Below are 67,373 nucleotides of genomic sequence, written 5' to 3' on the forward strand. Positions count from 1 at the left end.
TAATATGATTACTGTTAAAAGAAACAACAGATTCATCACATACGGGGAACTGGAGAACGGTCTCTATGTTCTACATCCTTCTATAGAAACTATCAAAACCGAAACTACATCGGCTGAAATCCCTAAGAAGAGAGCTCGTGATATAGTTAATCCCACATGTCTGTGGCATTATCCACTTGGCCACATCGGTGTTGACCGAATCACAAGGTTGGTAAAGGATGGTCCTTTGGATTTTCTAACTGTAGAAGATCTTCCCACTTGTGAGCCTTGCCTACAAGGCAAGATGACGAAACGACCATTTAACGGTAATCCTGAAAGATGTACGGGCACACTTGACCTAATACATACTGATGTATGTGGTCCCCTGAGTGTTAGGACACGAAATCAACACGTGTATTTCATCACCTTCACAGATGATTTTTCACGATACGGTTACGTGTACCTAATGAGACACAAGTCTGAATCCTTTGAAAAGCTCAAAGAGTTTAGACAAGAGGTCGAGAAACAGTTAGGGAGAGAAATTAAGGCACTTCGATCAGATCGAGGTGGTGAGTATCTCTCTGACGAATTCAGGGACTACTTAAAGGACAATGGGATATTATCACAATTAGCTCCTCCTGCTACACCACAACTTAACGGTGTTTTGGAGAGGAGGAATAGGACCTTATTGGATATGGTCCGGTCGCTTCTCATACACTCAGAGTTACCCACATCCTTTTGGGGTTACGCATTAGAGACTGCGATTTATGTGCTGAATCGGGTTCCAACCAAATCGGTTCCGAATACTCCATATGAACTTTGGACCGGAAAGAAACCAAGTGTCAGACACTTGAAGATTTGGGGTTGTCCAGCACACGTTAAGAGAACGAGTGCAGACAAGTTGGAATCCAAGACCAGTCGTTGCCTATTTGTAGGCTACCCAAAAGGCTCTGTAGGTTACCTATTCTATGACCCAAGTGAGCAGAAAGTGTTATGCAGTCGAAATGCATAATTCTTGGAGACCGACTATATCCTGGACACCCATCGTCAGGAAGTTGTTCTTGATGAGGAGAGCTCAAGAGCAGTGGGAGATGTCCCACAAGTTCCAGGTAGTGACCAACCTAGAAGATCCACTCGGGTATCCAGGCCACCAGTCCGTTATGGTTATGACCAAGATAGTTACCTGGTGGAAACCTTGACAAGTGAGGAGGATCCCGTGACTTACACGGAAGCTATGTTGGACATAGATTCCCAGAAGTGGGTGGAGGCCATGAGAGCAGAGATGGACTCAATGGAGACCAATGGAGTCTGGACTCTAGTAGATCCGCCCTCCGGGGTAAAAGCAATCGGTTGCAAATGGATTTACAAGAGGAAGAAGGGCCCCGATGGTAAGGTTGAGACCTTCAAGGCTTGTCTGGTGGCGAAAGGGTACACTCAGAAAGAGGGCATCGATTATGAGGAAACCTTTTCGCCTGTGGCCATGCTTAAATCCATTAGGATCCTGCTAGCTATAGCAGCATACCATGATTATGAGATTTGGCAAATGGATGTCAAAACTGCATTCCTGAATGGAGATCTTACTGAAAATATCTATATGCAGCAGCCGCAAGGCTTCATTGCTACAGGTCAGGAAAACATGGTATGTAAACTTAATAGATCCATTTATGGACTTAAGCAAGCTTCTAGAAGTTGGAACATCCGTTTTGACTCTGCCGTCAAATCGTTTGACTTCGAGCAGAATCCGGATGAACCCTATGTCTGCAGGAAGTACAGTGGAGATAAGGTTACCTTCTTGATTCTGTATGTAGATGACATTCTACTCATTGGGAATGATGTAGGTATGTTAACTACGGTGAAAGTATGGTTATCACAGCAATTCTCCATGAAAGATCTTGGAGAAGCCTCCTATATACTGGGTCTTCGACTCTATAGAGATAGATTGAAGCGGATAATAGGATTATCCCAATCTGCCTACATTGACAAAATAGTCAAGAGATACTGCATGTAAAACTCCAAGAAAGGAAATGTTCCTTTTAGGCACGGAGTCACTCTCTCCAAGAAGATGTCTCCCAAGACTTCTGAGGAGATTGATGGCATGAAAGATGTTCCCTATGCCTCTGCCGTCGAGAGCATCATGTATGACATGCTGTGCACTCGTCCTGACATAGCTCAGGCAGTGAGTGTAGTAAGCAGATTTCAGGCCAACCCAGGGCAGGAGCATTGGACTGCTGTGAAAAACATACTTAAGTACCTTCGAAGGACAAAAGAGTTTTGTCTAGTATTCGACGGTAGCTCACTACAGATCCAAGGGTATACAGATGCCGATTTCCAGTCGGACCCAGATGATAGAAAGTCTACATCTGGATATGTTTTCACGATAGGATCGTATGCTGTTTGCTGGAAAAGCAGCAAACAGGGGTCCACTGCAGACTCCACGACCGAGGCCGAGTACATTGCCGCAAGTGAGGCTGCCAAAGAAGCCGTATGGATGAAGAAGTTCATTCATGAGTTGGGAGTAGTTCCGTCCGACACATCACCCATCCCATTGTTGTGTGACAACAATTGAGCCATCGCTCTGGCTAAGGAGCCACGAGCCCACTCAAAGTCGAAGCACATCAAGAGGAAGTACCATGTACTGCGGGAGATTGTTGGTAGAGGGGACATCCTGATTCAGAAGGTAGCATCAGCGGATAATGTAGCAGACCCATTGACAAAGCCACTATCACAGAAAGTGTTTGAGAAACACGTGGAAAGCATGGGACTCCGGCTAGTACCTGATTGGACCTAAGTGCAAGTGAAAGCTGTTAGATAGTTTTGTATGCCCTTAGCTTCAATCAAAATTGATGTACTTTATGAGTTTATTGTAAATGAATAAAAGTACATATTTGATTCATGTTCCCTTGGTATGTTTCTGTGTAATACCCTTAAACTGGACACTGATTGAGACTCGTGTTAGTTTAGAATGTTCACAGCCAGTGGGTCGGTCTGGGGAAACCTATCCTGACAAAACTGCCGGCAGTCGATTTCAACCGTTGAAATTTGTTTTGCAAAATATATTTTATATGAGATATAAAAGTATATATATTATGGTTTCTAAAATGTTTGCAAAAGGGTTTTAATTCCCAGGATCCATATAAGTGGAGAGTGCAACACTGTTCCTTGCAGCCGAGGGAGAGGTCCTCTCTTGTCGGGCAGTGTATGATCATTATGGGCTGAGAAGTTAAGTGTAAGACCATTGAGGATAATACCTGATGGGCTAATCTTGCATCTGCCCACAGTCCCTGGGTGTTACAAGGTGGCTTGGCCCAGGGACCACTTAGGATAAGTGTTGGGCCCATAGAGCCCATTTGATGGGTTTCAGGGGGTGCGTTGTCTTTAACAGTGTATTCGACCAGGCCTTGTAACAAAGGCTGGGCCGGACCCATGTGGCTGATGGTAGATCAATGCTAGGGTCCCACGCCATACAAGAAAGCCCAACTTGGCTGCAGTTAGGAAGGTTAAGTGAGCACATAAGCTTAATGGGCCTAAAGCCCATTTTGAACTAGGCTATTAATTTAGTTAATTAAAGGGGCGAATTCTGAGATGGATTAGCAGTTAGGATAGGGTCTTAATCCTATCCACTCAGAGAGTCCATATCTGAATGTGATTCAGATCTAGAAACCTCCTAATAAGATTAGGATAAAACTAATCTAATCTGCAGATAAGATAAGGGTTTATCCTTATCATTAGAAGAGAAGGCTGATCCAAATATGATTTGGATAAGCACCTCCTAATGGGATTAGGAGCTGATTTTTTCAAGTTAACAAAAGGAAGGAGGGGGCAGCAGCTTTGAGAGTGAGACTAAGAAACACATCAGATCCTCTTTAGTGCTGAAATCTAGAAGAGAGAATTCTGCACCCTGCGAATACTCTCTTGCCGCCTCCCTGCTCTTGCCGCCCTGTTTGCCAGTTCGATCTCCAGCTGTGGGAGAAGTCAAGATTAGATCTTGACATCAATTCTTTGAGAAAGGATTGAAAAGGAAGCCGTGCTCACCTTCCATCCTGTTGTTTCTTGCGAAGGACAGAGTTCTTGGGGAAGAACACTGCTGATTCTGCTCCATCTTGCATTGCGCCATCTTCAGTGGGAGCAGTCTTTGGATCCTTCCTTGGGCGTGAACACCTTCGTTGGGAGATATTGCTTCTCCGTATCAGGTATCATTCTCTCCCATTCCTTTTGGTTCAGATCTGGTTCAGTTTAAGGTTCAAGATTTATCCTTGAAAATATGATTTTCTAAATAGGGAATGTGATTCCCAGTTGAAGGGAGAGAAAAATTTTTGAAATTCGCCCCTTATTCCGCAATCTTTGGGTGTCCATCTGATGGATCTCTCAACCCTTCAAGCCCCCCTGCTTATTGGTAAGTGTGAGCTTATCAATAAGCATTTTTGTCATTGGGTTCGCTTTGGAGGTTTGTGACAGAATGATTGGAATGGAGAATTGTTGGTGTCGTGGAACCTCCATTCTTTGCATTCGAAATGTTGGGTCTAGTGATCATTCATGTTCTTGATGGGATGCAGAGTGGACTTTGTGCATAGTGAATTTTTAATTTGGGTTGGTTATTATCCCCCCTGCTTATTGGTAATTGTGAACTTATCAATAAGCATTCTTGCATTCAATTTAGTGATGTTATTTGGATGAGAATTGGGAGCATTTGTTTTGGGTTAACTTTTTGCTCTCTCCATGATTCAGTCACCTTGTCTTTTTATAGGTTGCTTTTTGTCGAAGGGCAGCTCTGTGCTGAATTGATGGGCAAAGTTCTCAACGCCCATGCCTCTCGACAGAAAGTGACTTGTTAAAAGATAACTGCTAGATCATGATATGAGTTTCTAGCCCCCCTTAATTAAGGGAAGTCTGTCAATTTTGATTTTATCCCCCCTGTTTTGCGATAGGGGAATGCTTTGCCAAAGACAGTTGAAAATATGGCATTGATTCTCGGCCCCCTATCTTTGGCAGAGCATTGTCTGTCATAAAATACATTGGTTGAATCGGTTATCTGTGTGTGGTTTCTTCTTGGCCTCCATTTGTGTGGGAGGGTATGCATAGTGTGCTACAATCTGGTTTATATGGCGATTCGTTGTGGGATGAGGTGTCTTCTCATATTTGTTTGTTAAGTGAATCAATGAGACAGACGATTATGCATGGGTGATGTGGTATTCATCATGTATCTTGCAAAAGTGTCACCTCCCATTAATGCGATGTAGACGTTTGTGTGGCTCGGCGGTCCTTTGAAATTAATGTGTCGATTGTCCCTTCTTATCTAAGGGTATGTTTGTAATTTACCTTGACATTCTTTTTGGCTGAGTGACAGTGGGAAAGTTGTAATCATTTCCTTTCATCTTCTAAGGCACCGTTTGAAATTCCGAATTCGTGCGAAGATTCTATAAAAGGGTGATGTTCGAGAACTGTTTGTGCTTTCTGTTTCCCTTCTTCCTTTGAGTCGACAGTGTTCTCTTTTCATCTACATTTCTCTTTCTGAGTTTGATTCTCCTTACATTTCCTTTCTGTCGTCTATTCTCAGTAATAGCTCCCCGCTCATAGAAGAAGTCGAAATGTTCCTTCATCGATTTTGTTAGGGTTATGGATACGGAGGAGTGCTTTCACAGTGTGAAGCAGCCAAGATGGCCGATGGTGGGAAGGGTTTTTGACCTCTTGTGCCAATTTCCCTAGGAAAGGATGGGGTATTTGATGATGTGGAGGGTAGGGAATTGATGTGCTTGTACAATCGCCTAGACCGCATTGTTTTATTCCAGTGCCATGAGCCTAGGACTGATGGTTGAAAGTCACCAGTGAACTATGGTCTTCTACGCTTTGTAGATCGCTTCATTGACCTCCCTGGCAAGGAGGGGGTCAGCTATATGAAACCCCTTTTGGAGCACTGATGTTGTCATACTCACACCTTCATGGGTGCTTTTGGTGAGCTTGGCATCACCATTTAGGATGTTGCCACACTCTTGGCTCTCCTAGTTGGTGGGGCAGTGTCTGCCCATCATTTGCAATTCATCGAGTCTGTCCCATAAGATTTGTCTGATCTTTGTGCAGACTTGATGGAGGAAATCCATGCATTCAAAAGTGGATGAATCAACCACCCATGGGAGGATGCCGTTGGAGGCGTGGGTTAAGGGGCAATAGGCCGAGCTTTTCATGAGCTGCTCGAGCTCGGCTTGTGAAAAGCACAGCTCGACTCAGTTTCAATCGAGCTCGAGCCTAATTCACTGGCTCGATTATTAAACGAGTTGAGCTCGAGCCTACTAGATATATATATTTGATATTTAATATATATTTATAATAAAATTATAGAAAATAATATATATAAAATAAAAATATTATAATTCTTAATTTCTTAAATATCAAATAAAATATTTTTATATATAATTTTTTATTTTTATAAAATATTTTTTCTCAAAATAGGGGTCGAACCAAGCCGAGCTTGAGCTTATGAATTTTTTACTTGAGTCAAGCTCGAGCCTAGTAGTATTCGTCTCCACTCGGCTCGAATCCACCCCTAGCGTGGGTAGCTTACTAGTTTGAGACCAACAGTGAGGGTGACATTATGGCCCATAAAGGAGATAGTTAGTGTCATCTTACAGCTTTCATTCTCTATGTCACATCCCTATTTCCCTTCCCAGGTGCCCTGGATTACGGCTTACGCATAGTGTTAGTTCCCCTTGTTGTTGTTGCTGCTAACGGTCATCATTTGCTATTGGCTGATAACCCTACATTTTGATGCCTTAAGGGCATCAATTCAGGGGTATTTTCGGCCTTAGAATAGTCAAAGTGCACCCTTTTCTAGTTAAAATCAATTATGTGACCTCTAAGGGACTCTATGCAAATTATGTAGAAAACTGGAAAGTTTTCATGGCTGAAATAAAGTTTTGGGGAAGTTGGTGTGAAGTCCAGCTGAGAGAGGGGGTGTTTTTGTAAAGAACTAAGAACAGGAGAATGCCTCCTATTTGTTAAACCCAGTTAGTGCCCATCCTACTGTATTACCATGCTCCCCTCTCATTAGCAAACCCTAGGGAGCCTTTTTAAACTAATATTTTCCTCCTTAGCTATCTCTACCCACTCCATATGTGAAATCTCCATCATCCACTCCTAATCTCCACCATCCATTTTAGGGCTCTCCTGTGTAGCTTCTAAACCCTAGGGTACCACCTATTCTACTAATCCTCACCATCCAACTATTCACCATTAAATCTCAGCCACTCCCACCATCCTATATCCCAACCATTCAATCTAGGACACCACATATTCTTTTAATTTTAACCCTTTAACCCTAGATGTTTTAATCTACACCCTTCATTTCTGGGCACCCAAATCTCAGCCCTATATAATATTGGGTGCCCTCTCCTTCCATTTTCAGCCATAGGATCACCCCAAATCCATCTTATCCATCCATTAGAAACTCTAGGGCATCCCTAACTTTGGTAAATCCCAGTTGCCACCCCCATCTTTCTCCCTATTTCCAGTTGTGTCCACCCTTCTCTATAAAAAGGGTCTCAAGGGCCTTGTAGAAGGGGTTGGTCAATTCACCCAGGTAAAAAGGAAGGTTGGTCTTAAGAAGTTCAAAGGTAGAGGAAAAGGACGACACCTAGGCAAGAGGAGGGGTTCCTACTTGTAGTTCGCCAACACCACTACTACCACCTCTGGATTTGAATCCAACCATTTTTTCTTCAGTTTTAGAATTACTTTCTATTCTTTAATTTTTCCTTCCAACAAATTTATTTTTATTAGAGTTAATTTGTGTTTTATTTCTTTTCTACAGATCTGAAATTCGGCCAGGTAAGACGGAAGGACTAGCTCGAGAAGTTCAAGGGTCGAAGGAGAGATCCGGAGACTACTACCTTTGATCGGATTTTTAGTCATTTTTATTTCTTAACTTTTATTTATTTGTTTCTGTTATTTATTTTTATGCACTTGTTATTCCCAGTATTGTTCGAATTTGGTTTTAATGAATTCCATTTCTTTTAATTAATTAATTCTATATTTCTGCAACTCCCCTTTGTGTTATGTCTCCCGGATCGAAGTATGTAATTAATTTTCCTTTACTTCCCTGTGGATACGACCCGTTCTCATCACTTTACTGCAATAGAAGTTGTTTGGCAATCGAAATAAAATTATAAATGTTTAAACTGGTGTTCCGAAGTGTTTAACGATGCACTTCCGAACACACCAAGTTTTCGGCGCCATTGTCGGGGAAGCACGGAGAAAAATTTTTATTTACTTTTTTTATCTATTTCATTATTTTTTTTTTCTTTTTCATTTTATTACTTGATCTGTTACCTCAGTTTAAATCTTGTTTCTCTTTGATTATGTAGGATGGAATAGCGAAAGGTGGGGTACTGGAGCGTTGCGGGACTGTAGGACGGAAGATAAGAGAAGAGAAATTGGATTCCGTTTCAGGTGTAATCATTCCATTTTACTTTTGATTTTGTTTTTCTTTTCAAACTCTTTTATTTAGTTGAATATTGATTTTCAAATTTTTAATTAATTTTTTTAGATCCGATTTTTTTCCTAGTATTATTTTGCTTCCCTTTTGTTTCCAGATCTGTTCTTCTTTATTTATTTTAATTTCTTGTTCAATTTTTTTTCTTTATTAGGTTTGGGTTTTTTTATTTCAGATTAAAAAAACAAAATAATTTGTTTATTTTATTTTAATTCCTGCAGCATAATTTTCTTTTGTTTATTTTATTTTATTTTATTTTTGGTTTAAATCTTAGATTCATTTTTTCTTTTATTTCAGATAAAAAACAATAAAAAAATAAAGAAATAAAAAAGTTTTCATTTATTTTATTTTATTTATTTTTTTGCAGCATATTTTTCTTTTCGTATTAATATTTAGATTTGTGTTTTTCTTTTATTAAAAAAACGAAAAAAAACATATAAATAAAAAAAATCAGCATTTCTTTTTCTTTTGTTTATTTTATTTTCGGTTTTGTTTTTTTTTAGATTTGTATTCTTTTTCTTTTATTTTATCTATTTCTTGCATAATGTTCTTTTTGATCATTTTATTTTTAGTTTAATTTTTAGATTAGCAATTAGTTTGTTAGAATTTATTTTTGGTAGTTGTTAATTCTGTTTAGCACAATTAATTTCTGTTTAATTTTCTGTTTGCAATTATTATTTGTTGCTTTATTTAATTTCTTTTCTGTTAGTTGTTTAATTGAATAATTAATTGCTAAATAGGAAATTGTTGAAATTTTCGAATTTGAGTTTAAATTACAAATCTGAATTTAAATTTAAATTTAAATTTTAATTCAAATCTGAATTTGAATTTGAATTTGAATTTCAAATTTCGAAATTGAAATCTTTAATTTTTCAATTTAAAAAAATTGAAAATAAATAAGTTAAATTTAAAAAAAAAATTTAAATTTTAGAAATTTAAATCTCAAAATCTGAATTTGAATTTAAACTCCCAAAATTTTAAGTTTTGAATTAAAAAAATTAAAAAAAAAATAATATTTCTCTTGCATTTTCATTCCATTATTTAGGGTTTGATATTTTAGAGCATGCACCATATAGGTTTATTTAATTGCTAAATTTATTTTGTTAGTTGTGAATGTGCAAAGTTTCTTATTATTTTAATTGCTTCTCTTGCTTAGTTTATTTCATTTTTTTATGTTATATTGCTGAATTGCATTTTAGAAATAATTGTTCATGCATTGTAATTAGTTGCATTCATTTTGTTTGATTGTTTTTATTTCATTAATACATTTTAGGGCACCCAATTTAAATTAGATAAGGTGGGGATTTCATCTCCCTTCCTTGGCTCAAAAATCACCACCATTCACGTGTGGTGCACCCTAACCCTAATTTAAAATTTGGATAAAAAAATCCTTTAGGGAAGTTTCACATTGGGTTCAAAGGAGTGTTTAATTTTAGGAGAGCTTGAAATTATTTTCCATAACTAACGGTTGGTGTCTAAAGAAAGAGGTTAAACGGCTAAGCCTAAGTGGGTTTTTTGGTTACTTAATTAGATCCTTACGAGAGCAAGGGGAGCCTCCCACATCCCCACCTCTTACCTTGCTAACCAAAGGAAGTGGAGTAATTCCAAGTGAACCTAAAAGGATTCACATTGGTTGAACCACTAGTTTAGGAAACCCTAAGTCAACCCCTAGGTCATGTGGTTGATTTGTTTACCTTTAAAAAAACAGAAATAAAAAGGAAATAAAAATAAAAATTCCAACTTGAATTTAGATTTTAGGAATTTAAATTTCTAAATCTGAATTTGAATTTAAATTTCAAAAATTTTAATTTCAAAAAAAATTAAAAAATCAAATTTGAGTTAAAATTTCAAGATCTAAATTTGAAATTAAAATTCAAAATTTAAATTCCAAACTCCAAAAGAAAAAAGAAAGAAGAAAAAGGGGGTTAAAATAAAATGAATTCAATAGCCGGAGTTTGTGAAATGAGAAACTACTTCCAACCTGAGCCACAAATTAATTGGAACCACATGTCTCGACAACTGGACAAGATTAATGGTATGGCCCAAAGACTTGACGAAGTCCTTGCACGTCGTTAACAAAGTGGCCCATACCCAACCTTGTCATCTTATCCATCATGTCCCATCTATGCAAACCCGGCCCATCATGTCAGCCAGTGCCCTGTGGTGGGCCCATGTCAACCAATTATTCCAAACCAAGCGGCCAATAGATTTTTCCAACCCAATGCTAACCGATTCTCTAGTTCATATAACCCTGGGTGGGAAAATCAACCCAACTTCAATTATAGGGCCCAAGTCCAAAAAAAAACCCTACTAGATATGCACTCTCAATGGTCTGAAGCCCAGACTCGTTGGGAGTACAATGGTTACCCTGAGACTCAAACGGCTCAACCATGTCAAACCTATACGCAGTCCCAACAGCAATACCACCCATCTAACTCAATGGCCCAAAATTTTCAGAGGACACAAGTACAAAGTTTATTCTAGCAAGTGTATCCTAGGAACCTACCAGATCAACCGTACCAGGCTTACCCACAACCTCCTCAAACTCGTACCGTCGATGACCAATTCATGAAGTTTCAGTAGCTGATCCTAAATCACCAGCAGTCCATTGATAGATTGGGAGTACAATGATTACCCTGGGACGAAAATGGCTCAACCATTTCAAACCTATACACAGTCCCAACAACAATACCACCCACCTAACTCAACGGCCCAAAATTTTCAGAGGACACAAGTATAGAGTTCATTCTAGCAGTTGTATCCTAGGAACCAACTGGATCAACCATATCAGGCTTACCCACAACCTCCTCAGACTCATACCGTCGATGACCAATTCATGAAGCTTCAACAGCTAATCCTAAATCAGCAGCAGTCCATTGATAGATTAGAGAGCCAAATAGGATGGCTAGCTGAAGCCAAGACGAGGAGAGAAGTAGGGAAAATACTAAGTCAACCGGTTGCAACTCTTAGAAATCAGCCACCGGGTTTTCCTTCACAACAAATTCAGCTACCTCCTAAGAACCCTCAATGTGAAAATACTAAGGCAATTACAACCTTAAGGAGTGGGAGGATTTTAGAAGACCCATGTGAGAAAAAGAGATTTAATGAAAAGGAGCAGGAAGACCCTAAGTTTGGGGGAGAAGAAGGAAAAGAAACTTTAGAAGAAGGGCCTATAGTAAACCAACCCGTAGTTCCCTTTCTAACTGCACTTGCAATTGGGCCGATGCTAAAGAACAAAGAAAGTTACAGCGAGGTGAGCCAGGAAGTCCATATTAACATCCATTTACTCAAGGCGATCAAACACGTCCCGGCCTATGCCAAGTTCTTGAAAGAGTTGTGTATTCAAATGATAGATCCACAACCGGCCCCACAAAAAATGATGCTCTTGGCAAATGTTAGTGCAACTCTCCTAAATCAACATCCCCAGAAGTTGAATGACATGGATGCTCCTCTCATAAACTGTGTCATCTCTAGAATCACCTTCGAGTGGGCCCTATTGAATCTTGGGGCCAATATAAATCTGCTTCCTTCTATTTATGGCAGGTTCATGATCAACAAGTTAAAACCTACTCCAATAATTTTGCAATTCGCTTATTGGTCGGTCAAGACTCCTCGAAGTGTTATCAAGGACATCATTGTTAGGGTAGAAGGTTGTCACTTTCCATGGGATTTTATCATCCTAGGCATGCCCCCAACTGAGGAACTAAACCATATCCCAATAATCTTAAGATGTTTGTTTTTAGCAGCGGTCAATACAAACACCAACTATAAATCGGGAAAAATAGACATTTCATTTGGGGAGCAAAAAGCCTCGTTAGATGCTTTTAGTGCCTCTAAGCATCCAAACCTAGGGGAAGATGAGCACAAGATAGATGTAGTTGATGATCTTTTATATGCTTTTATATGCCCTGTCTGCCCCTTGGTTAGTCCAGTCTGAGCCTTGTTTGTATGAAGATGAAAGTGAGTTGGAGAGTGTAAATGGAATAAGTGTGTGAGTGTGTTCAGCTGAAGACGTTAAACTTAGCACTGGTTGGGAAGCAACCCAACGTAGTTTTCAGTTGAATTTTGTCTGTAGTGTTAGAATTGTGTTTCTTTTCTTGATTCGAGACCAGGTGGCAAACCTTGAACCCCTCAGGAAAACCCAACTCATTGATCCCTTTAACCCGAATCCTCTTTGTATCATTCTAGTCATGCCATTAGGGACAATGGCATTTAAGTTATGGGGTAAGGAGAGAGAGAGAGAGAAAATGAAAAAAAAATTGATAAGCTAAGCCTTCAAATATGTAGAATTAAAATTTCACTGAAAGTTTTACAAATTTTTTCCATTAAAAGAGATTCCCAAACAGAAAAAGTTGAGGAAACTGATAAAAGAATATTGGATTTTGTAGAAATTGGTAGCAAGTGATAGGAGTCGAAATTGGTATTGTTTGAATATTGTCGAAACCATTTAGAAATTGGAAAATACTCCCAAGTTTGCCCCTACCAAGATAAGGAGAGAAAGATTGAGAAATTAGACAAAAATTCTTCAAAATTGTTAGAAATAGTGGACTAACCTGAACAATGTTTGCAAAATAAAATAAAATAAAAAGAATAAAAAGCCAATGGATACCCTAGACTTAGTAATCGGGTCTCTTCACCTAAGTCAAGTGTCGAGATTCGCGTCAAACGGAAAATGGAATGCCAAAGACACTTACCTAACACTTACTAACTAGGTCTCTTCACCTAAGGCAAGTGTCGGGATTCATGTAAAATGGTGAAAGGTAACAATAAAAATAAGTTCAGGGATAGAAATCCACTGTTAGAAATAATAAGAAGAATACATGTCTAATTTTAAAATCAATCTCATTTTATCTAGACAGTCAGCAAATTGAAGGGTAAATAAGATTTTTAAACCATGTTTTTGTAATATTCAAAATAAGATAGTTTTACCCCTAAAGCCCAATACCAATCTATACAGAGTTTGAGAATGCTGGAATCAGGATTCTTGATTAGTTCTGTTAGGGATGATCTTGAGATGGGAAAGATCTATATACTCAGTGTAATTTTAAGTCTACATTGCTAAGAGACTAGAAATGGTTAAGTTGGGGGTGTGATAACCCTACATTTTGATGCCTTAAGGGCATCAATTCAGAGATATTCTCGATCTTAGAATAGTCAAAGTGCACCATTTTCCCAATTAAAACCAGTTATGTGACCTCTAACGGTCTCTATGCAAATTATATAGAAAATTTGGGAGTTTTCATGGCTGAATGCAATTTTTGGGAAGCTGGTGTGAAGTCCAGCTAAGAGATGGGTGTTTTTGTAAAGAACTAAGAACAGGAGGGTGCCTCCTATTTGCTAAACCCAGTTGGCACCCATCCTAGTATGTTACCATGCTCCCCTCTCATTAGCAAAACCCTCGGGAGCCTTTTTAACCTAATCTTTCCTCCTTAGCTAACCCTAACCACCCAGATGTAAAATCTCCATCATTAACTCCTAATCTCCACCATCCATTTTAGGGCTCTCCTTTGTAGCTTCTAAACCCTAGGGTACCACCTATTCTATTAATCCTCACCATTCACCTCCTCACAATTAAATCTCATCCACTCCCACCATCCTATATCTCAACCATTCAATCTAGGGCACCACAAATTCTTTTAATCTTAACCCTTTAATCCTAGATGTTCTAATCTACACCCTTCATTTTTGGACACCCAAATCTCAGCCCTACATAATATTGGTGCCCTCTCCTTCCATTTTCAGCCATAGGATCACCCAAAGCCATCTTAGACATCCAGTAGAAACCCTAGGGCATCCCTAACTTTGATAAATCCCAGTTGCTGCCCCCATCTTTCTCCCTTTTTCCAGTTGTGTCCACCCTTCTCTATAAAAAGGGTCCCAGGGGCCCTGTAGAAGGGGTTGGTCAATTCACCAAGGTAAGAAGGAAGGCTGATCTTGAGAAATTCAAGGGTATTGGAAGAGGAGGACGCCTAGGCAAGAGGAGGGGTTCCTACTTGCAGTTCACCTACACTACTACTGCCACCTCTAGATTTGAATCCCAACCATTTTTCTTCAGTTTTAGAATTACTTTCTATTATTTAATTTCCAGTTTAATTTTTCTTTCCTGCAAATTTATTTTTATTAGAGTTAATTTGTGTTTTATTTCTTTTCAGCATATATGAAATTTGGTCAGGTAAGACAGAAGGCCTAGCTCAAGAAGTTCGAGGGTCGAAGGAGAGATCCGGAGACTACTACATCTGATTGGATTCTCAAACATTTTTATTTCATTCCTTTATTTATTTGTTTATGTAATTTATTTTTATACACTTGTTATTCCAGTACTGTTCGAATTTGGTTTTAATGAATTCCATTTTTTAATTAATTAATTTTATATTTCTGAAACTCCCCTTTGTGTTCTCTCTCCCGAATCTATGTACGTAATTATTTTCCCTTTGCTTCCCGGTGGATACGACCCGTTCTCATCAATTTACTATGCTAGAAGTTGTTTGAGAATCTAAATAAAATTATAAATGTTTAAATCGGTGTTCCAAAGTGTTTAACGACGCCCTTCCGAACACACCATTGGCTTCTATGTTTTTGGGTTATTTGTTTGACTAGAAAGACGACACTATCCATCGGATGATGGACCCAAGCTGCAAGTGGTGTAGCAGCTATGTTTTTGCCCCTTTTTTGTTCATGTTTGCCTGCGAACGGCTATAGTTGAGTGTTGCCCCTCATCGTCTCTCCCCAATGACCGTCACCATTGCCACTTTGGAGGGGAACTCGCATGAGGAGCAGACTCTGGGTGTGTTCAGAGGGAAATGGTGGCTCGACCTAAAAGGTTAAGGTAGTTTGGGGTGGTCGAGATTTAATTAAAATTGTCCTCTCTAGACGATTTTGTATTGAAGTCTTATGTTCTGGTCATCCATAATTCCATGCCATTCTACATCAGTGTTGACGTTCCAGAGGACGGCAACCAATAATACGCAATAGAAGTTAATCACCCTCTTGCTCATGTGGCGTGTCTTATACTGTGGCCCGAAGCCATCGCATATCTCGATCTGCTGGCAAGGCATAAGTGACGACTTACTGTCCTTATCGACTTCTTCGACAATTCAGTTATGATGGTATGGGCTCACAGTTGTTATGATCTTCAGTCATCAAAACGATCTCATGTTCCTAGGTGTCTCGTGGTTCCCTCTCATAGGTATTAAGAGGACCGAGCAGTAAATGTCCTTGCAGTTATCATATATTTTCTTGTTGTTCGACAGGATGCAAATGTTTATGGCTACAAATCTATGTCCCCATCACGTTATTCTCCCCCTCCAGGCCATGCAGTGGAACAGAGGCAGGAAGAGGCCCCTTCCTAACTAGGTTCTTCACCAGTACTGGCAGAGAAGTGTAAATTTATGGGTGTTGCTTGTAAGGGTAAGTACCCTACTGTGAGAAGGGTGAAGGCAGTCGGCCTCCTGCACCTAAGAGGTCTAGGATGACGAGGGTGCCTCATTCTTTCTAGAGATCGGTGCCGAGGGAGGTTTGTGAAACCAGGTCTGATGTTGCATCATCGCTGGCTGAGGAACACCCGATTAGGGGTTCTCCATAGGAATGTCCTGAGGAGGTTGTATAGGACCCTCTAGCCCCAGCTCTTGAGGCAAGGGAGGTAGCTAACATGGAATCAGGGCAATCTGTAGTGCCAGTTTCTCCTGCTAAAGTAGTTGTTGTTCCCATCGCCGGTGGGTGGGTAAAGAAGATGGTTCCCCGTCCTCGTAGGAGGGAGTCTAAGAGTTATGGAATGATAAGTTTGTACGATTTTATGATGGGTTTGGATTACTTTTTCTATTGTTATTCCATGCTGACTTATGTTATTTTTATAGTCTTTTGTATTAAAACAGGTGAAGGTCAGTGAAACTCGGCCCAAGGTTGCTATTCCATAAGTCCCATCGAAAGGCATTGTGGGTGAAGAGATATTTGTGGTTTAGATGTTTTTTTATTCTTTAGTGTGCTTTATTTGCTTATACCAATTGCATCTTGTTTGTTTCATCACAGGGGATTTGCAATGTCAATTTCTCTAATGTGGAAGTTTCGCCTATTATTAGGCATTTGGTACAGGATTTGAAGTCTTTGCAGCCCCCTATCAAAGGACGGGAGGCACCTGAGGAGTGACCCATTGACTTGGGAGATGCGAGGTTTGATAGAAAGGGTGATGTTGATGATCATGCATCTGTTGACCCTGTGCAAGAGCAAGAAACTTGTGTGGGCCTACAAAAGCATCCCTCAAGTAGTACGGTGGTTCAGACTGAGAGCGGCCAAGAGGGCCAATAGCAGTTACAATGCTAAAGCATCCCTCTGGGAGTGTAGTGGACACAATTGGTTGACCCCAGGAACCAGACATTGTTGTATCTGGGCAACCTATTAGAAAGAGCATCAGTAGAGGGTTGTTGACGCTTTGCTCGAGCAGGTGCACGGGGATACGGTGCTAAAATCTTAGCATGAAGAAGAGCTTGTACTTGTTCGCCACATCGGTGTCTGTGGCATTATCGACTTGGCCACATCGGTGTTGACCGAATCACAAGGTTGGTAAAAGATGGTCCTTTGGATTTTCTAACTGTAGAACATCTTCCCACTTGTGAGCCTTGCCTACAAGGCAAGATGATGAAACGGCCATTTAACGGTAAGCCTGAGAGGTGTACGGGCACACTTGACCTAATACATACTGATGTATGTGGTCCCCTGAGTGTTAGGACACGAAATCAACACATGTATTTCATCACCTTCACAGATGATTTTTCACGATACGGTTACGTGTACCTAATGAGACACAAGTCTGAATCCTTTGAAAAGTTCAAAAAGTTTAGACAAGAGGTCGAGAAACAGTTAGGGAGAGAAATTAAGGCCCTTCGATCAGATCGAGGTGGCGAGTATCTCTCTAACGAATTCAGGGACTACTTAAAGGACAATGGGATAGTATCACAATTATCTCCTCCTGCTACACCACAACTTAACGGTGTTTCGGAGAGGAGGAATAGGACCTTATTGGATATGGTCCGGTCGCTTCTCATACACTCAGAGTTACCCACATCCTTCTGGGGTTACGCATTAGAGACTGCGATTTATGTGCTGAATCGGGTTCCAACCAAATCAGTTCCGAATACTCCATATGAACTTTGGACCGGAAAGAAACCAAGTGTCAGACACTTGAAGATTTGGGGTTGTCCAACACACGTTAAGAGAACGAGTGCAGACAAGTTGGAATCCAAGACCAGTCATTGCCTATTTGTAGGCTACCCAAAAGGCTCTGTAGGTTACCTATTCTATGACCCAAGTGAGCAGAAAGTGTTCTGCAGTCGTAATGCGCAATTCTTGGAAACCGACTATATCCTGGACACCCATCGTCAGGAAGTTGTTCTTGATGAGGAGAGCTCAGGAGCAGTGGGAGATGTCCCACAAGTTCCAGGTAGTGACCAACCTAGAAGATCCACTCGGGTATCCAGGCCATCAGTCCGTTATGGTTATGACCAGGATAGTTACCTGGTGGAAACCTTGACAAGTGAGGAGGATCCCGTGACTTACACGGAAGCTATGTTGGACATAGATTCCCAGAAGTGGGTGGAGGCCATGAGAGCAGAGATGGACTCAATGGAGACCAATGGATTCTGGACTCTAGTAGATCAGCCCTCCGGGGTAAAAGCAATCGATTGCAAATGGATTTACAAGATGAAGAAGGGCCCCGATGGTAAGGTTGAGACCTTCAAGGCTCATCTGGTGGCGAAAGGGTACACTCAGAAAAAGGGCATCGATTATGAGGAAACCTTTTCGCCTGTGGCCATGCTTAAATCCATTAGGATCCTGCTAGCTGTAGCAGCATACCATGATTATGAGATTTGGCAAATGGATGTCAAAACTGCATTCCTGAATGGAGATCTTACTGAAGATATCTATATGCAGCAGCCGCAAAGCCTCATTGTTGTAGGTCAGGAAAACATGTTATGTAAACTTAATAGATCCATATGGACTTAAGCAAACTTCTAGAAGTTGGAACATCCATTTTGACTCTGCCGTCAAATCGTTTGACTTCGAGCAGAATCCGGATGAACCCTGTGTCTACAGAAAGTACAGTGGAGATAAGGTTACCTTCTTGGTTCTGTAAGTAGATGACATTCTACTCATTGGGAATGATGTAGGTATGTTAACTACGGTGAAAGTATGGTTATCATAGCAATTCTCCATGAAAGATCTTGGAGAAGCCTCCTATATACTGGATCTTCGACTCTATAGAGATAGATCGAAGCGGATAATAGGATTATCCCAATCTGCCTACATTGACAAAATAGTCAAGAGATACAGCATGGAAAACTCCAAGAAAGGAAATGTTCCTTTTAGGCACGGAATCACCCATATAAGTGGAGAGTGCAACACTGTTCCTTGCAGCCGAGGGAGAGGTGCTCTCTTGTCGGGCAGTGTAAGATCATTATGGGCTGAGAAGTTAAGTGTAAGACCATTGAGGATAATACCTAATGGGCTAATCTTGCATCTGCCCACAGTCCCTGAGTGTTATAAGGTGGCTTGGCCCAGGGACCACTTAGGGTAAGTATTGGGCCCATAGAGCCCATTTGATGGGTTTCACGGGGTGCACTGTCTTTAACAGTGTATTCGACTAGGCCTTGTAACAAAGGCTGGGCCGAACCCATGTGGCTGATGTGTAGATCAATGCTAGGGTCCCATGCCATACAAGGAAGCCCAACTGGGCAGCAGTTAGGAAGGTTAAGTGAGCACATAAGCTTAATGGGCCTAAAGCCCATTTCGAACTAGGCTATTAATTTAGTTAATTAAAGGGGCGAATTCAGAGATGGATTAGCAGTTAGGATAGGGTCTTAATCCTATCCACTCAGAGAGTCCAGATCTGAATGTGATTCAGATCTAGAAACCTCCTAATAAGATTAGGATAATGCTAATCTAATCTGCAGATAAGATAAGGGTTTATCCTTATCATTAGAATAGAAGGCTGATCCAAATATGATTTGGATAAGCACCTCCTAATGGGATTAGGAGCTGATTTTTTCAAGTTAACAAAAGGAACGAGGGGTCGGCATCCTTGAGAGTGAGACTAAGAAACACATCAGATCCTCTTTAGTGCTGAAATCAAGAAGAGAGAATTCTGCACCCTGCGAATACTCTCTTGTTGCCTCCCTGCTCTTGCCGCCCTGTTTGCCAATTCGATCTCCAGCTGTGGGAGAAGTCAAGATTGGATCTTGACATCAATTCTTTGAGAAATGATTGAAAAGGAAGCTGTGTTCACCTTCCATCCTGTTGTTTCTTGCGAAGGACAGAGTTCTTGGGGAAGAACACTGCTGATTCTGCTCCATCCTGCACTGCGCCATCTTTAGTGGGAGCAGTCTTTTGATCCTTCCTTGGGCGTGAACACCTTCGTTGGGAGATATTGCTTCTCCGTATCAGGTATCATTCTCTCCCATTCCTTTTGGTTCAGATCTGGTTCAGTTTAAGGTTCAAGATTTATCCTTGAAAATATGATTTTCTAAATAGGGAATGTGATTCCCAGTTGAAGGGAGAGAAATTTTTTTTTTAAATTCGCCCCTTATTCCGCAATCTTTGGGCGTCCATGTGATGGATCTCTCAACCCTTCAAGAGCCACATAACTTCTAATCTTCACCATTCCACCTTTAGCCACTAATTCTCAGCCTTACATAAAATTGGGTGCTTTCTCCTTTTTCTTCTCAGCCTTAGGATCACCATAGAACCATCCTAACCCTTCACTCTAAACCCTAGGGCACCCATATTTTTTCTAAAACTCAATTGTTGCCCCCCTCTTTCTCTCTATTCCCAATTGTGTCCACCCTTCTCTATAAAAAGAACCACAGGGGCCCTGTAGAAGGGGTTAGTTAATTCACCCAGTTCACAAGGCTAAGGTTTCTTGAGAAGTTCAAGGGTTGTAGAAGGGGATGATGCCCAATTCTTGTCAATAGAGGTTCCTGTAAGTTGTTCAACCAATCTGCAACTACCGCCACTGGATCTCATCAACCATTCTTTTTTTTTCTTTATTTTCTTTTCTGTTATTTTTATTTCTACAATCTTTAGATTTAATTCTTATTTGTTTCTCTATTTTGCATATCTGAATTTGTTCGGTTCAAGGCTAAGGTGTCTTGATGGGTTCAAGGGTTGTAGAAAGGACAGACGCTCGATTCTTGTCAGGAGGGGTTCCTGTAAGCTGTTCAACCTTTATGCAACTACCGCCACCGGATCCAGATTTTGGATCATTTTTTTTATTTCTTTTATTTCCTTTGTTGATTCCCATACCTTACTAAATTCTGATTTTTATTTATTGTTTTGTTTAAATTTGAAACATTTAATTTCAGCAATAATAGATTTTATTTTCGTATTTTCTGTCATTCTCGATTACATTCTCCTGTCTGGATCTAAGTATATATTAATTTTTCACTTGCTCCCCAGTGGATATGACCCATTCTCACCCATTTAGTACATTAGTAGTTGTTTGAGAAATGGTAAAAATTATAAATGTTTAAATTGGGGTTTCGGAGTGTTTAACGATGTGCTTCCGCCAACACCAGTTGTGGAATGTAGACTTTCTATCATCTGGGTCAGACTGGAAATCGGCATCAGTATACCCTTGGATCTGTAGTGAACTACCATCGAATACCAAACAAAACTCATTTTATCCTTCGAAGACATTTCAGTATGTTTTCACAGTTGTCCAGTGCTCATGTCCTGGTTTTGAATGAAACCTACTTACCACACTCACTGACTGAGCAATGTCAGGTCGAGTGCACAACATGGTATACATGATACTTCCTACAGTTGAGGCATAGGGAATCTCTTTCATGCCCTCAATCACTTCAGGAGTCTTGGGAGACATACTCTTGGAGAGAGTGACTCCGTGCCTAAAAGGAGTATTTCCTTTCTTGGAGTTCTCCATACTTTATCTTTTGACAATCTTGTCAGTGTAAGTAGACTGAGATAATCCAATTATCCTCTTTGATCTATCTCTATAGAGTTGAAGACTCAAGATGTAAGAGGCTTCTCAAAGATCTTTCATGGAGAATTGTTGTGAAAGGCACACTTTCATCGTAGTTAACATTCATACATCATTCCCAAGGAGCATCTACATACAGAACCAATAACGTAACTTTATCCCCATTACTCTTCTTGTAAACACAGGGCTCATCCGGATTCTACTCAAAGTCAAACTGTTTGATGGTAGAGTCAAACCAAATGTTCCAGCTCCTAGAACTTGCTTAAGTCCATATATGGATCGATTAAGTTTACATACCATGTGTTCCTGACCTGCAGCAATGAACCCTTGTGGTTGCTGGATATAGATATCTTCAGTAAGATCTTCGTTCAGGAACACGGTTTTGACATCCATTTGTCAAATCTCGTAATCATGGTATGTTGCTACAGCTAGCAGAATCCTAATGGATTTAAGCAGGGCCACAAGTGAAAAGGTTTCCTCATAGTCAATTCCCTCTTTCTGAGTGTACTCTTTCTCCATAAGACAAACCTTGTAGGTCTCGACCTTACAATCGGGGTCCTTCTTCCACTTATAGATCCATTTGCAACTAATTGCTTTTATCCCATGTGGCGGATCAACCAGAGTCTAGACTCCATTGGTCTCCATTGAATCCATCTCAGCTCTCATGGAATCTACCCACTTCAAGGAATCTAGGTCCAACATAACTTCTGTATAAGTCACAAAATCCTCCTCATTGGTCGTGGCTTCCACCAAATAACTTTCTTGGTCATAGTTGTAAGAGGCCTAAAAACCAAGGTAGATCTTTTAGGTTGGTTATTTTCTAGAGCTCATGGGACATCTCCCACTACCCCTGGACTCTCCTCATCAAGGGCAACTTCCTGATGAAGATTATCTAGGATGTAATCTCTTGCCTCGTCTATGCAGTCTAGTTTGTCATTGACCAATTGGTCCATCTCCTCTATTTGAAAGTGTTTTCCCATTACATAGGCTACTCGGGCAGATACTGTTTATATCTCCTCCAATAGAACAACTTTTTGGTCATATACCAAAGAATAGGGTGTTGTATGTGTGCTTTTTTTTTTTTTGTGCAATAAGCCCAATGCGTTTCTGACAACTTCTCTGCCCAGTCCTTTTGTATTTCTACTACCATCTTACTCAACATTTTCAACAAGGTCTTATTAGTTGCCTCTGCTTGCACATTCCCTTGTGGGTAATAAGTTGTAGATATGCCTAGTCTTTTCCCATACTGTCCCAATAGGTCCTAGACTTCCTGATTCTTTATGGATAACCCATTGTCTATCAAAATCCACATGGGGACCCTGAATTGGTGGACTATATTCTATCTTAGGAAATTTGCAATTTTCTCTGCACAAATTCTTCTTAGAAGTATTGCCTTTGCCCACTGTGAAGTAATCTGTAGCTACTACAATGAAAAAATATCCCCGGGAAGTGGGTGTATTTTTCCCATCAGATCAGGCCCCCAGGTGTGGAAAGGCCATTGTGTGATGATGGAATGGAGGTCGTTGGTTGGTCGGTGTATCCTTTCAGCATGTATTTGGCATTTGTAGCAACTTCAAACATGCTTTTGAGTATCTTCCAACATCGTTGGCCAGTAAAAGCCTAAGTGCAAGATATGGTTGGGTAAGGCTAGTTGTCCCTGGTGTGGGGCTGATTCAAAGTTGTGGGCTGCATCTAATGCTTCTTCTATTTTCTTACTGACTAGGCATTGCAAAGGTTTCCCAATGTAAGACTTCCTATACAACACTCTGGCGTGTAGGTAGAACCTTTTTTCTTTTGCTAAGAGTTTTCTTCTCATAACCAGGTTGACTAGTGTGACTTTGTTCTCAATATATTCCATGTACATGGTTCTCCAATCTGCTTCACCCACTATAAGACACTCATTCTTGTCTACTTCTAGGATGCGCTTCTCATAGTCATTATGAATCTTGGCTGCATCTGTTTTCATCTCTGGCCAAATGTACCCCAATCTCTGTAGTCTTCAATATAGTGTTGTGGTTACATCAATACAGTAAGTTTTTTGGGTTTCGTTCAAGACTACTTCTGCCTCTTTAGGCCCTAAGCATCTTGCCCTAATTCCATCTGCTAACTTGTGGTATAGTACTCTGTTCACCAGTTAGAACTTTAATAGTACCTTGCCGTATTGCATTGCCTCTATTGGGTTACTCAACTTTTGTATGACACTATATCTCCAATCCTCTATTGCTATGTCATCCTTTGTTTCTATCCAATGTCCTAATCTTTCTGTTGCAATGTTCATTGGGTTCTTACTTGGTTGTATTTTGGATCCCAATGTGGCTAATGTGTTGGCGTATCTATTTTTAGCAATATTCAGGTGTTCATACATTACTTCCAAGTCCCTGGTTAACCTTTGGAACAGTGTCATATACAGAAAGATTGTTAACTCCTTAACTGTGGTGCTGCCATCCATCTACTCAATCACCAATTTAGAGTCTCCTATTACTTTTACTTTCCTTGCCCCAGAGTCCTTGGCTACTGTCAGACCCAAATACTAGTGCCTCATACTCAGCTATGTTATGTGAACAAGGGAACTACAACTTGAAAGAGTAGGCTGAGGTGTTTTCGGCAGGAGAGGTCAGTGTGACCTCGACTCCGATAGAGGTGCTGGTACTACTTCCATCAAAGGTCAGGGTCTATTCTCCATCTTCTACTACTGCTATGATGGGTATCTCTTCGGGTACTTCGAAGATGGGGAAACTGTTATTGGAAAGAAAGGGATATAGGAGGTCTGCAACCGCTTGGCATTTAATCGCCTTTGGCTAGGTGTACTCGATGCCATATTCATTCAACTACATCATCCACTTAACTAGTCTTCCTAAGAGTGGAGGTCTATCTATTAAGTATTTAATGGGATTGCTCCTCACAATGAACTTCACCTTCTATCCTAGGATGTAGTGTCTAAACTTCTGTGTTGTGAATACTAACGCCAAGCACTATTGCTCCATGTGGGAGTAATTCTTTTCTACTGGTTTTAGGGTTCTAATAGCATAGTAAATTGGACACTCAACGCCCTCATCATTGTCCTGGGCTAACAGGCATCTTACGGCCTCTGAGTTTGATGCAATTTACACCTTGAACTCTCGACCACTCTTAGGTGGTGACATGGTTGGGGCATCCTGATGTTCTATTGACCATTTGTACTTTGTAGACTTCTTGGTCAATTTTATCAATGGCATTGTTGTATGTGCTAGGCCAAGAATAAACCTTCTAAGGTAAGAGACTTTTCCAAGGAAGGTCTTTAGTTGAGACTCAGTGTTTGGAGAGGGTAAGTCTAGAATTGCTTTCACCTTGACCAAATATGGGTGGACCTCGATCCGATCTTCTTTGTAGCCTAGAAACATTTCGGACTATACTCTAAATGCACATTTTAATGGGTTGAGTCTCAAGTTGAATGTTCTGTATCTGTCAAATACCTTTCTAAGCACTTTAGAATGGTCTTCTATTTTCTTTGCCTTGACCACTATGTCATCTATATAGCATTCTATCTCCTTGTGCATCATATCATGAAATACGCTCATCATCGCCCTCTAGAACATGGCTCCAACATTCTTCAGGCCAAAGGGCATCATCTTGTAGTAGAAGTTCCCAATTGGCATTCTGAATGCCATGTGTGGTGCATCTACAGGGTCCGCATAGATTTGATTGTATTCACTATAGGCGTCTAAGAAGGAGAACAACCGGTTTCCTACCAATGAGTCTATTAACATATCCATATTCGGTAGAGGGAACTCATTCTTGGGGTAGGCTCTATTCAACTCTATTAATTCAACACCACACCTAGAGTAGGGGTGGGAGAAGTTAGTGTGCTTTTTTTTATAACTGAGAACTATTGTACTATAGTTTGGATACTAACCGTAGTGGTCCATTCTTCTTTTTGACTGGAACCACATTGGCTAACCACCGTAGATGTGCGATGGGCTTGATGAAGCCTACTTTCAAAAGTCATTCAACCTCCTCTTTGATTTTCAGAACTATTTTTGGTTTAAAGATCCTTTGTGATTGTTTCACATGTTTGAATTTTGGATCTATGCACAATGAATGTTTAACAAGGGCCAAGTCTAATCCTAGCATCTAGTCATACGACTAAGCGAAGACATCCTGGAACTATGTGAAAGAAAACACAGTTTAGTTTCGTTTTAATGAATGCCTAGTGTTTTTGTTTCTTTTCTTCTTTTCTAGCGCGATAGGGGGTTTGCTTGTAGGATTCGACAACTACACCTTCTACCTTGGCCACCCTTGTCTCACCCTCATTAGCTAGCTCAAAAAATAGAACGTATCCTATAAATGAGTCTCTATTTTGTCAAAAGGGACGCGAGTCACTGGGATCCTCACCGCATGTCCTCTATGTTTTTCCTTGATGCTTTGATGGTATGTTGACGGGACCAGGGCTAAACCATGTATCAAAGGATGCCCCAACATAGCGTGGTATGTAGTTCTCCATAAGATCACTTGGAACTCCTGGGTGATGGTGAATGGCCCCATCGCAACCAACAACTCCATGGACTCCTCTATGATAGACGCATTGCCGTTAAAGTTTGTGACCTCCATAGGTAGTCCTTTAACAGTTTCCATATGAATATTCATTAACATTAGGGTATGAACAGAGATCAAATTCATAGAACTCCCCTGGTCAATCATCAATCGCCTCATCTCATAACCCCTATCTTCTTCATGATGTATAAGGGTCGGTTGTGGTGGGGGCTGGTGGCCAGCATGTTATCCTGAATAAATTCCATGTGCAACCTATCAAACCAATGGGGATCCAATAGTCTTTTGAATGTTTATGTCAGCATCCTGACATAAACATGTTTGGGTGATCATGTCCCGACACTCTGACCACAATAATAATTTCTCCCTAGATGTGTTCGGGGAGGTGTTCGTTTCAACCTAGGCCAGCTTCCTCTTGACAAATTTGATGAGCTTCACTTTCTGCACGAACAACCGTCGGAGTGTGAAATAGTCCATCAGGTCGTGGTGCGGTGATTGGTGAAAATTGCACCACCTCCCTCCATGCCTTTCCTTCTCCGAGTTGACTCCTATTGTTGGTGGCGGCAGGTTGATGACGCGGTCTTCTACTAACTTATTCATTATCATAATTACCTCCTCTTTGGTGCAAGCAAAAGGAGGAGGGTGGTGGCAACGTGTTGTTCCTTCTGTTCTAGTTGCCGTCGCGATAGTAGGGCCCCTGCCTAGGCCCTTTGGTGTTCTAAGGCTTCTTGTCGATGGTGTAAGCCTCATTCTTTCCATACTGTGCTGAAGCCAAAGTAGACTGGGACGTAGTACTCTTGATAGTGTGTGCCATCCTCTCCATGCACTTCCATAGTTGACTCAGGGTCTCAACTTCTATGTTTTCAAGGTTTATCCTATAGGCAAGCTACATGTCTTGCATGCACTATTCGGTGAAACTCTTCCCAATAACCTGTTCATCAAAGACTGAATGGGTCAGCTTTTGGAACCTCATCACATAGGCTAAGAGGTCCTCGCCTGCGCATTGTTCTATATTGTGCAAATCTACCATTGTTAACCTCCACTCCAGTGTGAACCATTTTGGCAAGAACCTCTTTGCCAGCTCTGCCTATGAGTCTATGCTACCCACAATCAAATTGATGAACCAGGTGTAGGACGGTCTAGTCAAAGACTTGGAGAACTCCCTAACTTTCAAATCTCCATCCAGAGTGAATGACCCCAAGACATCATCGGACTTATTCACATGCTCTTAGGGCATCCTTTCTACCCATCATAATGTGGTCATTGCTGAGGAGGGACGTAACTGGTGGGATACGATTTGTACAAGACTCTATCAGAATAAGGTTTCTGAAGAACAAGTGAGGCTTGGGCTCTATTATGGTTTTCCACCATCAACCCCTAAACATATTATTTTCAGTTCATCACGGTTGAGTGGCACTTTTGTTACCAGGTTGGTCTACGGAGTGGCTCAGGGTTGTTCGACAGTGGGGAGGTTGGTTTGTGTGGGCATAGGGCTGGGTCTGGTAGGCTGCTCGGGGATGACAGGGTTCTGGCTAGCAGACTAGTGGCTAGCGGGAACATGTGTCGAGGGAGTGGTTGGGGTGAAAGGGGATCCTTTGCTCTCAGACGACCACTAGAGGAGGAGTTGTAAGGTGGTTCTCATTTCATTCTACATCTGCTCCATCTAGTCGAAATGGGATTCGAACTCGTTTCGAGAGTATCTCAATGTCAACTTGTTCAGCCGACTCCGTGCCAACCTAATCTCCAATCTCCAAGTTGATGTTTTCTAGTCTCCAAAGATTTTAATGTGAGTAGGGAGGTAAGGCTACGTACGAGGGCCTCCTTAAAGGACAAAAGAAAGTTGGGAGCAGGTGATAGGCTAAAGGCTAGGGCGAATGAGGTGATAGAATGATCATCTTGTTATGAGTTGGACCCCTATTTATAGGGAGAGATCCTGATGTCGCAAAAGGAAGGAACCAAAAGTGTTTGATTCCCATTAGGGAAGGGAATCTTGGATTCAATGTTAGTTGTTAGGGAACATTGCTAGGGTTTTTCTATGTGTCTTATGAGATATCTTAAGAATGAGTTTTCCTTTTGTCTAAGGATTCTCATAATACACGTGTGCTACTTCATTTCATGACCCTTTTAAACCGACATAGCGCAAATGACGTCACTATTTATCTTGCGTGTCCTCTTTAAGCCTATGAGGCATCTCGTCACACACATTAGTAGCGACACACACGTTTCTTTCACTTGTTTCTGACCTGCGATGAGCTTGCACCTATCATAGTTGTGTGTTGGGCTTAAGCTCATCGCAAGTCCGTGCAAGTCTTGAGCTCATCGCAACTCATTTCGGGTCATGAGCTCACCGCATGTCTACACGGGTTCCAAGATCATCGCATATGTGCAATGGGTTATGGACTCATCGTAGACATTTGTGTAGTATTGGCTTAGCACCTTCTGTGCTCTAATGGTCTAGGTGACTATCATGTAACTACAACTGGTGTACAGTAAACTGATACTCAAGCTTCCTCTGAATGGTGAATGTAGAGTGCCATCGATGATTGGTGATTGGTGAACACAAGGGGCCCGAGAATCCTTCAAATGATCAAAACTTTGAGAGAAGGGAGTCTGCTTCTTTTTTGGGAGAAGGAAGAGTACGAATTTCTTCTTCTTTTCTGGTTGAAACTTTGAGGAAGGGAGGAACTTTGTTTTCTTCTTCAGCTCTGAGAATTCTTCTAACAGTCGAAACTTTGGGAGAAGGGAGTTTAAGAAATCTTTTAATGTTCGAAATGAGGAAGATAGTCGGGAGCCAACATATGTCTTCATTTTCTTCTTTTTCCAACTATTGAAACTGTTGGAGAAGGGAACCTCCTCTAAGAAATCCTCCAACATTCAAAACGAGGAAGAAGACAGTTGGGAGCAAATAGAAAAGTCTTCATTTTCGAATAGCGTTCATTTTCTTCTTTTTTTTATGTCTAGGGGTATAACGATACAAAATTTACAACTTTTTCGCTAACATGAAGGGAGGAGTTGAAAAAAATTCATATTTATTGGATGGAGGCAACAAGATTTTTGGTTTCCATACTAACTTCTTTTATATTTCAATTTTTTAGGAGGAGCTAATTGAAGAAACCCTAAATTTTAGGGATAAGTAGATTGTATTTCACCTCAGAAATCAGAAATTACAGCCCCTCTATAAACTGCATCCTACCTGTGTGATTTGGCATTGATCCACAATTAGGATTCTTCCCACCTGTATGGTGGGGCTAAGATTTTTTGGGGTGGACTGAACAATAAAAACCCCTAAGTTTTATTTGTTTTGCTAATGTTTGGGATGCACTGCCCTTGTTGTGTTGTGCGTAATGCAAGTCGAAGTCGTGCATTGTATAACAATTCCTCGATGACAAAGATATTCTCAATGTATGGCTGAATTGCTATTGGATTGGATTCTTGAATGGGCTTCTAGCCGATAAGGGAAACTTTTTCCCCTAATATCAATGAAAATAACAATTTTAATACAATAACTAGAATAGGATAACTTGTTTGAAAAAATATCAAATAAGGGCACTGTGCACTTTGCTCATAAAAAAATACTCAAGACCCATACACAATCAGAATAATTAATTCTCACCTGGCCAATATGAGAGCATCTTCATGAAGAAAAGGGAAATCCATCATATGGGTGGGCAAACCATGCTAGATGGTTAGGCGAAATTTTAAAAATTTTCTTTTACCCTTCTAGGAATCGTAGCATTTTTCAATGGTCATTCTTGCATTGAACCGGACCAGATCTGAAACCAAAAAAAGGGAGAAATATACCTGATACGGATTCCACAAGTGTAGCTCCCAAAGTGGTAGTTCACGCCCAAAGAGTGCATCAAAACCAACTTCCATTGAAGATGGCGGAGTTTAAATTGAAGTTGGTTTAGCAACACAGTTTTTCAGCAAAAACTGTAATCCAACATCTTGGATCGAGCAAGGGTGGTGAGTATGAATTGAATTTGATATTTTCTTGCAAAAATCAAAAATCAGAACTGGTCTCTATCAGTTCAATAATTGGAGATCAACTAGGGTTTCTAGGTAGCAATAGCAGAAGGAGAGAACTAAGAGCAGATGTGATAACTGAAGCAGTTCGCCCTCCTCCTTTTATAAGCCTTAAGGATCAGCACTCTTAATCCAATTAGTGGGATCCTAATCCAAATCTTTATTTTGATTTGAACTCTTTAAGTGGATAAGACTTATCCCCTTATCCTAATTGTTGTTCCAAACCCATATTCGTCCATGTCACATGACTGCTTAAGTTGTGATGTGACCACTTGATTAATCTAATTAATCATGAGCTTTAGGCCCATTAAGAAAGTGTCTCACGTCCCTAGATAGTTGTGGGACCATTTGGTTCTCTTTGTATGGCATAGAACCCACACTATGACCTCACATATGCCCATATGGGTTTGGCCCAACTTCTATTAAAAAACCTGGCCAAATTCACTATCAAGCACAGTGAACCCTTGAGTCCATTAGTATGGGCTCTTAATGGGCCTAACATTTACACTAAATGATCATTGAGTCCATCCATCATTTGAAGGCCCAAGGACAATGGACTTAAGTGAGATATATCCCATCAGGTAAAACAACCCTAAATGGTCTCTTACACTTAACCTCTCAGCCCTTAATGATCAAACACTACCCAATAGGAAGGACATCTCCCTTGTTCGCAAGGTGCAATGTTGACTCTCTGCTCCGATGGGTCCTAGGAATTAAAACCTTTTGCAAACCTTTTTCTTTAAAGCATAATATATATTATCATATAAATATATTTTGCAAAACAAACCTCAAACAAGTTTGAAATCGACTGCCGATAGTTTTGGTTTCCATCAGAGATAGTACAGTCCCAATCATTCACTTTGTCCAACAAAGGGGCTGATCCTATCACTATGATCACCAACTCGAGTAAATTCTCATACTGCCCCAACATACCCAGGTTTTGACCATTAAAGGATCTCACTAATTGGCATATCAAATATAGCCCAATCCGACACCTAGTGCAGTACTATAATCGAGTCTAGGGGTTATGTGTAACTTTCCAGTTTTGCCAACTAGTCTCCAAGGTCTAAGGCATAACTGGAAAATGGTCCAGGTTCAGTGTTTCGAACAAACATACATTGCATGTGCTTCGAGTCTAACCCTGGCAACTGAGACAGGCTGCCCCAACCTTTTTGGCAACACATCAGTGTCAGCCTTGGCAGGATAAACTTCCCCAAGTCTATCCAACAGCTGAGAACATTTTAAACTAATACAAGTCTCGTAAGTATCCAGTTTAAGGGTAATTACATAGAAACACACCAAATATAACACGAATCAATTATGTACTTTATTCATTTACAATAAATGCATATGTACATCAATCTGATTGGAGCTAAGGGCATACATTGTCTAACACTTTAAGCTCCTTTCCCATCAGAGTGGCACCCAGATGTCACTATATGAACGGATGGACGATAGGTCGTAGCTATCGATGGTCGAGTTCTTAGCCATTGCCAAGACGATCGAAGGGAGAAACAGATTGACGGTTACCTTATATTTTTGTACGAGCACCATCATTGCCACCACCTAAAATTTTTGCATGATCAAAATCGACACGTTGGCTCGTAACTTGCAAAACAACATCGAGTTAAGTGAGTAGATGTGGAAGAGAGGCAGCACACATAACAATATGTCCTCACTATGAAGATACATGTTAAGATTGTCTCCATCAACCTGTTGCGCCACGCTAGTTATGAGGCCCCAATGGGTCAACATCACCCCTTTGGGCAACCCAGTTATCCTTGATGAGTAAGGTAGGGTGACCACATCGTCGGGGTGAATCTTTACCATGGGCATTTCTGACTCATCAAAATGAGTCAGCTCAAAGAAATGCAGACAACCATTGGAGGGTGAGTCGGTAGTCATGATCTTAACGTCATTCTCCTTGGAAAATTCTCTCAGTTTCTCAACATGCAGGCTTGTGTTATGATAAGTCTGGCATTCAAGGCTTTGGCTTGTTTGGCGATATCCACCGAGGTGTAGAAGGGATTCGTTGTTGTGTTGGTGGCATCGTGGTAAGACACGCCGAGGAAGGTGAAGACAAACTCGGGCGAGTAGGGCAGTAGAAGTATGATCACTTGACCTTGTTGGATGCCAAGTTTGTCAAGCCTAGCTGCTACTTTTTTGGAGAGGAGTTCTACTTCAGTATAAGTGTCTGTCTCGCCAGTGATGCTGTTTATCAGACATGGCCGGGAGCCGAACTGTGATATGTTTTTGAAGAAATATGAGTGCAAAGGGAGATGGTTCGGGATGTAGATATCAGGAAGCTTCGACCTATAAATGAATTCCTTTTGCTTCATTGTAATCTCCATCGGATCAGTTGGAGTAGTTATGGAAACAAGTTTCACAAAAAGAGAGAGAGAGAGAGTTCGGGTTTGAGGTTGGTTGGAATCCTGGGGTTGTTGACATCACTTTGACTAAAGAAGAAAAAAGACATTCCATAGTGCCACCTATGATTTTACCCAACATGGTTTCTCCAGAGCATCTGGTCATAGTTGCCATCGGCGACCTTAACCTACCACGGTAGTTTAGATGGATGTGGTGATGAAGAAACCATGTTCCAGCAACAATGCCATTACCCTTATGTGATATTTTTTCAAAAAATTTATCCTATTCTAATTATCTATATCTATATCTATACTACTTATAAAAGTGCGAATGAGGAGGTATTGGCTTCTAGAATTTTTTTTTACTAAAATACCCCTCATCTTGAATTTAGTTCATCTCCATTGAAAGGGCAAAAAATGTAATTTAAAGAATACCATTAAGTACATTCAATTACCTCTCATTAAGTCTCACATTTAAGTCATTAAATAAATCACATTTTCTCTCATTAAATCTAACATTTATATGTTTGTTTATCATCATTACACTAATAAATCCATACAAAATAATTATTAATAGATTGAAATTTTATATTTTTAAAATAAACATAGAAATGAAATCATATTTTTCATCTATGTGGTGGGTAAGTAGTTCAACCATTTAGCTTAAATGGATAATTTCATGATGTCTTAAATAAATATTACAAATTTATAAATATAAAAAATACTTTTGCTCATCGTCATTAAATTCCACTAATAAATCCATACACAAAATTATTAATAGAATGAAATTTTATATTTTAAAATAAACCTAGAAATAAAATCATATTTTCCATCTAGAATGTGGGTAAGTATTTCAACCATTTGAGACAAATGGATAATTTCATGATGTCATAAATAAATAATACAAATTTAGAAATATAAAAAATACAAAAAATATAGAAAAAAAAGAAATTTTGAAAAAAAAAACATTGGACATGTTTTTATTATTATATATTTTTCATATAAAAAATAACTATGACAAAATAAACATAACTTTATTAATGATGGAAAATAAAAGTGCGGATGAGGAAATATTGGCTTTTGGATTTTTTTTCTTTATTGAAATACCCCTCCTCTTGAATTTAGTTCATCTCCATTCAAAGGGTAGAACATATAATTAAAAGAATACCATTAAGTAAATTTAATTACCTCACATTAAGTCTCACATTTAAGTTATTAAATAAATCACATTCTCTCTCATTGAATTCAACGTTTATACTTTTGTTTATCATCATTACACTAATAGATCCATACACAATAATTATTAATAGAATGTTATATTTTTAAAATAAATATAAAAATGAAATCATATATCTCATCTAGGTGGTGCGTAAGTAGTTCAACCATTTGAGTCAAATGAATAATTTCATGATGTTATAAATAAATAATACTCAATTAGAAATATAAAAAGTAATTTTGTTTATCATCGTTAAATTCCACTAATAAATCCATACACAATAATTATTAATAGAATGAAATTTTATATTTTTAAAATAAACCTAAAAATGAAATCATATTTTCCATTTAGGTCATGGGTAAGTATTTCAATCATTTGTGTCAAATGGATAATTTCATGATGTCATAAATAAGTAACACAAATTTAGAAATATAAAAAATAATATATATATATATAGAAAAAATAAAATTTTGAAAAAAATGGACATATTTCTATTATTATATATTTGCCATATTAAAAAATAACTATGATAAAATAGACATAATTTTATTAATGATGGACATCAAATATACAACTTAAAACCGATTGGAAATTAAACCATCTTCCTATCTAGGGGGTGGGTTTGCGGTTCAATCTTTTAGGTCAAATAGGTTAAACCATGATGTATAATTAAAAATAAATTTTTTAAAATTGAATAGTACAAAAAATATGAAACAATTTTGGGCATATTTATAATATTATATACTAATAATATAAACAAAAATAAGTATGATAAATAATAATTATTTTATCAATGGTATAAATGAAATGCAAAATTTTAAACCAATTTAAAAATGAAACTAGTTCCATATCTAGATAGTAGGTAGGTCAATGATCTAACATTCCGGGTCAAATGGGTCAATCTATGATGTCATAACTAAGTAACGAATATTAAATACATACATACATACATGCATACATGCATATAAACTCAAAGAAAAATATAAGCCACCATATTAAATAAAAATAAATGTGAAAATAAGAATTATTTTATCAATGATAAAAATGGAATACATGATTTAAAATCAATCAAAAAAGCAAAATGATTTTTCCATCCAAGTGGTAGGTTAATGGTTAAATTATCCATGTCAAATGGATGTTATTATTAAATAATAAAATACATAAAATTTTAAAAAATGTAGAACTTTGTCGATAATTTTGGGTACACTCTATAATATTATATATTCATCATATAAAAAGTGTGATTAATGAGAATTATTTTCATTAATGATAAAAATGGGAAAAAAATTAGGGCAAAAAATAAATAGCATTAATGTCTAACACATAACCCAACTAACCATGTCAAATGGTTCAATAATTTAATTAGCTAGGTCATCATAGGCAAATGGTTAGGTAGCGATGCAAACAAATCAAATTAAATTTGAATTAGAGTATATTCAAATTTGATATAATCCAAAGATTTGACTAGATCTCATAAATATTGATTCAAATCCAAATCCGATCAAGATGTCAGATATTCGAATCCGATATGATCTGATTTATTTTTTTAATTAATAAACTATTAAAAGAAAAAGAAAAATATAATAGTTGAAATAAAAAAACCAAAAAATATAAGTATTTTCTCAACTATTTCCACCATATAAAATGTTTACAAAAATGCAATATAAATAACATATTTATAAATAAATAATAAATAACATATATATTATATATAAGTAATATATATATTATATATATAAATAATTGATTTGACCACAATATTAAAAGCCAATGTTCAAACAATATATTGGAATTGTATTTCCTCTTGGTAAATAAGTGATTTTTATTATCTCATAAATTAAATAATAAAAAATAAAAGTATAGTTTTGATATAAATTTTATAACAAAATTTGAACATACATTAATATTATTTATTCTTAATATTAAACAAAAATATGTTTGAAAAAAATGATAATTATTGTTAGTAAAAATAGAAATGGCTAAAATACAAAGAAAAATGAATTAATGCCTTAATCATAGTCCATTTTCCTAGTTAAATAGGTTAGTAGTTCAACCAGTAAGGTCCTTTGGTTACTTATTATTATCATCATCATCATCATTTGATACTAGCACATGCAAAAATAAATGCGAAAATAAGAATTACTTTTATTGATGATGAAAATGTAATACATGACTTAAAATCAATCAAAAAATAAAAAATGGTTTTTCCATCCAAGTAGTGCGTCAGTGGTTCAACTATCCATGTCAAATGGATCAACACATGTTGTTATTATTAAATAATAAAATACATTAAATTATAGAAAATGTAGAATTTTGCATACAATTTTGGATATATTCTATAATATTATATATTCATCATATAAAAAATGTGTGATTAATGAACATTATTTTCCTTAATGATAGAAATGAGATAAAAAAAAATGATAACAAATAAAGAGCATTAATGTCTAACACATGACCCCACTAACCATGTCAAATGGTTCAATGATTTAATTAGATAGGACATTATAGGCATGTGGTTTGGTAGGGATGCAAAAAGACCGTATCGGATTTGAATCAAGGTAATTCAAATTTGATTCGATCTAAAGATCTGATCGGATCTCATAAATATTGATTTGAATGAATCCGATCAAGATGTTGGATATTCGAATTTGATACAATATGCTTTAATTTAAAAAATAATAAATTATTAAAAAGAAAAAAATATAATAGTTGAAATAAAGAAAAACAAAAAATATAAGTATTTTTTCAACTATTTTCATCATATACGAAGTTTACAAAAATGCAATATAGATAATATATTTATAAATAAATAATAAATAACATAATATTATATATAAATAATTGATTTGATCATAATATTAAAAACCAATATTTAAACAATATATTGGAATTGCATTTCCTCTTGGTAAATAAGTAATTTTTATTATCTCATAAATTAAATAATAAAAATAAAAAATATAGATTTTTTTTATAAATGTTGTAGAAAACTTTGAACATGTATTAATATTATATATTATTTATATTAAACAAAAATATATTTAAAAAATAAGAATTATTGTTAATAAAGATAAAAATAACTAAAATATAAAAAAAAATTAATGTCTTAATCATAGTCTATTTTCTGGTTAAATAGGTTAATGGTTCAACTATTAGGTCATTTACTCACATACAAAAAAAAAGTACACTTTTAGTAGTTTTATGAAAATTGCTATTTTTATTAATATTAAGGGCAAAAATATGAATGCCAGATTGACCTCTTTACCCATAGAAACAAAGTCAGTTGACACGGTCACAAAATATGAATGTCATGCTGGATAATCCATTCCGGTAGAATGATCCCATAAAATCAAGATATGCTAATCAAATGGTAGCGTACTGCCGATGGACCATGCTGACACATTGCCTGCGGATGAACGATGTCGGCTAGTCGGTTCCTATTCCTTTCCAAGAGAACAAGAGATAAATGATTGGTCCCCTCACAAATTCGTCTCTCTGGTTGTGTGAGTTTCCTCCAACTCCTCCTTCACTACCAAGTTTCAAGTCTCTTCAAGTACAAGAAGCGATCTCGTTTCGTCTCTGGAAGTAGGTTATCACAGGCGCTACTGAAAGTCTATGCAGATATTGTCCACGGAGTAACAGTAAGCGAATTTGCTTCTCTTTTCTTGGGATTGAAGTAACCAATAGTTCTAACGATTTTTCTTAGTTTTCAAGAATTCTGGTATACGGTTATCTGATGAATTTACTTTCGTGTTGATAATTACTTTTTCTTGGGATTTTTCTTAGCTTTAATCTGTTGCTCGAACTTTAGATAATCTGAGGGGAGTGGATGGGGATTGTCTTCTCACTTCTTTATGCTACTGTACATGGAAAGGGGTCTTGGTCATGCACATGGCGTAGATGGTGCTGATTTAGGGAATTTTGATTACCCAGTAGGGGGACTTTCTGTATATTATTTTTGTCAGTGCATTGGAATTGATTGATTGATTCTAATTGTTCAATTATATTACCCATTTGCTTGATACAATCAATAATATTTAGTGTTTTATACCTAACTTGCTGAAGTTGAATGGGAGGGTAGGATACCATAGCCCAATTGAATTGTGGACTAGGTAATTTTTGTAAGTTCAAAACACATGATGGAAACTATATCTCTATTCTTGTGCAGTCTAGTTTCTTAAATTGATAAACGAAAGAGATGATTTTGAGTGTTTTATCTTTTTATAAGTTCTCTTATTATCTTTTTTATTTTTATTTTTTGCATTTTGTCAGCATTTATTATTATTGCAGATAAATTATTTAATTACAATGGGTGGAAGTATGATAGATGATGATTGGGAATTAGCCTCCTCATCCAGTGAGGTCCGGACTGTGGTTTTAGTAGGGCGTACGGGGAATGGCAAAAGTGCAACTGGTAATAGCATTCTTCGTAGGAAGGCTTTCAAATCAAAAACAAGTTCTTCCGGAGTTACAAGTACTTGTGAAATGCAGAGGACTGTATTTAAAGATGGCCAAGTTGTGAATGTTATTGACACGCCTGGTAGGTTTGCTTTGGCTGGATAATCTTGTGCCTTCATTTAATTCTAAGAGGATGGCAATAATGATAAAATCCTTTCCTTTTTTACTTAGCCTTAATTTATGCTAAGTGTTGACATTTTCTTCAACCCTGTTCTTAATAGTACCCACAAAATCATCAACTGGTTTCTCCATGATCTTTAAGAACTATCTTCCTCTTTCTTAGGCAACTTTCTGCAGTAAAGTTGTGCCTTTCCTTCAACATGTTATTTAAGTAACTTCTTTAACATTTCATTTATTTTGTGCTTCTACAGATTCTTGTACGGATATTAAACATAAACACAAACGGTACAATTTTTTGCAGGACTATTTGATTTTTCAGCTGGATCTGACTTTATTGGAAAAGAAATTGTGAAGTGTATGGACCTAGCGAAGGATGGGATCCATGCAGTTCTTGTGGTTTTCTCTGTCAGGACCCGTTTTTCAAAGGAAGAGGAGGCTGCAATTCAGAGCCTGCAGACATTTTTTGGGGAGAAAATTAGTGATTACATGGTAGTTATTTTTACCGGTGGGGATGATCTAGAAGATAATGATGAGACATTGCAAGATTATTTGGGCCGTGAGTGCCCTGAGCCTTTAAAGGTTATGTTTCACATCTATGACCTTCTCTCCTGGTCTTATATCGTTCGTTTTTTTCCCATATATGCTTTATGTCTTTCAGCCTCTAAAGATTAGGGGTGCAACTTGGGCAGGGTTAACCCAAACCCAACTTAAAAAAATTGGGTTGGATTGAAAAATATTAACTGTCTTAACTTTCTGTTTGGTTAGGGTTGAGGAGTTGGGCAACTCGATCCAACCTAAACTTAACATGTCTATTCATATTTGTTTAAATAATTTTTAGTTTAAAGTTTTAGTGTGACGTATCTCCATGGGAAGCTTGTAACTGCATTATTCTTCTATTATTGAAATCTTATTTTATTTATCAAAAAAGTTTTAGCGTGACATAAATAAACTACCCCTAAATCAGAGCTGAGCTCCTAGCAGCAGTACAAGGCATTCGGGTTGTGGATCAGTTAGGAGTTCAAAATTTGATTATTGAAGAAGACTCCAGAGTTGTTGTGGGTTGGCTAAAAAATCCAGATTCAGTGATCTGGTGCTACAGGGGTATTATGAGGAAAGCTAAATGGTTCTCAAGGAACATAAATGTGATTTTTCAGTGGGTGGGTAGAACAGCTAACACCATAGCGGATGGGTTAGCTAAATAAGGGGTATCAAGGGAACAGTTATTCTGGGCAGCTTTGTAAATTTTTTGTTACTAGTCTGAGGTAGTACATTGTTGCTATTGTGGAGAGGTGCCAGCTCATGCCCCTCCTTTGGGAAGGCTGTATTGTAATATCTTATTGATTTTCTTGAATAAAATTCAATCATTTATTAAAAATAAATAAACTACCCCTAAATCACCATAACTTTGTTCCTACATAGTTACTAATGCAAAAGCTAGTTAACCCTAATTGGCTAAGACAAATCCTAAATCTAAGAAGTTGGAACTTTTCTTTTTAAAGAAAAAAAAAAGTGAAATCCGAGCCCAATCCAGCCTGGTGCAATTGGGACGAGTTAGGGTTAGGGTTGGGAATTTAGCAGCTTGGGGTGGTAGGGCTTGATCTAGATTTTAACTAACCTAGGCTGGTTTGCTTTCCTACTAAAGATTATGTTTTACAGCTAGAATCAATTCTTCTGTTTTGTAATGTTCACATCGTCGTTACATAATCCACTGCTAATTCAGTGAATTGTCCTATTTGGTCAAATTTGTAGGTTCTTTAAGGAGTCCAAAATACCAAGATAAAACATGTTTTCTTTACTTGTATTCTCTGTTTAATTACATATGGTAAGGAATGCTGTCTATTTGCTTGCATTTGGTGATACCTATTTATGGATGTTATCTAGATCTTGTTTGTAGGTATCAAAGGGGATATATCTCTATATTTATTATTTATTTGTTGGTTGTGGTTCACTCCTGTAATTTTCTACCTTATCTGTGGTTTCTGTCATGTCGCTCTTTTTACCATAAAAATAATATTCATGTTTTGTTTAAAATGGAAAAAAACTTGAACTTGATCCATTTTTACCAGTAATTGGAAAGGAGCTTCAAGGGAATATGGTGTTTAATTTTCAACTTCCTTGAAAATTTATGGATGGGGTAAATATTTTTTGTCAAAATGTTACAAATTGTTATACAATTCATGGTATAAATTATGAATCCCTAAGGCTCAGTTTGGAAAGAGTACAAAAAAATATGCAGAGTGCAAAACCTTGTACTTTGTATTATTTTATATGTATTTGCGCTGTAAATATTTGTATTTGTACTCTTTCCAAACTGAGCCTATGGTTTAGATTTGATCTTGTGTCTGAACCATTTTCTGCAAAAAAAAAAAAAAATATGATTACTGTTTGAATCTTATGATTTAATTCATTAATCTGATGATTTATACAATTCATTTGATTCAAATCAAATCAATTGGGACCTAGGTATCTATTTTGATGTTCTTTTGTTTCCTTTTCTTTTCTTTTAGAGGTTCTTGTCAAACTTCGTATGATTTTTTCACTTCTAGTTTACAGTCAGTAGATGTTGTTGTATTGAGGACATATATGGTAGATATGGATTAAAGTGGGGTAAAATCACTTTACACATTGAAGTACATTATATGAATATGTTTTTCCCCCTTTTCCTATGATGTCTTTGCTTGTTGATCTAATTCTCCACTTCCCAATCTAAAAACCATCCTTGTTCCTGAATATCAATGTTATTATCTAAGCCTGATCCTTACTCCTAATATATGTGCAATTTATAGTCAGGTTTGCAGTCAACCCAAGCTCAACCCCAAGTACTTGAGTGCCAGCTCAAGTCCCACCATATCTAAGCAGACCTAACATGAACCCGACCCAAGGTGTTAATTCCCCAATCTAAGCACAATTATAGTTTAGCCTGTTTTGGTCGGGTTTGGTTTGCGATACAATGCTATAAATAAATAAAAAATTCTTGTGACTAGTAATATTGCTAGTTGATATGGAAGAAGAAACCAAGATTTTTCATATTCTTGAATCAATGGCAAATGTGCACTTTAATGGGTCATTCAAGTTTTGGTATTTTTTGAGTATTTTAGATTTATCTTTAGTTTTTTTCTGTTTCAGGAATAGGGGTAGTCCTTTTAAAGATTTAATTTAGTTTATAGAGTCTCATTATAAAGTAATTTGAAATTTTGAAAAGTTAAAGATGCAATTGCGACATTTACCTTTTATCCATTTTTAGGGTAAAGACTTGTTTGTTTTGCATGAATTTGGTGTCATCAGATATAGTTGGAATAGTCTTTGACAAAAAATAAAGAAAAAATAATGAAGAAAATGAGAGAAAGAGTAGGAAAGAGAAAATTTAAGAGGCTTCAAGAAGTATTTGCCATGGCGTTCTCATTAGGGTATGAACAACGATAAATACCAAAAAATTATAACAATGTCCTCAATTAGTAAAAGTTAAAGCTAACACCTCAATGAGCTAACATAAAGTATAATAGGCCCATAAACATTAGAAAACAACATTCCTCGTCAAGTTAGGTGTAAATGTTACACATGCCAAGGTTATCTATCTTCAATTTTAACGTAAAGCACACCCTTGGTTAAACAATTAGCTCGATGATCGTCAGATTTCACCACTTGCAACTTTTTTCCTAATAAAGTGTCTATCAACTCTTATGTGGTTGGTTTTGCAATGCTATACTAGTTTATCCACAACAAGAGGTTGTGGATACAATCGAGGAAATAACTTTATAGCCTTACCCATACAAGTTACATCAAAGCCACAGAAGTTGCTGTCTATTAACTCCCTGTTTTGCCAATACTTAGCCAAGTTAGCTGACCTTTGTACCCATTGGATTTTTGTCTGCACTTCCTTTAAAGAATATTTAAACTGTTTGATTTCATTCTTGAAGTACCATGCTGCCTTTGACTCCTCCGATAGCCAGCTAATGATCACCTTAGAATTTCCTTCAGTCATTAATCTTTCAATACTCATCTCCTGAGCTTTCTGTACTTCAAAACTTACTTCCAACATATCTGACATTACTGAATCTCCTTTTCCTATGGGATCCAAATACAATGCTAGGATATTTTCTTTCTCATCCCTTATTTAACCTTCGATACTGGACCACCCGGGATTAGCCATGCTACTCTCATCAAAGTTCAGCTTCCTCCACCCCTACCTAGGGTGCCCACTCCTTTATAACTTTTTTCCTTATAGAGGATGAAACTGCAATTGCCTCCCATTGTCTAAGTATATCGTTGTTGGTGTAGTCAGAAAACAAATCCAATGTCCCCGCTTTTTGTGGGATAGTTTCAACCAGAGCCTCCTTCTTGCTCTTTCTTCAAAAATCCTTGCATTCCTTTCCTTCCACAATGTTCATAACATTGCTGTTCTTGTCCATTTCCACATGACTTTTACCTCTTTTCTTTGGACATTGTACCATCGAAGCACCAAACAACCTATTCAAGCTGACAGGAGGATCCCACTTGCAACCAAAAAGAGCCAGAAGCCGATTCCAAATAGAACAAGCCAATGGGTAGGAGATTTGTAGCTGGTATGCCATCTCACCATTCAATTTGCACATGATACACCAGTTAGGAGATAAGGACCAATTGGTCTCTTTTTTTTGCATCATGTCACTAGTGGTGATACCTTTATGGAAAACTTCCCTACAAAAGACATCGCTTTTGAGAGGTATAGGAGTACATCAAACCTTCATAGGAAAGGACCCAAGTGGGGGTGGGTCCTTTAAGTCTATCTCAAAGCATTTAATGTTATAAAATTATAGCGTTCTTTAATTGCTAATAGTTTTATGACATTCAGTGGTTCTATTAAACACTTATTATGTTGAAATATTAATATTTAATTGATTTAAAATGCAATTGTGTCGTATATATGATGATTTTCTATGTTTTGAGAGAAGAATTAATGTTATTATCAAAGGATGTTTCTATTTTTTATCCAAACTTTCATAGGAAAGGACCCAAGTGGGAGGTATAGGAGTACATCAAACCTTCATAGGAAAGGACCCAAGTGGGGGTGGGTCCTTCAAGTCTATCTCAAAGCATTTAATGTTATAAAATTATAACATTCTTTAATTGTTAATAGTTTTATAACATTCAATGGTTCTATAAAACACTTATTATGTTGAAATATTAATATTAATTGATTTAAAATGCAATTGTGTTGTAGATATGATGATTTTCTATGTTTTGAGAGAAGAATTAATGTTATTATCAAAGAATGTTTCTAGTTTTTGTCCAATTTTATAGAATGTTGATTGTTATGTAAAAATAGGGAACTAACTTAGTATATTTTATTTTTATTATTATTATTATTATTGTTTTGTTGTTGTTGTTGTTGTTGTTGTTGTTGTTGTTGTTGTTGTTGTTGTTCTATCATCTAGGCAATATCTAGGTGCCTGTCTAAGCCAAGCTTGCCTTTTGGTTTTGAAACAACATATATACATATTCTTTCCACTATAAAAAGGCCATTGCCAATGTTGGTCCCGATTATCTAGGGTTTTGAGAAGGGTAGACTGGATATGGTCCTAACCTTTGGCATTTTCTTACACAAAGTGGACACTCTCAGACTCAAATCCACATTCACACTTGCTAGGCAGAGATTTTACCATTACACCAACTCACCAAGTAATGACCCCCTATTCATTGTTTCCATCATAATTAATAAAGTTCTTATTGTTATCTATAAGAATTGTGGGACCATTTTGCCCTTTCTCTTACATATTTGTATAAACCCCTTATGTTTCTTTCTTCTTCTTTCTCACAGTGAGGGCTTTGTTTGTTTGATTAAGGTTTAGAAGCAAAATGGCCAGGAAAGAGATAATGTGCTTTACCCTGCCCATTTTTGTCATTTTGAAATGCCATGCTCACAAATCTTGAAAGAGCATTTTAGTAAATTAACTTCTTCCATCAATCTAGTTAATGGGGAGGGGGCAAAATGTAGGAACGTGGAAGTTCAGGGGGATCGTCGCAAATGAAAGTTCAGGGGGCTAAGTGTCACTACCCTTAAGGTACAAGGTTGTAATCTGTAATTTACCCAAAAAAGTCTTTCCTAAAATTCAGATCCTTACCTTCTCTCTTCTTCCCACCACATTCATCCTTGTGGGATGCTTTCCCTTTTCTTCATCATTAGTCCTATTGAATACAAAATGAAACTCTAACTAGTAAACCAAGGTTTAGAGCTTTATTTTGAAAGAAGTTCTACACATGTACTTCTGGCTTGGGTTTGGGAATTCAGCAAGGCATCAAGAGAATCCTAACCTAAATCCTAAGTGCAGTTGTCCAACATAATCGGCACCCACTGTCCGAACCTTTCCATTCTGTAGACCATCTTCTTGATTAATGCATCCACCATCTAATCCTTTTGTTCTTTACTCTGAGAAAGAAAGATCTTTAATAGAAATTCTAATCTTTGAGAGGTTTTTATGGAAAGATTCTTTTAGACGTTTCATTTTGAAAAATAAGTAAGAAGTCATCAGTAGTTAAGAAAACAACTTGCTATAGAACAACAATAGGAAATCCTATATTGCATTTGCACAAAATACTCCATTTTTGTAATTTGCCCATTTCTGATTTAGTGGGCTCCATAGCTACAGCCTGTGGCTTGGCATTATTCTTGTATCTTTTAGCAACACCTTTCTTATGATTAAAAAGTTCTAACTTTAAAGAGCACTAATACTTTCTGCATTGTTTGTGATATTGATACAGGAAATTCTCCACCTGTGTAAAAACCGTGTAGTGCTTTTTGATAACAAAACTAAGGATGAAAAGAAACAGGTTGAGCAGGTACATCAACTGCTCTCCCTTGTGGACATGGTCATGGCAGAAAATGGTGGACAGCCATACTCCGATGAATTTTTGGCTGAGTTGAAGGTGAGGATTCTTTTGTAGTTGATGGGAAATGTCAATATTTTGCATCAGAGATTTAATGATGATGACAACGTTTAATTGACAGCAAGGAGCTATGAAATTGCGTAATAAACAAGAAGAAGTTGAATCTTTAAAGGGTTATACAAAACAGGAGATATTGGGGTTGAAGGAGCAGATTTACAGGTCATATGAGGATCAGCTCAGACGAATAACAGAGATGGTATATTATAATCCCTTTGCTTTTGTTGATGATGGAATGTGTAAACACTTGATTATTTTATTATTAAAATATTAAACAATACTTGAATGAAGAAATAATTGTAAAGGTTTAACAAGTGTAACTTTCAAGTGATCCTTAGAAAATTTTTGGGTAGCACAACAATGGCTTGCAATGAGGGTGGGCCTTGGCACAAACGTTGAGTTGCTCCAATTGGGTGACCAGGGTTCAAATCTTGGAAACAGTCTCTCTGTATGGACAAGGTCAGGGCTGCATGCATCTATCCTTCCCCAGACCCTGCATTGGTGGGAACCTTGTGCACTGGGCTGCCCTTATTTTTACAACAGTGGCTTGGAATGCTTAGTGAAGTGAACATAAAATGCTTAGTAAACATGGCTCTTGATGAAGCATAATGACATAATAAGATTCATTTAGCTCATCCTAAATGGCTGGAATTAAGGCCGAAGTGCTGTGAGTTAAGTTGAAAGCAAACATGCGATACAGTGAAAATTTCAAGTGCTCAATGGGCACTTGAAACTTCATAATATCTCTGCCTTTCCAAAGTAAATGATTCAGCGTCACAAATAATGCTTTTCTGTGCCCCAAAATAAGACCATATACTCTGTTTAAGAACCAGGGTTTTCATACTCCCTAATGCATAAAAAAAGTAAATTAAGAACCAGTTTGACCTATTTTCTAAGACCAATACTCTGTTTAAAACTGGGCTGTTAATGTTTGATCTATTTTCTACATACCCTAAATGAAACTAAAAACTAGATGTGAACCAGTAATTGGATATTGAAAAGAAGCTCTGTTTAAAACTGGGCTGTTAATGTTTGATCTATTTTCTACATACCCTAAATGAAACTAAAAACTAGATGTGAACCAGTAATTGGATATTGAAAAGAAGCAGCAAGTGTCAAACAAGCAGAAATGCCAGAGATGATGTCAGCCTTCTAAAGCAGTTATTGGATCAAAGGTCTTAATGCATGGGCTTAATGCCCATCTGGTGGTTTCATTTGCTGCTTTGTTTGTGACTGTAAATTCCACTTCAAGTAATTCCATTCTCTGCCTTTGTCTTGTATTCACGTTTGTATTGAATCTTTTACATCGATTAGTTTTCCATCTCTATTCAGTAGAGTGGAAAGTGGAGTTGACAGGATTACAATATTACGTAATACTAATCAGCTTTCATTTTTCATATGGATATCTCCTTTGATGAGGTATAATTTATCAGCTCAGGTTTTAATGGGAATATGATAAGTGATGCATCTTTCCCTTTTACAATGTTGTGTGTGTGTGTGTTTTCTGTGGCTTCATCTATTTTCAGCTTGTAATTCATATTTGTATTGTATCTCATACATTGATTGGTTTTCTATTTCAATTTGAGTCGAGTAGGTGTGGAGTTGAAAGGATTAAATAACATTAGTAAACATATTTTTTACTCTATGAACGTCGGTTTTAGTAGGGTTCTATTTATCAGCTCAGGTTTTAATGGAAATGTAATAACAATTGCATTTTCCTATTGTATAATTCTATGTGGTGGTTTGTTGCTCCATTTTTTCTTATAAAAAAACTAACTTAACTGAATGAAAGAGTACAAGTTCATTTACATCGGGCATATCAGCTGGCATCTCATCAAAATCAACATGATTCTGAGTCTCTGACTCATGTTTTAGCATTCTAGACCAGATGATGGGCTATAATATTAGCAGATAAAAACTGATGAAGGGATTGCCAAGGAACTGGTGCTTCCTTCTGAAAGCTTTAATAACAGACTGATAATCCAAACAAAAAAGGACCCCATGCCACCCTTTCTGCACAGATTCAAGAAGACCTTTATACACCGCCAGCAGCTCATCAGTTCAGCTTCTTCCGGTAAATTAGGACTTTGCAACCTTCCTGAGTTGGCACCTGCAAAGGATAAGGAATTAGAAAACCAAATGCCTCAATAGGTGCTAGTTGAATATCTAGAATTCCCCCATCTGAAAACAATATATGTGAGATATTTGGGGTTAGGATAATCGATGGGCAAGTTCGAGAAATTGAATCAGTTGCAACAGATGTTGGGTCAAGAAGAGAAGAGGGAAGAAAAAAGGAATTGAATACAATAAATGACCTGGCGCACAGATATCATATGATTATTAAAAATCTGCTAATTTCTAGTATACCAGATATTCCATGCTTTCAGTCCAGGAATTTATAGCAGAAACAAGATTTGAAAAAACAGTGATACCAAGAATTCTGGAAAATGGTTGTGAGATTTAGATTCCACATTGAAGCAAACAGAACAGCTTTTGAGAAAGGGAAAAAACAGAACAGATACTCAATGGTTTCAGCTTCCTGTTGACTGAAAACACAAAGAGAGTCTGAATGCTCTAAATTATGTTTATGTTTAGTAGGAACAAAACCATTAATGATTTTCCACAACAATAATTTAAAGCGAGGAGGTATCCTTAGTTTCTAGATCCATTTAAAACACTGTTTCTGAGTGTCAGTAAGAGCAGAGAATAATGACTACTGGATTTGCAGGTAGGCTTGTGTTGGGAAGCTGCCCAACTCAGATCCTCTATGGAGGATGACCTCCTGAATAATTGCAGAAGGATACAAGGGAAAGAAAATGAGGAAAAACTTCATTCACACACTTTATTGTAGGTACAATGCTATCTTATATTGGTCTAGCTCCTATCGTAACACAACAACTTAGACAACTTGTTCAGTTAACTTCAACTGCCTTTGAAACTGATTCATTAGGCTGATGTGGCCTTCTTATTCTTCTTCTAGAATATACCCCTGCCTTCTGTCTGTTTGTGTCTCTAACATTTCCCCCTTCCTCAAAATGGCCCTCGTCCTCAAGGCCAACATCTGGGAGTTGTGCTAACTCAATGCAAGGCTCCCAAGTAGCATCTTCAGCTGGTAAATCTTTTTTTTTTTTTTTTTGAAAGGTAAATAAGAAAAAAATTATTAAAATAAAAACGGGTGCAAACTGTTTAGGTGTCAAGATGACACCCCATTACAAGCAAGCATCCATAAACACCCCAATACAAACAAACAACAAAAAACACTTCAGACAAGACTGAACTGGTGCACATTACAAGTTTGAATCTCAAGACTGTCCCAAAAATTCTCTGCAAAATCTGAATAGCTGAAATGCTCAAACTCTAGAAGGGGAAGATCCCAATTAGTAATAAGTTTGCTGACTGAAGCCACAAGCACTTCGGTGTTTCTTTCTTTTCCTTCAAATAGGCTCCTGTTCTTCTCCCCCCACAGAGACCAGCACACTGCAAAGGGGATAAAGCTCCAACTAATTTTTGCTCTCTTGCTTCCTCTTAACTTTGGACAGCCTGAGAAGATTTCAGATACTAAGGAAAGTTGGAAGATGGATGCCCCAAACAGGAAATCTCCAAATAAGGTTTGCTAGTTGACAAGAAACAAACAGGTGGGAAGTGGTTTCCTCTTCAGATTTGCACAGGTAACAGTAGCTGGCCAGACTAAAACCTCTGCTTTTCAGGTGATCTGTTGTGAGAACACTGTCCAGTGCAGCCAGCCAAGCAAGTGTTTCTACTCTCGGAGGAATTGGATATCCCCAAATCCCACCAAGCTGGTCAGTAGATGCATCATCCTTGATGAGAGCCATGTAGAAAGACTTCATTGTTAAAATCCCATTTCTGCACTCCTTCGACCACAGTCCATCTTCAGAAGTTATAGAGATATTGGACTGTTCTATTGATCAAAAAAATATTGGACTGTTCTATTGATCAAAAAAATATTGGACTGTTCTATCTTCTCCAATAGAAGGATGCATTCCTCCACCTCTTGATCAGGAAGTGGCCTTCTGAACCTAAGACTCCAAGTCACCTTATCATCTTTGACTTCATAGCATTGGGATACTGAGACTTGATGATCAGCCAATCTGTACAGTTTTGTATAGATTTCACACAACTTCCCCACCCCACTCCAATCATTCTCCCAAAACCTCACTCTAGAAGCAGCACCCACTTTAAAACTTACCAAGCCTCTGAAATCCTGATTAATGTTCATTATGCCCTTCCAAACACTCACCCCATACGAATTTGATACCTCCGTTGGCTCTCACCCAAATCTCACCACCCCACACTTCCCTACTGCCACCCTTTTCCATAATGACTCCCTTTCTTTCTAACCCGAACCTCCATAATCATTTCCCATTAGTGCTTTGTTAAAAGTCTTTATTCTTCTGAACCCCAAGCCTCCTAGTGCTTTCAGCCTGCACACCTTCTCCCACTTAACTAGATGAAGTTTCCTTGATCCCTTTGCCCCTTCCCAAAGAAAACCCTTTGAATTTTTCTATCTTGTTGGAAACAGTAGTTAGAATTTTTAGCAGTGTAAGGTAGTAAGCGGGCAGACTTGAGAGCACACTTTTAATGAGGGTGATTCTGCCCCCAAAAGAGAGATATCTTGTTTTCCATCTCTCCAGCCTCATCTCCACCCTCTCTATAAGAGGTTTCCATGTACTTGCTGACACATATTTGGCCCCAGCTGGGAAGCCTAAGTAGGAGAAGGGGAGCTCCCCTATCCTACAATCTAGGGCTGCTGCAAATAGAGACATCTCTTCCTGACTAATCTCTCTAACTTCATATAGAGTACTCTTCTCCAAATTCACCTTCATGCCTGATAGCAGCTCAAAATTGGCTAGTATTGCTCTTAAATTCAGAACTTGATCCTCCTCTGCATTTAGGAAACTGAGAGTATCATCTACAAATTGTAAATGGGAAATGTTTGGCCCTCTGACCCAACACTAAAACCTTCTAACCAGCCCTGCTGAACTCCCCTCCTTGGCAACAGATTTAGAATTCCCATTACCAACACAAACAGAAAAGAGGATAGAGGGCCCCCTTGTCTCAGCCCCCTAGAGGTTTGAAAGAACTCTGAGGATACCCCATTAAGGATCACTGAAAGTGATACAGAAGAGGTGCACCCAAATATCTAACTCCTCCATTTCTCTCCAAATCCCATCAGCCTTTGAATTTCTTCCAAGAATCCCCACTCCACATGATCATAAGCCTTCTCTGTGTCTAATTTTCACACTAGACCAGGTCTTCCACTTCTCAATCTTGAGTCTATGTACTCACTTGTCACCATCACCCCATCTAGAATCTATCTTCCCTCCACGAAGGCCATTTGAGTTTCCCCTACTACGTCATGGAGCACTTTTCTCAGCCTATTTGATAACACTTTGGCCAAGAGTTTATGGGGACTGCAAATTAAGCTTATTGGCCTAAAGTCCTTTATGTTCATAGCCCCAGGTTTCTTCTGTATTAGTGTAATAAAGGTTGCTTTGGATTTCCTTCTACCAATTTGATCTCACAGAACTCCTTAACCATCTGCAGAAAGTCATCCTCCAAAAAGTGCCAGCACTGTTTTATGAAGTTAAAATTGAAACTGTTGGGACCCAGAGCTTTGTCTCCATTTATTTTCTTTAAGGTCCCCCTTACTTCTCCTGCCTCTATCTCCCTCTCTAACCATCCAGCTACTGTCTCACTCAAAACTTTTGAATCAATCTCTCTCAAAGATGCCCAAACACCATTGCCTACCTGAATACAACTTTTTGTAAAAATCCACTAATAGTCTTTGAATATTTTCCCAATCCTCAGCCATTTCCTCCCCCACCTCTACCCTCGTAATTAAATTTCTTCTTCTTCTCCCACATGCATAAGCATGGAAGAAGGCTGTATTTCTATCTCCCTCTTTTAACCATATTTCTCTTCATTTCTGCCTCCAACTCACCTCTTCCCTCAACAACAGTCTCTCTAACTCTCTTTCCAGCCCTTCCTTCATTCTAACCTCTCTTGGGTAGATTTCTTTCTCCTCCTCCAGCCTGGCCAGCTTCTCCAACACCTCTTTCTTTCTACTTTCCTCATTCCCTAACTTTCTCTGCCTTCTTTCTTTCATCTCCTCTTTGAGCAGTTGTAACTTCCTCATCACCCTCAACCGAGCTGATCCCTCTACCAGAAAATCTCTCCACTTCTCTTCTACCCAAGCCACAAAGTTATGTTGAGCCAAACATTCTCAAATCTGAAGGGTTTTGGACCTGAAACTTCTGCAAATTCTCTTAATGGGTTTTTGGTTCGATAGTAAAATCTGAAATGGTTCTTGAACCAGAACTCCGAGCTGATCATGCCATTTTCTAGAAAGAAAAATCCTGTCCGGCCATCTAAGGATAGCTGGATATTGGTCATTTGACCAGGTGAATTTCCCCCATTCAAGGGGAGATCCAACAGTTCTTGCTCGCTGATGAAAGCCTCAAATCTCCTCATCCCTACATTGACTCTCCTTTCCCTTCCCCCTTCATCTCACTCCTTCTGACAATGTTGAAATCCCCTCCCAAAACTGCCTTACCCACCTTAGCTCCTCCCAAAAAACCGCCCTATCCTCCACATTTGGCCCACACACGTTTGTCACACCCCAAGACCACTCCCCATTAATCTCTTGCAAGCACACTGATATAGAATGATTTACAATCCACTCCCCTACTTTCCTGAAAACCCCCGGATCCCACAAGATAACCAAACTCCTGCAAAACCCACCGCATTCAACTCCAACCACTCCCCTCCATTCCTTTAGCTAGTAGGCCTTCCCCGCATATTAGTGCCCGAGTAAAAACCTGTTCGTGTTTTACCCATCTTAGTTCAAGATGTCCTTGGGCTGTAATCAATGTTCAAAATATCAATGTGGTATCATATCTTTTGGTCCGGGAAACCCTTTTTTTAATGAAATACACATAAATACATACATACATACATATAGCCATCCTTCTTCTGTGAAGTCTGGTATTGTTGAGCATACCATGGTATATTTGGATTGATAGCCTTCTTGGGGAGTGATATGAAAAACTGGGTGAAGTTTGGAGGTCATTGGTAGTTCTAGCTTGTACGCTAGTGGTCCTATGCATTGGATAACTTTGAAAGGACCATAGAATCTAGGGGCAAGGTTATTGCAGGCATGGGAAGCCATTGAGGTATGTCTATATGGCTTGAGCTTGAGATAAACAAACTCACCTTCCTGAAACTCCACAGGCCAATTCATGTTTCCATCACCATGGCAGTTGTGTAGGGATGTGCTAGAGGTATAAAATGACTGTACTTTGAGAGGTAGTCCACCATAACAAATAAAACTAATTTCCCCTTTGAGTCTGGTAACCCCACAATGAAGTCCACCAAGATCTCATCCCATACATGGTCTGGGATGCGCAAGGGTTGTAGGAGGCCTGCTGGTTGCTGGGCTTCATATTTCTGCCATTGACAGACATTGCAAGAAGTGATATAGTCCCTTATTGTCTTCTTCATTCCAACCCAGTAATAGTGGGTTGCCAACCGCTTATATGTTTTCAAGATGCCTGAATGCCTTCCATGGTTGAACTGTGAAAAAGCTGCAGTAATTCAGCCAATGTTTTAAAATGTGGAGGCATGGCGCAAGGCGTAGTTCAAAACATAAGAGGCATAAGCCTCCTTAAGAGGAGGGGGATGAGGAAAAAGAGGTAGGAGGATCTCATTTTTCTTTTTTTAATAAAAATCATTTTTCTTCCCTTCCCTTTCCTGTTCTTTTTTCTCTTTTTTTCTTCTCTTCTTTCTTTTTCTTTTCCTTTCCTTTCCTTCTTTTTTCTTTTCTTATGTCTTTTTACATGAGGTGTGCATGAGGTGCCTAAGGTGTTGTATGCCTGTATCATGCCTCATGAAAAAAAAACATATGAGGCATACGCCTTAAAGGTGTTAGCGCCTCTAGCATACACCTCAGGGTATTTTGGGGGCGCCTCACCTAAAGGTGCGCCTCCAGGCGTGTGCCTCCCACGGCTTTTAAAACACTGAATTTAGCTAAATGGGTTGAAGTGGCCGGAATGATGAATCGAGCCTTGTAGTAGACTGTGGAATCACAAACTGAATAACTAGGAGTAGATACTCGTTCTGGGTCCATTTGAGCCTTGGGCCAGATTTGCATCATGTAGGGCCTCGTATTTGAGCAGCTCCAAATAGTGGATAATTGGGCCTGGAGACCATAAGTTGGGCCAATTCTGGGAGTCATGATACTACATCACCAACTGATGTGGGTGGGGTCCATCCTTGAATGCAAGCAATTTTGTCAGGGTTGGCCATGGACTTCCTTCCTTTAGCCACATGGCCTAGGTATTGGACTTGTGTTTCTCCAAAAACACACTTGGAGGCCTTTGCATATAAATGGTGTCATCTTAGAAGATCCAAGGCAATGGTTAAATGGTGTAGGTGGGAAGCCCACAATCAACACTATATACAAAAATATCATCAAAGAAGACTAAAATAAATCGATGCAAATAAGGACAGAATACCTTATTCATGATGGCTGAAACGTTGTTGGTGCATTTGTCAATCCAAATGGCATGACGAGGAATTGATAATGGCTGTCATGCATATGAAATGCAGTTTTTGGTACATCATTCGGGTGCATCCGTATTTGGTGGTAAGCTGACCGTAGGTTGTGCTTAGAGAATATAGTGGTTGCATGTCAGTCATTTAGGCCCTGTTTGGTATCATTCCGTGGGAACGTTTCTCGTGTTCCAAACACTCTCACGGAGAAGAAATATGTTTGGATGCATTTTATAATGAGAAGCATCATGTTCTAGAATGAGAACAAGCTGCCAGGAGTGTGCTTTTTTGAAGTGATGGAACTGTCACTCCAAAAGAACACGTCCCGCAGAATCGTGTGTTCCCACAACGTTAACTTAAAAAAACGAACACGTGGTGTTTCTCATGTGTAAATAGGGGTGTTAATGTAATTTTGGTCAAATAAGAGAAACATTGGGCACAAAAAGCCCTTATCTCTTTTCTTCCTCATCCCACTGCCACACAGACCATCAACCAAAAAAGAGTCATTGGGAAAAAAGCCAGACCTTTCTTCTTCTTTACTTGTTGATGCACTTACTTGAATCATTGCCATCTGAAGAGTTTGAACCAGAGTTCAGCCTCCTTGTTTCTGTTTTCTCCCCTTCTCTCTAATGTTCACTTTTATTTTTTTGCAGATTAAGTCGATATCCTCCTTTGTTTGACTCTCTTAGCCAAATCCCTTTCCAAAAGATAAATCTTGCTTTGTTTTCTGGTTATTTGTTGCCTGAAATGAAAATCTAATGACCCGAATATATTGCAAATTTTCATTTTAGTTCACATCCATTCCTGATCCAAAGAGAAATTTTCATTTTAGTTTGTTCCCCTCACTGGTTGCATCTGGATGCTTATGACTTTTCTGAGATTCATTCAATTTTTTAATAAATTAAAAAAAGGAAAAGAGAAGCAACAATGATATTTGTTAAGTTTATTGTTTATGTTTTTATCATTTGATGTTGATCGGCTTAGTCACTGCCACCACCTTGCTTGACTCTATCTCTGTCTGTAGTTGGATGGTGATTTTGGCGAATCTGTATGTGTTTTATATAATCAATTGGTTCCCTAGAAATACTGGATCCTTTCATGATTTTGGATTAGGGATTAGTGTTAGTCCTCCCCCTCCCCTATTTGGAAGATAATATCCATGTTTTCTACAATTGAATCTTAGAATTGAATGTTTTAGTTTTCCTATTTGGAATAGGGATTAGCATTAGTCTTCCCCCTCTCCTATTTGGTAGATAATATCCATATTTTCTACAATTGAATCTTAGAATTGAATGTTTTAGTTTTCCTACTTCACAGAATTTAAGATCCTAGGAAGAGTCCCAAGTTTTGTCGTTCTATTGTTCATTGGATGCCACTCTTTTATGACAAGTGTTTCATCTTTATGTTTATTGAGCAATTGCACCATCCAGTTTAAATTTGTTGAACTTAAAAAGAGAAGTGCCTAATAGATTAATAACTACCATTATGATTTTTTGTGTGTATTAATATGAACAATTAATCATAAGAAATAATATGGCTATCCAAACGTCATTTCTATCTCTATAGAACAAAAATATGTTCTTTAGGAACAATTTTCCAAACAAGTCAGTTATTTTTCAGGAATAAGAAATAGGATTCCTGTTCCAGAATAGGAATTTCTCTAAACAGGTAGGAACGATGCCCTAGTAGCTCATCAATAAGTGGAATAGGGAACTGGTCTTTTACTATAATTTGATTTCAAGCCCGATAATCACCACAAAATCATCAAGTCCCATCCTTTTTCTTGACCAAGAGAATTGGTGCTGAATATGGGCTTGAACTAGGCTGGCATTTGATGGGGCTGCACCCAGGATATCCATGGGTCTGGATGGGCAGCAGCTCCTTGGACTCCTGGAAAATATTGAATAGTTGTGGAGCAGCTGCTGGAGGCCTTATTGGTCTTCTACTGAAATGGGTGCCTCATCTGGGATTGTCAAAACTAAGCTGGGGTCCAACCCAGTATGTAATAGGATAAGTTGCCTCTCACTGTAAGGTTTTGATGATGTCTCTTAGCCCCTCAGGTTTTGGTGAAACCGTGGCCAATCTGTCCAAATGACAATTCTTGCGATTAAGAGAAAAGTCCATTGTTAGCCAAGACCAGTGGCATACAACCTGCCCCAAATGCCGTAAGCAGTGTACACCCAGCACAGCATCTTCCCCACTAAGATCCAATGGATAAAGGTCCACCTTGAACAAATATCCTTGCAACTTTGGGTGAAGGTCTTGCAAATACTGTCACAACTGATATTGTTACTATCAGCCACATGAACTTTAAATGGTGCCAGTGTGCCACTCATTCAATGGTTAGGTCCAACTGTTCGGCAACCACTTGGGTCACAAAGTTTAATTATGACCCACTATCAATCAAGACTGAAATAGCCCAGTCCAATAGCGGTCCAGCTACTCATTGTCTGGGTGGATGTTAATGCTGTTAATGCATGTAAAGAGATTTCGATTGATCTAGCCCATATTCAGGTTCATGCTCTCCCTAAACTTTTATGTCATCTGGTGCATATTGGGCCTCACCATTGGAATCCAATTCCTCCTCTTGTAGCAATAATACTTGTTGGTTCTTGCATTTATTCTCGGGACCGAATTTTTTGTCGCAATTATAGCCAGCCTCTTCGGGCTTGCATTTCGGCCCATGACAGTTTTCTTAATGGCACTGGGGCTTGGTCTTAGACTGTGGACCTTTTGTCTACACGTTGGACTGGTTTCTTATGGGTGCCTGGCCAGACCCCAGGGGTGATGGACTACCCAGTTGGATCAGTGGTCTAGGGAGTAATGCCATGCTGATTTGGCTAAGGCTGAACTGACTTCATTGATTCACCCTTTTAAGGTGACTTGAGTCTTTCTTCTTTTGTAGCCATGCCTGACCAACTGCTACAAGCACCAAAGTGGGTTGAAGGGTTTTACTTCTATTCTTATTTCATCCTTTAGGCCGCCTATGTAGCAGTGGAAAAATGCTTTTTCATGCCAATTTTGAACCCAAGTCGATAATCTTTCAAACCCAATTTCATAGACCCTGTTTGCCTGAGTTTAGACAGGGCTTCATCAAAACCATCGAACCCTGTTAGCCCCAAATGGATACACAAAGCTTCTATGAAATTCACCCAAGAGACTTGCGGGTGGGCACAACAAAACCATTGGAACTACAAAATTGATTCTCCTTCCAGAAGGAATGAAGTGATGGGAACCCTTTAGTGGCTGGGTGTATCATGGTATTGAAAATATCTTTCTGCCCTAAATATCAAAGGTATTGAAAATCTTCCCATAGACTTTTTCTCCAACTGAGTCATCAATGTTTCCTGAGTGTATTTGATTTCTTGCAAATCACTAGGCATCTTATGCAGGTGAATCTCCATTTGATCCATTCGCTCTTCCATGGTTTCCAATTGTGTGCCTGGCATGAGGCCTTCTATCGCAATCTCTGATACCAAGATGTTGGGAAGCTGCCCAACTCAGATCCTCTTTGAGGATGGATGGCCTCCTGAATTATTGTAGAAGAAGACAAGGGAAAGAAGATGAGGAAAAACTTCATTTACACACTTCATTGTAGGTACAATCCTATCTTATATTGGTCTAGGTCCTATGGTAACTGACTTGCAACAGAGTTACAACAACTTGACAACTTATTCAGTTAACTTCAACTGTCTTTGAACTGATTCACTAGGCTGACGTGGCCTTCTTCTTCTCCTTCTAGAATATACCTGTAGCTTCTGTCTGTTTGTGTCTCTAACAGCTTGTTTCGAGGAAAATTTCCCCAATTTGTGATGGAGTTAGATCCATCTTAAGGAGGAAGTGTCATTCAGAAGGATTGGGGTTTGAATAATTAAGCTCCCTAGATCTGTGTGAAAAACTTGAGTAACTAAATCTGAGTGCCATGGCTGATCTTGATTGATCAGGTTTGAAATTGTCCAAGTGGATAACACATGCTGGGTTGGATTAGGGAGCATTAAGATGGAATTTGGGTGTCTAATCCAAGGAACAACAGCAATGCTTTCCTGAGAATCAAGAATTACCAAATAACCCACTTGTGAAAATCACAAAATGGGACAGAAATCTTTCCAGAAGGGAGATGCTAAGGTTTTAATTTGAAAAGGATGTATTCATGATGCTCAAGATATTTATAATGCCAAATCTAGGCTCAAAGGTTATTTTGCTCATCCAAGAAAAGCCAAGCTAACTTCTTGACAAGAGCCCTATTTACTGCTTTAGTCACTTGGAAACCTAGTTCTTCAATTGCTTTAGTCTGACACAGATGCTCCTAAGCACAGAATCGATACTTAGGATTGATAGGAGAGGAATTCCATTAAAAGTCTCTGATGGCTTTATCAATTTGAGAAATTGGCTTAACGGGGAATTGCATAACATTCACATAGTGGAGAGGTGTAGACTGCAGAACCAGTTGGACAAGGACCTGCCTTCCTGCTTGAGAAAGAGCTGAGGATTTCCAATGTATAATTAGGTTTTAAGATTATCCAAAATGAACTCCAAAGAGGCAATGGAACTCCAAGATACTTAACTTTGGGAGGGACTAAACCCATATGAAGTTGTCTTCTGAGCATTCTCTGGTGCCAGGGATGAATATTTTTAGAGAACATCAGTGACCAGAGACCTCCTGAAACTGCTGAAGGGTGTTTTTAAGGTTGTCAACTTCATTCCTATGAGCCCTCAAGAAAACCATGATGTCATCAGAAAAGCGAATATGAGATATTGAGGGAGCATGCCTTGAAATTTGGATACCTTTAATTAGTCCCTCTTGTTCCGCTTTTAGTAACATCCTTGAAAAATCTTATAGGGAGAGAGAGGGTCTCCTTGACATAGATCTCGAGAGGAATGGAAATGATCTACTGGATAACCATTAATTAGAATAGGGAAAGAAACTGTGGAGATGCACTTTTCAATAAGATCACAGAAATCCTGGGAGAACCTAAAAGTCCCAAGTACTGCCAGAAGATAGTTCCAATCCAGATGGTTATACGCTTTTCCCATATCAATTTTCATGGCTAGGTATCCACACCTTTCTTCCTAGTTTTCAAATAATGACACATCTCATGAGTTATAATTACATTGTCAAACATGTACTGACCTGGCACAGAAGCAGCTTAAGTGGGGACAATACATTTAGCAAGAAAGATATGGAGCCTAAAGGCTTACAACTCGGGACTTTATACAAAACATTACATTAGACTTATAGATCTAAAGTTCTGAACACTAGCACAGTCAGCATTATTGTGAATTAGGTAGATAAAAGTATGATTCAGTATACATAGGTCTTTCTAATTACCAAAGACATCCTGAGCTAACTGTATTCAGTACCCATAAGATCGCAAAACTCTGGATTGACTAAAGACATCAGGTCCTGGAGACTTCAACCTCAGAGGGCATGTTTGACTTCTTCTAAGGGAACAATAGTGAGCATTATAATTATCCTCCAAAGTAATGACATGGGTAACTATTGATTGAAAGAAGCACTGGGCAAATCGTTGGAAGTAAGCAACTCCTAAAAATAGGAAACAAAAACCTTAGCTATATATCAGCATGTTCTGACACCCAAACATCCACCCTGATCATTCTTGGTCCAATCAATAGAAATTTTCTTATTACATGGCACTCCTATGGAAATGATGAGTATTTTGATCACCGTGAGAAAGCCAAAGTTTGAAAAAAATTGCTCTTCCAAATTCTTTAACTGAACTCTAATTTCTCCAAAATCATGCTTATTCCACAGAATTAGTTCCTTCTTAATTCGATCCAATTTTAGAGTAAGGCGATAGGCTGCACAACTTTGAATCTAACAGTCCCACCCTTTCTTAATAATGTTCTTACAAGTATCATAATGCGGCCATATCTCAAAAGAATCTAAAGGGTTAGGCAGACTAGAACCTTGTCATTTATTAGACCAAGTATAATCAGGAGAGGCTAAAGTTCTCTCTAAAGTTCGACTGACCAACCTAGAACCTTGTTGTTTATTAGACCAAGTAAAGCCACCTCCTCTAACTCCAATTTCCAGAAGGTTGAGGTCCCACACCGTATTCTTAAACTGTAAAATCCTACACGAATATTGGAGGTAGAAGGACCAGGATCATCAAGATCAATCGAACCAGATTGGTTGAAACCCTTTAAAACAAAAAGCAAAACAATATGCTGTAACCAGGATTTTAAATTAGCCCAAAAATAATTACACTGAGATTTCATAGAAGGTCCATAAATGAGACCTAACAGCCATGGAGCATTTACGGGGAAACGAGAAAATTTTTAAAAACACATACCTGGGACCCACTAAAAAAAAAAAAGAGACTTGCGTTTCTTGCTTCCTGAACACCTGCTAATTCACATTTGGATTATGTCTCATATTTGATTAGTTTTCTATTTCTATTCGGGTAAAGCAGAAGTTTAATGGGATTATATGCTTCTTTTCAACTTTCTTTTTTATATGAATGCCGGCTTTATGATGTAAAATATAATTTATCAGATCATTTTTTTAATGGGAATGCCACTTCCTCATGGTACTACGCAGGTTGAGCTGAAGCTCAGGGAGACAACTCAGAGGCTTGAAAAACAATTAGCAGAAGAGCAAGCTGCACGATTGAAGGCAGAACAGATTGCAAAAGCCGCACAATTGAAATCAAATGATGAAATTCGTCAGCTTAGGGAAAGTTTGGAGAGAGCCCAGAGGGAGACTGAGGAACTACGCAGGAAATCTGAGAGATGTACCATATTATGATATTCTGGCCATATTCCCTTTCATTACTGGATATATACGAACTACTACTTAAATGAGTCTTCAGTTGCTATGAGTTGTTACAGTACAGAACGTTTGCAACTTGTTTAGTACACTCCACCAATTAGTACATAGCACTATTTATAATGCTGGTCGAATCTTTAGAAGATATCCTTCATTATTCTGGATAGAATGACTTGTTCAGATGATTTGTTTCTTTTATCACCGACTTGTTTTAGCATTAAGCCGCTATAGAATGTAAGGGCAATAGCCGTAGGGGGAGACATGGTAGGGCCTGTTGAACACGTTTTGTTGGTAGCGGCTGAGGGTAGTTTGTTTTTGCCTTTGTTGGGGGAGAGGTGAAATCTTACGGCCCCTTTGGTTAACGGGAATAGGGGTTTGGAATCGGTAGTGCTGTCAATGGGTCGGGTCTGACCTGACGGACCTGAACCGATTGAGCCAGTTCTGGTTACAGGAAATGGAACCGCAGGTCAGTTCTGGGTCCTGATATAGTGTCTCAAGTATTATTAGTTTGGACCTGGTTCCAGCCAATCTCAAACCGATTCAGACCCGACAAACGCTATATACATATTATATATATACTTAATGTATAATATATATATTACATATAATATTTAATATATATTAAACGTATATATTATTTATTATAAATGGGTGTGTAGGGTCAGACCTGATTGTCCTGAGAACCGATCAGTTTGGTTTTTGGTTATCAACATTTCATGTCGGGTTGGTTCCAGTTATAGCTAGTGCTGATCCATTAACAGTTCTAGGATCGGAATTAGAATGGGCAATTTTGGTTCCAACTGTTTGGTTGGGTGGAATCGGAATCCCATACTCATTCCTGGTGGAATGACATTCCTCAATTTGAGGGAATGGCCATTTCCTCCCCCTTCCTTGGGTATGAAATCTTATTCCAGTATATTCCAATTTTCATTATTCCAAATCCTCTTAACTAAATAGACTATGGGAACAGACCATTCTGATTCCAATTTCAATTTTAAGGAATTGTAATTATAATTCCGATTTTGACTATGAACCTAACAGACCCTTAATAGTGTTTGTGTGGTTTGCTTTTTAAATTTATACGAGTTTAGGCTATTTATATATGGAGTTCAAGGGTTTACCTTTTTTTTTTTCATCGTAGAAAATGAGTCACCTATCATCATTATCATCATCATCAATAAGAACATTAAAAAAAAAGGGTTTTTACGGGCAGGTCCACCTCAGAAATTGAAATGCCGAGCAACTTGGTATGGCATTCGAAATCTCCGTCGCCCCCATTTAACAAATCCATATTTATATCTAACTCCACCCCACTTGGCATGTCAGCAAAAAAGGGGTTCGTTTTCCCATTATACTCCTGAACGCAAAAAAGAAAAGATTTTTTTTGAAATCGTTCTCCAAAAAGCGGAAATGCCCTTATACACGTCAAACAAAAAATAGCATTTTATGTGGCTTTCTTCTTCCTAGAGAGTTCTCTTCCACGTTCGAAGTTTTAGCAAGTTCACTGAAATCGTACTCATTGAGGGAGCTATTGGTTTTTAATGAAGCCGAAAATAGGCCCACCAATAGATGATGCACAATCTGGACGCTCCCTCGTGTGCTATGACTCAAACTCCAACTGGCAGCAATTTGGTTGGGCTGGGTTGTGTGGATAAGGTGTGAGCTGGGTATCCGAATTGAAGCGAGCTATAAAAAGAGAAGAATGTGAGAGTGCCCGGGTAGCTTTTACCCGAAGAGGGCACTCCGATGTTTAAGTTAGCGAATGTATGGGAGTAATATCTGAGAATGTAAGGGAGCTTAAGAGTATCAGTGTGCATAACTTTCTGGGTGGATCTAGACATCTTATATAGGCTTCTAGACTTAGGTAACTGTATTGAGCTCTTTGTGGAGTTGTTTCCTTATTTTCATGTGCATTAAGGTGTTAGTTGTGAGATTTGTGCAATAGTTACAGGTCGCCCGTGAGTTCTACAACGTACGGTTCCGCAAGTTGTTTCTGTAGTCGCGATAACGGTGTTCAAGCAGGCGTGGCACGAGGAACAGTTTTGGACGAGCTGGTGGGGTGAGCTCGCTCCAGCTTGGCCACATACGGGATGCTGGCTGCCTCATGTCACTTTGGCGAGCTGGTCAGCTATGCTAGATGCCATGGGTCGAGCTCGCTCTAGCTCGACCACATACCTGATGCTGATAGCCACGTGTCACTTTGGCGAGCTACTTTGCCATGCTGGACACTGCGTTATCACCAACGTCCATGTGTCGATAACTGTGTGGGTGACCAAAATGCCCCTCATCAATTGCCCTCCACTCTCAAGTCACTGCTTAGTAGACGAAGAGAGTAGAAGCTCTTTAGGGCATTTTGGGTCAGCTTGCTTCGACCACGATTCAGCTTGGTATGCTCTCGTATTCGGCTTAGCTTGTCCGATTCGGCCTAGTTGAGATGCTCCGAGCTAATTTCACTGAGCTAGTTCGCTGACTTGGTGTTGAGGTGTCATTCGAAAGCCATATGTCGTTGTACGATTCGGAGGACCAAATTACCCCTCATCAATTGCCCCCCACTGTCGAGCCAATGTTAGTTCGGCGAAGAAAGTAAGTCTCAGAAAGGGGAATTGGTTCGGCTAGTTCATAGGTCGCTTGTTTTATTAGTTTGGTGCAGGCATTATAGATATGGTAGTGTAAAATCTATTCGCCTACTATCACGTAGCGAGCTACTTGTCATTCTATGAGCCAAACTACGTTTCATTCTCTTGGTAATACGCTTTGTCGAAGGATGGATCTATCCAGCTCGGCTCTGTGAAATATCTTCTGTAGAGCTGCTCACCTACTATCACATAGCGGGCTGTTTGTCGTAATATCTTCTATAGAGCTGCTCGCTTACTATCACGTAGTAAGCTATTTGTAGTAATATCTTCTATAAAGCTACTCACCTACTACCACGTAGTGAGCTATTTGTAGTAATATCTTTTGTAAAGCTACTCGCCTACTACCACGTAGCGAGTTGTTTGTAGAAATATCTTCTGTAAAGCTACTCGCCTACTACCACGCACTCGGCAAGGAAATCTTCCAGAACTTGCACTTTTATAGCTACGCGCGATTCAAACTGGATATCATATTCACTGAGCTCGATTTCCCATTTGGTGAGTCTTCCCGAGTTGGTGACCTGCTTTTTCTTTGTGGTGAGCTATTGCGCCTGCTCTGAGGCGACCTGCTTTTTCTTCGTGGCGAGTTGTTGTGCCTGCTCCGAGGCGACTTGCTTCTCTTTGTGACAAGTTATTGTGTCTACTTTGAGGCGACCCGCTTTTCTTTGTGATGAGTTGTTGCACCTACTCTGAGGCGGCCTGCTTTTTCTTCATGATGAGCTGTTGTGCCTGCTCCGAGGTGACCTGCTTCTCTTTGTGACGAGTTGTTGTGCCTGCTCCGAGGTGACTTGCTTCTCCTCTTTTTCTCGTTGTTGCTTATCTCTTCCTTGTTGATGCTTCCCTGGTCGGAGTGGGCTGGCTTCTTTTTTTTTCTAGCTCGTTGAGTACGCCTTCTACACCTTTTCTTGGTCCCTGTGGATGAGCTGGTGAACTCAATTTTGATAGGAGCCGTAGCTCGGCTCTCCACCAGTAGTTGGTTGTTATCGAGGGTCCGGTTGTCAATGGGAGGCTGGTTGTTCAAGTCATTCTGCTACTGATTGTTCTCCCATGTCTACATCTGATTGTCACAAGGGGGTTCTCAAGGTTCATCACGGATGTTCTTGCCCCCCAGTGATTGGTTCTTCATTCTTAATGTTAGTGTTGCTCAAAAATGTCATTGAGTTAATAGAAACGGAAATTAAAGGGTGAAAACTCAACTTTCTAGAAGGTGAAAACTTAGCGTTTGTTTCTTCCTTTTAGTACATTTAGTGGAGTTAACTAGATTGAACTTGACCGGAGCTTCTGCTTGACTTTCTGTGGGTACCTGCTTGTTTCAGACTATCGCGTCTTCCCTGTCCATGATCTTAATCTGGTTGTGCTTCGTGGGCAAGGTGGGTCCTCGCAATTCAGCTTATTATTATGAAAAGGGAATTGCTGGTTGTTAGGAGGTTTCTGATGACTGTTGCAAAGTTGGCTGCCTCACAGTACTTGTTGACCGTCTCACAGAGTTGGTTGATCTGGTACCATGGGGCATTGTTGATGGTACTACTACTGCTATTGACACTACTGCTACTGTTGTGGGAGCTGTTGTTGTTGTTGTTGTTGAACTTGTTGTTGTTGCTGCTAGAATTGTTACTATTGTTGTTGTTGTTGCTGTTGTTGGTGCTGTTGATACTACTGTTGCTGTTGATGTTGTTGAGCTTGTTGTTGTTGTTGGAATGGTTGTTGTTGCTGCCCAACAACAAAGACGGATATGTTTTCCCATGATTGCATCTGCTCGATCACGTTGTGCACACATCATACCAAGTCGTTAAACTGTTGTACATCCACCACTATGGGAGGTGCCACGGGATCCACAACTGGATGTAGGGGTGGCATGTTCACATTTTCTTGCATATCGGCTAGCGGTAGATTTGGCCTATTGTGATTGTCGGCACATGGTCATTGACATTGTTGGCAGAAGGGTTGTTGAAAGATGCCATTGAAAGGTTTCTTTGAGTAAAATGAGAGAGATAAAGAGATGAATGAAAGGAAACACTAGCTTTTTGTTGCGTATTCCACAGACGGAGCCAATTGATGAAGCCAAAAATAGGCCCACCAATAGATGATGCACAATTTGGATGCTCCCTCATGTGTTGTGACTCTGACTTCGACTGGCAGCAATCTGGCTGGGCTGAGTTGTGTGGATGAGCTGCGAGCTGGGTATCCGAGCTAAAGCAAGCTGTAAAAAGAGAATAAGGTGAGAGTGCATGGGTAACATTTACCCGGGGAGGGCACTCCAATGCTTAAGTTAGTGAATGTGTAGGAGTAATCTCTGAGAATGTAAGGGAGCTTGAGAGTATCAGCGCGCATACCTTTCTGGATGGATCTAGACGTCTTATATAGGCTCTTGGATTCAAGTAACTATCTTGAGCTCTTTGTGGAGTTGTTTCCTTATTTGCAGGCGCATTAAGGTGTCAGTTGGTAGATTTGCGCGGTTCCGTGAGCTGTTCCTGTAGTCGTCGTAACGGTGTTTGAGCGGGAGCGGCGCGCGGGATGATTTTGGGCAAGCTGGTGGGGTGAGCTCGCTCCAGCTTGGTCACGTACCTAATACTGATTGCCACATGTCACTTTGGTGAGTTGCTAAGCTATGCTAAACACCGTGGGCCGAGCTTGCTCTAGCTCGACCGCATACCTAATGCTGACTGCCACGTGTCACTTTGGCAAGTTGCTCTGCCATGCTAGATGATGCATTATCACCAGCATCCACGTGTCGATAATTGTTTGGAGTGAACAAAATGCCCCTCATCAGTTTTGTTCACCCCTACTGGAAGCATTTATTCGACGCCCTAAAAGTTTGAGACGGCGTAGTAGCTCTATTTTGTAGGTCCTATTTTTATCTTCTCCATCAATCATCCTCAACGGGAACCTCCAGATGGAGTTTTTAGACTCTACCATTTCGTCTAAGAGTGCTTTGATTTCCTCTTTTGGTTGTTGAATACTAGCATCATCCAGAGTTAATAATCTTGCCGACCATTTTGACTGGTGAGTTTGGTAAGGGCACCCTGATTTCCTCTGTTGGATATGAAACATTTGTGGTATGAGTATCTTGTAGTATGATATTAAGTATTGCCATTGTAAAAGGAAATGTATCCTTCGAATTTTAATCTCCCAATAACCCATTGAAGTTGTTTTATAGCTATTGATTAAAATATGAGGTAATATTTTAGTGGGATGATATTATTTGTTAGTATTGTTATAAGGTATATAGATTGCAATTGACATGTGTTGTTGCACTTGTAAGAGCAGTTAATAGATAACCCAAAGATTGAAAATGATATTATTTGTTAGTATTGTTATAAGGTATATAGATTGCAATTGACATGTGTTGTTGCACTTGTAAGAACAGTTGCTAGATAACCCAAAGATTGAAAATGAGTTGTCTAGAGAATGCAAATTTTTTTGAGTGAGTGATTCCTCGTGGGTGGTCATATGAGGTTATCTCGGCAAATAGTTATGGTGATGTTGTGGAACACCTTCGATATCTGGAGATAGTAGTTTATGTTTGCCGGTGGCAAATCGAGTCCATGAAATCAGCCCATTAGCTAGCTATTGATGGGATTAGCTACAGTTAGGCAACTTGTTTTTGTTCTTTTTGTTATTGTTCACCTCTCACTAGTCTTCTAGAAATAGTTGGTCATTAAGTTGATTGGGTAGTTTTAGGATTGTCTTACAAGACTTCCCATACCCCCTTCGTTTTCTTGATGGAAGAACTTATGTTCCCCTAGGTGTGGCGAACTTTTTTGGCACTTTATTGTAGTTGGAGTTAGTATCAATGGTGGACTTGAGTTATTTTAATCTAATGGCTTACAATAATTTTTTTTTTGTTCACTAAAATAACTTAACTGCTATACTAGAAATATTTGTAAATCTATCCAAGAGTTTAGAAGAAGGGGCAGAGCCCCCTTCTAAGAAATATCGGTTCACAATACTTGGCCTTCCAATGGAAATTGTAGAACCATTGTTTCCCACCATCGGTCTGGGTTGTTGGGCTAATGGACCGCCAGAACAAGTCAAGATGCTTGGTGGATGAGTAGAAATAAGAGGGTGTGGTTTTGGTCAGAACGAAACACCTTCGAACTCGTCGGAGCAGCCAATGGGTGGTTTTGCCATTTCTGACATGCTATCCCAGATGGGTGGCATGGGGGTAGATGGGCGACGGTACCACCACCATGGCATGGAGTGAGGTCCCCTCAATGGCCCCACGGATGGCAAAAAAACCCTAACTCACGAGGAAGTCTAATGGTGGGAAATGACACTTTTGTAGAACCACCATTTCCCACC

General features: G+C 38.8%; 1 protein-coding gene and 1 pseudogene across 2 annotated transcripts; one reads left to right on the top strand and one right to left on the bottom strand.

The window, feature by feature from the left end:
- Positions 1-31,409: 31,409 nt before the first annotated feature.
- LOC148874372 (4-coumarate--CoA ligase 1 pseudogene) lies at positions 31,410-32,347 on the bottom strand (annotated as a pseudogene).
- A 4,574-nt stretch (positions 32,348-36,921) lies between these two features.
- Positions 36,922-60,607, top strand: LOC148874373 (P-loop containing nucleoside triphosphate hydrolases superfamily protein). Of its 2 annotated transcripts, none has more exons than XM_088949013.1 (6): positions 36,922-37,219; positions 37,869-38,118; positions 38,458-38,735; positions 44,895-45,059; positions 45,142-45,276; positions 60,211-60,607. In XM_088949013.1, the coding sequence occupies exons 2-6, from the start codon at positions 37,887-37,889 to the stop codon at positions 60,415-60,417; spliced, it is 1,017 nt and encodes a 338-aa protein (XP_088805139.1). In that variant the 5' UTR covers positions 36,922-37,219; positions 37,869-37,886; the 3' UTR covers positions 60,418-60,607. The 2 variants fall into 2 exon arrangements, with proteins under 2 accessions (XP_088805139.1, XP_088805132.1); XM_088949006.1 differs by having other exon boundaries at positions 36,951-37,219; positions 37,851-38,118.
- Positions 60,608-67,373: the final 6,766 nt, after the last annotated feature.

Source organism: Nelumbo lutea, chromosome 1 (assembly GCF_056320005.1).
Source record: "Nelumbo lutea isolate HS-2025 chromosome 1, American lotus-T2T, whole genome shotgun sequence".
Classification (NCBI taxonomy): Eukaryota; Viridiplantae; Streptophyta; class Magnoliopsida; order Proteales; family Nelumbonaceae; genus Nelumbo; species Nelumbo lutea.

What these genes read in the sequence shown, in the direction of transcription:
- LOC148874373 (XM_088949013.1), top strand. Translation starts at nt 37,887, where the DNA reads ATGGGTGGAAGTATGATAGATGATGATTGGGAATTAGCCTCCTCATCC. An exon ending in AGTGCCCTGAGCCTTTAAAG is followed by an intron (nt 38,736 to 44,894) that starts GTTATGTTTCAC and finishes ATATTGATACAG; the next exon opens with GAAATTCTCCACCTGTGTAA. An exon ending in AATTTTTGGCTGAGTTGAAG is followed by an intron (nt 45,060 to 45,141) that starts GTGAGGATTCTT and finishes TTTAATTGACAG; the next exon opens with CAAGGAGCTATGAAATTGCG.